This window comes from Syngnathoides biaculeatus, chromosome 2 (genome assembly GCF_019802595.1).
Source record: "Syngnathoides biaculeatus isolate LvHL_M chromosome 2, ASM1980259v1, whole genome shotgun sequence".
NCBI lineage: Eukaryota > Metazoa > Chordata > Actinopteri > Syngnathiformes > Syngnathidae > Syngnathoides > Syngnathoides biaculeatus.
This window is the reverse complement of record NC_084641.1, coordinates 29998889-30060296: the sequence shown is the minus strand read 5'-3', so window position 1 is coordinate 30060296 and position 61408 is coordinate 29998889. Positions and strand designations below refer to the sequence as shown.

Genomic DNA, 61408 nt, shown 5'->3' with positions numbered 1-61408 from the left:
TACCGGTCTGGCCCACTGATCTAAAAAAAAAAAAAAAAAAAAAGAGTGGATAGCGCATACACATCGATTGGTTGAAGAGAGTTGGCCGCCATCTTGGTACTCCCAAAATGAGTGGAGGACATGGTTTGCAGGTGCGATTATGGCGGGGTTTTTCCTCAAAGTTTGGCAAGTAGGATTAAAACCGGTCATGTGAGCTTGACATTTTTTCAGTTCTGGTAATATGAATGATTTTTAATTCAACTTTGTAAGGCCAAGTGCAAAGGAAAGACATCGAACACTGTGACGAGCAAGAAAGCTTGCATATTACCTTCGGGCCCGATTTCCGTGACATGTTAACTTTTCCCAAAATACGCTCTGAACCACTTTCAGCACAACATAGCAAAAAACTAAGCATTTTTTTTTGGTCATAAAATCGTGAAATTTGAAGTCAATCATTTCGATATATTTTGGGAATTAAGGACCAGTAATGGGCAAATACATGCTAAGCGCATCGTTCATTTGTTGTCTCCGCGATGTCCAATTTCCTACAGAAAATGTCAACTTGTTTCCTTGCATTTGAAAGTCAAATTCAATTTGCAGAGTTCTGTATTATGAATTTCATCCAAAATTTCACAGAAAATGTGTTTTCTTGCTAATCCACTGATGAAATTTGGGAAAATATCGACATCGCTTTTTCACGAAAAACCGTCGGCCCATTCAGGTGAAGCAGAGAGTGAACGGTGAGCAACAACTGGAAACAAAACTTTGTTCAAGTGAGTTGAGCTCATCAGAAAATAAAACAAAAACCTTTACAAACAAACTTTCACAGTGTCAAAGTAAATCGTTCTAACTTACCTGTGGAAGGTTTTCTCACAACCACGAAACTGGCGATTAACGCGCAGGTCGGCACAGGTCGTTTTGGGAGGATCAAGATGGCGGACGGCGACTTCAGTTTTGGTGGCCAACGAGCCATCCAGTCTTTTTTACATCAGTGGTCCGGCCCTGTCACTGCCACGTCTCAGTGATTTTTACCGGGATGTTTTTATTTAACCGGCACTGCTAGCGTTAGTCTTTCTTTGTAAACATCTCGTGTTTCGATGCGGGCACTTGCAGCTTTTACACAGCTGCGGCGTATGAATGTACCAAATGGTATTTCCCTGACAAATTTAATGGGTGAGGCTTATAAACAGGTGCGCTCTGTAGGCCGGGAATTACAGTACGTATTGCGCTGTTCTAATTGAAAAGAAACCGTGAGAAAAATCTCACGTGTTTAATTTTTTTACGTGGCGGGGAGGTCAGAACTGATTGACATTTTCATTCGTTTACCATCCGGTACGGGTTATTTTGAGTTCTGAGCATGGAACGAATAAAACTTGCAAGGCACCCCTGTACTCGTGTATAATACAGACGGCAAAAAAAAAAAACAAAAACCAAACTCTTAACGCAGTTCCCACCACTGTTGATTTTCCATCGTACGGTGACCCTCTAATGAGAGGCTGTGAAAACACAAAATTGTGTTTGCGTGGGGGGGGGGCCGGGGGGGCTTATTGGGAAGTCCGCGCTTCAATGGCGTTGAGTGTCGATTCCGAGTTTGTCCGCAGCATGTGAAAACGGACTCATTTGCGCACACAAATGAGTCGGCGGGCTCATTTTTCAGAACCCGAAAGGCCAGATAAGGCCTCGCTTCTTTCCGCCCCCTTCCCAAGCACAATTGCCCTTTGAACGGCGCCGCTGTCATTTTTGGACGCCGGCCCTTCCTCGGCAAACCCTCCTCCCAATATCCGCTTCTGTGTGCGCTCCTTGTCCGCGCGAGTACCTGGAAAATATTTAGAAAGTATACAACGGCAAAAAGGCGGCGCGTTCGTTCTCGTCGCGTGTAAATATTTTTGGGGAAATTGGCCCTCCGTCCTCAAGCGGCTCTTTGTGTGCCTTTTGACGTGATTGCAGTCAGTCGTAATTGTGGAATCACCCCAAATTAATACAAAAATGAAAAATAAAAGCTTCACTTATGTTGTGGAAAAGAATATGAGTATTATCACATTAAATCTTTTTTTGTTTTTTTTTTTAGTTCAATAAACAATATTTTGGGCCTCTCATGATGTCATATTGACCAATAGAAAAATGTGACTGATTATGAAAGGGGCGGCGCGGTGGATCACCTGGTAAAGCATTGGCCTCGCAGTTCTGAGGTTCCAGGTTCGATCCCGGTTTGCATGTTCTCACCGTGCCTACGTGGCTTTTCTCCGGGTGGGCACTCCGGTTTCCTCCCACATCCCCAAAACATTGCAATATTAATTTGACACGATAAATTGCCCCAAGGTGTGATTGTGACTGCGGCTGTTGGTCTCGATGTGACCTGCGATTGGCTGGCGACCAGTTCAGGGTGTACCCGGATGACAGCTGGGATAGGCTCCAGAACTCCTGCGACCCTTGTGAGGATAAGCAGCTTAAAAAATGGATGGATGGATGATTTTGAAGGCCCTTTAAGATTAGATCAAGTTGCTGACGCGTGGCGCGACCTCTCAAACTTTTGAGCTCACGCGAATCACATCCACTTTAAACAAATCTCAAGTGGGTCGGACCACAATATGAAAAATTCCATAACTATTCACAAATGTCCCCGTTGTTTTATGGCAAATCATGTGAGCAATTTGAACTTTTTAACAGGGAATGATTTCAACAGTTTTCTGAACCCGTGAGCGAGCGCCGTTCAGTTCAGCAACCTTTGTGCATACAGTAAAGCTTCGGTTTTCGAACGAAAATTTCGAGGGGTTATTTATGTATTTATTTTTGCTTCTTTTTTCAAACGTAAATCTATACTCGAACGCCGCTGGGGAAAAAAAATAGAACTAACATAATGTGCGGCGCAAGCAGTTGACCCACACACGACACGTTTTGTTCTTGTCTGTTCGAACGCCCCCCGAAACCCCCCCCCCCCCCAGAAAAGACATAACACACATGGCACAATCATCGCACTTTTGTTTTTCTGTGCAGCATCGCGCAGACGTGTCCCGGTAGTGACTGTTGTTTGTCCCAAGTGCTGAAATGAAAGCTATCTGTGCCAAGTGGAACGAAATCCATATTTTCGTCGAACTTCATCACCCCAATAAATCTGAGTGTAGCGGAGCACTCCAAAGTTTTAATGATGTCGTGATGAGTGACTTCAGAAATGTTCTTTAGAAACGGGAGAAACAAATTTTTTTTTTTTGTTAAAAGGGGGGTGAGTCACCACCCCCGAAGACATTTGATACGTACACTTCTTGTTACTTTTTGTTTAGAATATATATATATATAGATATATATATTCCCCCGCTCATTATTATTTAAAGTTATTCTGCACTTTTGTTTATAAATACAAGTTTACAAGAGTCGCTACAGATACGGCAATGCGCTCCCAACCTAGCGTACTCTACTATTAAAGCATACATTTTAGGCAAAAAAAATAAATATATTTCTTAAAATATTTTATTAGATAAAATATTTAAACTATACATGTATTTCTACTATGCAGTTTATTATCAGGAAAAGCTTAAAAAATTTAAAAAGCCCAATTTTTTTAGGTTTGGAACGCATTATTTCTTTTTCCATTCATTGTAATGGGAAACATCAATTTGGTTTTCGAACAATTCACTTTTCACACTGTTTTCTGGAGCGGATTGTGGTTGAGAACAGAGGAACCACTCTATATACATAAAAATACAAGTTGTGGGTGTGCATGAAAACAAACAAAAATGGTTCCATCACCCCCTCCCCCCCCCCAACTGTGCCACACCCTTTTATCATTTTGTGCCCCTGAAACTTGATTTGGCGCCTCAGCGTCATCGAACTGCCGTCAGCGGACAAAATTAGCAGCGACGCCATCTTTCATTGAAAAATAGCAGCGAACGGATTCTCTAAATTGGACCCCTGGACGACGCAGTTTTGGCACGCACGCCGTATGTTTGACCACTCTGAGGCTGCAATCGCTTTGGAGGAAAACTAAATCTGCACAACGTTTACCGGAAGCTGTGCAAACAAATGAACAAGAATTAACTTTTTTGGGGGGGGTAAGGTCTGTTTTCATGCACAAATATTGGAATTTAAAAAAAAAATCTTCAATTATTTTATTAGATAAAGTATTTAAATGATACACGTATGTCTACTATGCTATTTATTATCAGGAAAAGCTAAAAAAAATGTTTTAAAAAGCCAAATTTTTTAGGTTTGGAATGCATGATTTCTTTTTCCAGTCATTGTAATGGGAAACTTCAATTTGGTTTTCGAACAATTCACTTTTCAAACTGTTTTCTGGAGTGGATTGTGGTCGAGAACCAAGGCATCACTGTATATACATACACATACAAGTTGTGGGTGTGCGTGAAAACAAACAAAAAAAGTTCCCCCCCCCCCCCCCCCCAACTGTGGCGCACTATTTTATCATTCTGTGCCCCTGAAACTAGATTTGGCGCCTCAGCGTCATCGAACTGTAGAAAAATAGCAGCGAACGCATTCTCGAGAATTGGACCCCCGGATGACGCAGTTTTGGCCCGCGGGCCGTATGTTTGACCAGCCCGAGGCTGAAATCAATTTCGAGGAAAATTGAAATCTGCATAACCTTTCCCGGAAGCTGCGCAAACAAATGAACTTTTTTTTTTTTTTAATGACGGGGAGGGGGGGGGTGTGTGGAAATCCATTTTCACGCACAAATATTGGAATTTTAATCTGCGTCGAGGCCATCAGAAAACGCCTGAATGTGGGGGGGGGGGGGGTTAGACCGGCCCCCACCGGCCCGCACTTTTGGTTCCCAGGGCGACTGGCATCGTCCCCCCCCCCCCCCCCCCCACCATCCAATCCTCTTTCCCTCCCCATTTGCGAACAAGGCGTGGAAGCGAGCAGGAGGCGCGCACACACGCGCTCGGTACCACCGAGTCCATCGGGTCCTCCGCGGACTCGGTCCCCGCTGGCGCGGTCCGCTATGCCGCAAAGGAAGAGGAGCTTTACGTTCGGAGCCTACGGAGGGTAAGAGACACCCACGCCGGATCTCGCGTGAAGCTCCTCGGACGGATGATAGATGATGCGCGTGACCGGGACGCGTTTGCGGATGCGGCGCTGGCTCCCGCGGCTGCTTGATGACTTTGCACATTCTCGCGCGCGCCTGCCCATCTCTGGCTTGCCGTCGTTTCCGGTTTGGGTTTTATGACGCTTCGGCCTTAAGTGGACGAACGATGCCGCTACCTGATTTGGGGGGCGCGGCTTGTAAACTTTACTTTTTACTCGTGACATTTTGCTTGATGTTTAGGAAGTAAACTGGCGGGCCAACTACTGCATATCTCAAAATTTGCTTCTGTGGAGCGATTTGATCAAACGTGCATTTCCAAGTAGCGATTAAATTATTTCTTTTTTAATTTAACGTAAGCAAACACATGCTTGCCGTAATGTAAAATACATATTTGTCCTTTGTGTAAAACAGCCGATGAATCATTTGCAGCGCGACATTCAACTCATAATGTTTGTACCCCAAATCATCTTTCCCCATTGAAATAAATGGAAATGCCATAAATCAGTCCTGAACCCCCCCCCCTCCAAACAAATATATTGTTATATGTATATACATATGTTGCATATAAATGTGTTTTCTAATGAGGAAACTTGCACTCTGTAATATTGTACTTTATTCATACTTTCTACATACAAAGATTACATAAGCAGAATGTGTCATTTTTGCTTCAATTAAACAGGGCTCGGTTGGTAAAGCGTTCGCCTCACAGTTCTGAGGACCCGGGTTCAATCCCGGCCCCGCAAAAAACACGCAGCATTAATTGGACACTCTAAATTGCCCCTAGGTGTGATTGTTTGTCTCCGTGTAGCCTGCGATTGGCTGGCGACCAGTTCAGGGTGTACCCCGCCTCCTGCCCGTTGACAGCTGGGATAGGCTCAGGCACTCCCTGCGACCCTTGTGAGGATAAGCGGCTAAGGAAACGGAAGGATGGATTAAATGGATATTGTTCTGCTCCCACTAATGTGTGTGTCTCGGCCACCAGGTGGCAGCATAGCGCAGACAAAAGGATGGACATGGAGACGGTCACTCTTCAATCAGCCCAAAGAATATTCCGGTTGTTGAATATTACATGTGTTGCTCCACTACTGTATATGTTTTTAAATACCATAACACGATGCTACTCGTGTCTACGGTTGCTTTGCTTTGACTGTTAGCATTAAGCTAAACAAACTTGTTAGCTGAAGCTGAAGCGATGTAATTGCTATTAGTACACAGTGTTTAATTTTTCGCATTTTATGTTTAGTTTGACCGTAAGCCTCAACTAGGATTATCAATAAGAAACTTGAAATATACTGTATATATTTTTTTTTCAAAACAATTGCTTCCTATTTATGAAACTGCTCCTTTTTGTGAAGTTCACGGCCATCATAACGAGCTCCTATCTTAAATTTTGGCACTCAAGACAAGCAAAAAATTATACAGATGATGGCTCATTACAAAAAAAATAAAATAAAAAAATAACCTCATAAATTCATATGAGCCTAACATATACATTAGATATTTGTGTTGGATTAAAAAAAAAAAAAAAAAAAAAACAGAACCAATTTTTTCAACATGTTTTTATTTTCGATTGCACTTTGAAAATGGGACGCATGAACAATGCACATATTTTCTTAGGCGGCTTGTGTATTTCGTCCTACTTTTTAAGAAAAAAAAATCATTTTTTTTCACAGTGGGACAAAAAAAGTGTTGGCTGTGACTTTTGATCCGACGCACGGCCTGGCGCTCTGGTCACATGCGTGCATGCGCCATAACGGCGCACGGCAAATTCTCTGTTGGTCGTCCCGTCGCGAACACTTTGCGACGGACAAAAGTGTTCAGTGGTGGCTCTGTGGCAAAGGAACACCGTCAGGCGACGCCAACAATGCCTTGCTAATTGGCGCCGTGACGACACTGATGAAGAATTCTGTCTGTCAGAGAGCAAAAAAAAAAAAAAAAAACGAGACCATCTGGAAAGGATAAATACGACGGGAGTCAATAACTGACTTTTTATTACATGGGCCAACATATACCAAAACATTTAAATATGTATCAATTTCAAAGCTTTACCAGGTCAAATAAGACCACTTCCAACCCAAGACGGGCTTTCGATTGATTGCAAGTCCACAGAGTAGACATAAAAATAGTTTTAGATTCCTTGATGTACAACTTGGGTTGCTCAACAGTCCGGGGTCTCCATTGTCGCATTATATGCGATTCTTAATGCGCCACACATTTTCAATTGGAGACGGCTCCGGAGTGTACGCAGGCCAGCCTAGGACTCACGTTTGTTTAGTTTATTTTTTAAACGCAGCCATGTAGAACAGAGAACAACGCACAACATTGCAACAAGAACAAAGAACAAGAGACATTTCTGTTGATAGGAATTATTCGTTATGAGACGTGCAAGATGTGGAATCTATATGGACGAGTGTGTTAATGTCGGTTGTGCAGAGAACTCCCAGAAAACGACATTGCTTGGATGGCAGCATATGCGGCTCTAAAACCTGTGGACCTTTCGGTATTAATGGCGCCTTCACAGATGTGCGAGCTCACACGCCCTCAAGCCACCACAGGTGTTGGCATTTCGACTTTGCTCTAGTCGCAATCCAGACGGTCCTTTTCTTCATTTGGCTTCGGGGACACAAAGTCCGGTTTGAAATGTGGACTCATCAGACCACAGCACACTTTTGCGTTTTGCTTTTGTCTATCTAAGATGAACTCAGACCCAAAGAGGCTAGCACTGTTGTTGATTTTATATAGCTTTTGATTTGCAGGGTAGTTTCCAACTGGCGTTTTGTAGATTTAGCGAGAAACTGTGTTAATTGGTGAGGGCTCGGAGCCATTCTACTTTTTCCAGATCTGTTACCACCGGTGTTGGACCTCCCCGGTTCTTGTGGTTTGTTTCCACCTGAGAGGATCGCAAAAACTCAATCTGAACTGCGATCGACTTTAGCGTTCCCAGGGTTCGGGTTTACATTCTTTGTAGGCCGTCTTGTTGTTTGTAGGTTTAGGGTTTATGCTGAGTATTATAAAAATACAACACAGTTTCATTGCAGGCGAACGTTCCTGTAAGAAATTCTATGGATTGGAAACCACTCAAGCGTGGCAACGGGCGGGTTGCTTTGCGATTGCAGCTGTTTGCATGCTATATAAGTCACGTGAGTATGAATGAACACCCCATCAGATATGACACCGGCCACGTGAATGGCCGCATAACGAGCTCGTTTTGTTGTTATTCCGCTGACGGAAGGCAGTTCGGCGCGTGCATACTGTACTAGAAGTTGGAGTGAGGCGGAATGAGAACGCTCAGCTGTTTTGTCAAAAGGCTCATTCAGGTTTTCATTGTGCGGGGACAGGCTCTGTATTCCATTCTCACGCATTTCCAGTCACAAATATTCAAGTTGCCGTCGTGTTTGCAAAGGTTTATTGACAAACTCGAGGCAGTAGAACAGCTCAAATGTAACCCAAATGTTCTCCTCCTCCTGTTCTCTGAAACCACCAAAGACGTCATCTTCACTGATCTCGTTGAAGAGCCTCAGAAATTCTCCGTCTTTCTCGATTCTCGAGTCTCCCCCGAAGTTGTACTGTTCTCCTCAGTCCGGCTTTTCAAAATCCCTCATTTTTTCGCACGCTCCTCCACGTTTTTGAGCTCCACTGGCAGACCGCAAAAAAGACTGATGATATTTGCACGTGACCGGTTTTTGCTCCTCCACGCTTGGACTCACTTCGAGTGGCGCTTTTAAAAGCATGATTTTCTCACCGACGTTGGTCGGGTGCAAAAACTTTGGTGTGCCTCCGGGAATCACAACTGGAACTGACTTTGATATCATTCTTACAGAAGCTGTTATCTGGGCCCTCCTCCAAAACGAACGATCCTTTTTTTTCTGGTGGAAAAACTTCCTCCCGGGTGCCTGCCGTAACCAGTGCCATCGTCTCTCATGCCATCGTCGTCTTTTTCTACGCGTTCGAGGTAGCGTCGTCGTTGACGTCAAAGACATTTCGACTTACAACGCCCGTCCCCCGTCCGCCATTTTGTCTGGCTAACGCTTGTCCGTGTTTGCGCGGATCTTCGCATTTTTCGCCCTCCTCTTTAGACATTATGGCCTCAAAAAAGGAAGTTGTGTCTTGTAGCAATGCATCACCATGGAAACGAAGCTCAAGATCACAAAAAGATTGGAGACCACCGAGGCTTCAGTCGGTCGACCGTGGTGATACTTATCAAAGACAAAAGCCCGTATTTTAGCGCATGTGAAGGGTTCTGTTCTTACGTCGGACACAATGATCACAAAACAAAGTTCTTTGAGACTTGTCCAGATGGGAAAGTATTGAGGACCAGGTTCCTTGGCAATAGCGAAGCACCGCCTCCCCTTCTTCTTCTTCTCTATCCTCCTCTCAGCAGTAACGCTAAGTACATCATCTTGGTTATTTCAAAGTATTTTTATGTAAATTCAGACTTTCATGGGGGAATCCGACTTACGTCTAAATTCGAGTTAAGTCGCTACTGTAGGAACAGATCTCAGTCGTAGACCAGGGACTCCCTGTATATGAATTTAATATTTCAGCATAATGTCGCCGGGATTTTCCACTCGATCCCACGCCCCTGTTCACTCGCTAGCCGTGAAGTTAGATTTTTTTTTTATTATTATTATTTTTTAAATTCCAGCCTGCTACGCCACCTTTTCCTCCGTCACATGCGCACATCCGGGGCCGACAACGAGGCGCTCCAAAGCGGCCACGGCAGCGGACTATCCGAAGGGAAGATTCAATTTTAAAGTGCGTCACCGACTGAAAAAACATAATGATCGCATCCTCTCACTATTTGACTGTTTGTTATGATTTAAAACCCTCCGACCGCGAGTCAGAGCAAAAGTTAACCTCGCAGACTCGATCCGAATGTTTTACGTTTCTGGACGGCCTCAGGAGGAAAGAACGTATCGCGCCGCCTTCCAAAATATTTCACTAGCGGATGTGATGTGCTCGTCTCACCCGGATTTACGTCCGGACCGCTTCTTCGGTTTCACACGTCGAATGTCGCCTCGGGACTCGTGTCAGTGCGGCCGATTACAAGATGAACAACGAACTGGTTTGCTCTAAGCTGGATTTATTGGGGGCGCAGTCCTCAACCCGGCCTGATGACCTGTTGCTGACTTGCGCCTCGGTGAAAAAGAGGACCGGGGGTTGCTCTTACATTAAATTCCACAACGCCTACAAGTAAACATTCACAAGACCCCTCCCCCGATAACGCTAACATCCCTTCAACGGTGTGACCCGTAGGATATATGCGCTACGTCACGTGACCAAACCAGGAAAATTGGTCAGCTGACTTCCTGTGTATGCTACGCTAACGAGCGTGAAACTCAAATTTAGTTTTTTTTTTTTTTTCTTCTAATGTTGGGGTCTTCAGACAAGAGTTATGTAACTTAAATTTGACGTTAATTAACTTTTGTCCAAAAAATCCGCCATGAAGGAAACTAGAAAAATAGAGCAGGTTCCTCTTTGAACTAGCATGTCATCAAACCAGGATAGTAGTTATTTATTTATACAAAGACACAAACAAATGTTTGATATCAAATGCAGTATTATTACGTTTTGTGTTCAATCCAAATCATTGTGGATGTTTAAAGTTCTTACAGTTGCTTTGTCGTGGCGAGCAGGGAGGAAGCGCTTTGACCCGTTTTGCCCAATGTGCAAGTGGGCTGTGCGCACGTCGGATTCAGAAGCTTCCTAGTTGCAGTGTCAGGAAGAAAGTAGTAGTATTTGCATGAAAAAAAACACACACTGTATGTATTTTGTTTGGCGACAATCAAAAGGGATGGCGGCACAGTGGTGCATCTGGTAAAGTGTTGGCCTCACAGTTCCGAGGTCCTGGGTTCAATCCCGGACCGGCCTGTGTGGCTTTTCTCCGGGTGGGCGCACCGGTTTCCTCACACATCCCCAAAAACATGCGATATTGATTGAAAACTCTAAATTGCCTCTAGGTGGGATTGTGAGCGCGGCTGTTTGTCTCGATGGGCCCTGCTGGCGACCAGTTCAGGGTGTACCCCGCCTGCTGCCCACTGATAGCTGGCATTGCCTCCAGCGCTCCCCGTGACCCTCGTGAGGATAAGCGGCAAAGAAGATGGATGGAAGAAGTAGCGATATTGTGAGAATTAAATTCTTTTTTTTCAAAGATAGTCATATTATTATCAGATTAAAGTCACTGTTTATTCCAAGAAGAGAAGTCATATTTTCAATAAATTTTGAAAATGTGACGGTGCCTTGAGGTAGCGTGGGAGTTACATTTGTTGCGTGACCGAGCTTGTAACGGAAAACACAAAAATACTCCAATCCGTCCCCATTGAAATAAATGGAAAGTGAAAATAGGTCTGTGTGATATTGGGCAGTATTTGATATATTAAATAAAACACAATTGACATCAGTATAAGGGAAGTGTTTGTGCCACCTTTCTTTGCTTTGCAGTTCTCAGTAAGGTGCAGTTACATTGTAAAGAGGCTGAAGAATATACAATAAGCCCGTGAGCACCGTTATTTTGTCTGCCTACGTTTGCTGCTGCACCATTTGTGCTCAAAAAGCCATCGTTCAGAGGGTTCGAACGGCGTGACTGCGATGCTCCACATTGTCGAGTCTACAACAACACCGGCGGCCCCGGTTTTGGGACCCCCCGCCCTCGAGTTTTCCCGTATCTCTCTCCAGGGACACCAGCTCACGCTTGATCACTCGATGAGAGTGCGCCGATTGAATGAAAAGCTTCTTTTAGTTTTCATTTTTTCTTGACACAAATGAACCAGTTCATCAAGTCCATCTACTTTTTTCCAAGCTAAAAAGCAGACAACGCACACGGTTTGTGCTGTGCAAAAATGAGGCGTGAACCACGTGCGCGTCTGTTATGCATATATAACTTTTATCCGTCATAACGGATCAGTCAGTGTCGTGTTTTTTTTGTTGTTTTTTTTTTTTTTGTTTTTTGCACGTTTGTTTCATATACAACAGAACGTAAAAGAAAACAAGAAAGCCTCCAAAACCAAATGAATAGTAAAGCCAGTGTTGCCCTGGTTTCTCCTACAATGTTCTTACTTTATGCATAACAAGTTACTGCCATTTGAAAGTACATAACTTGATTACAATATTAATATCTCGATCTTCAATTATTGCAGTACTTTTGTCCGACCTTTGCATTCCAATCGCTAAAGTGAACAACACCAACAAGTCTGACGTTTATCACGTAGATAACTTTGAACAAGATTCAAATCGGAAAAGGGCAGACGACATATGATAGTCATCTTAAGATGAATACATACTTTCAAATGAAAGTAACTTGAAAAAAAATATGGCTTTAAAGATAAAAATACACTAAAATCTAAACAGAAGTTCTGCTGGGGAAAAAAATGGAAACTTGAAGTCCATTCTGGCGGCACGGTGGCTCAGCGGGTGAAGCGTTGGCCTCTCAGTTCTGAGGACCCAGGTTTGATCCCGTGTGCCACAGCCTGTGTGGAGTTTGCATGTTCTCCCTGTGCCTGCGTGGCTTTTCTCCGGGGTGGGCACTCCGCTTTCCTCCCACGTCCCGAAAAACACGCAACGTTAATTGGACACTCTCAATTGCCCGTAGGTGTCATTGTGAGTGCGGCTGTCGTTTGTCTCCATGTGCCCTGCCATTGGCTGGCGGCCAGTTCAGGGTGTAACCCCGCCTCCTGCCCATTGACAGCCGGGACACCCTCCGGCGCTCCCCTCGTGAGGATAAGCGGCTTGGTGCATCTCTGCTTTTTTCTCCAAGATGTGGTTCTGTCGGCTTTGTCAAGCCACCATCGGAAAGGTTTGCTGCCGACTGCGAAGCGGCTGGGATGAGAATCAGCAAGTTTAAATATGAGATCATACCTTTCTTTTTATTTACTCACGTGCTCTTATTTTGAAAGTTAAACACCGAGATTGGTCTGAAAAGCAAAGGGGCTTTTATTCCCAGCCACATTTTTGTGATTTTTTTTTTTTTGTGCCACAGCAAAGGTCGAGCGACTCAGTTTGAACTGCCGACGACTCGCACGCCGGAACGCGGTCACGCATCGCCGTCGTCATGCTTGGCAGCAAAACTATGCGAATTCAATTGCGCACGTGGAGCGTTTGTGCGATGCCGCGCCAGTCCTGACTCACGACATTGCGAGCATTCCGTGCTGCGCGCGTTTTGCAGCGCCAGCGAGCCGAGGTGGGAATCGACGAGCAAATGTGACGCGTGGAGCGGCTCAGGGTTCAAAGTGCATCAGGCGAACTGCTCAAATCGAGGCAAACGGCTCTTTGTTTTCGTAAAATTATCATTTGCATTTCAAACGACTCCAAATTGCTCTCCGGACCGTTTTTATGTCCCAAAAGTATTTTCCGTCAAGTGGTTCTGTTGTCATACCAGAGATGAATTCCTCGTGTCTTTTTTTTTTTTTTTACATACTTTGCAAATCAAGATGATTCTGATGCTGATATTATCAAAATGCCGAGTCATCTGTATCATTGTTTCACATTCTGTACTCGTCGAAGGGTTTTGACCCCACATCCAAATTTCTCTCGTTGTTTCATGCATTTCACTCTCATTCAAGTAAAAAAAAAAAAAAAAAATCATAGAATCAAAACTTGTGTGAATGCAGTAAAGCAGCCATCTTGGGCACAATACACTCGTGACATTCTTCTGCAACGCTGATGAGATACTCTCCGGAAAGTTCTTCCCGACTCTGTAGCGGACGTTCCCGTCAACGTGTGGCTTTGCTTTTTCTCTTTCGGCCGGTTCAGTGCAAACTACTTTGATGGCGTCGAAGTCTAAAATGTACGATTTTTTTTTTTTTTTTTTTCCCACTTTTGGGTTTCTCCACCACTTTTGTTTATTTTTGGAAAATATCAACCCGTGCATTTTGAGTTGTAGTTGAAAAACAGTGAGAACACTGAGGGTGTGGTAAAACTTTGTAAAAGCGATGCATCGGTTTTACCTCGTTAAATCAATTCCAGGTGAAAAAACGCGCAAGAGAAAGTTCGGGCGCCCTCGTCGCAAATTGAGCTGCTGCGCCACCTGTGGCCACAGCGCCCTCTGCTGCGTGAGAGCAGCCGTTACCGCTTCCGTTGTTGCGAGGGAGGGTTTTGAGGGCCATTGTGGACCGCGGCAGTGGTTTCGGTTTACAGTCGTGGATTTAAAAAACACACAAGGAGCAGCAGTCCTGGAAACACCGCTCGAGCAGATGGTCGCAGTTATTTCAGGGTGACCCGGCCCACAGGCGCCGACCCCCCCACAACAACCATCCGGTCAGCCCACTGTTACTACATGTGCAAAGGACAGATCAGGAACACACTTATAGGTGCAGCAGGTAAGGCAAGAAACTCCGTAGCATTTGATGAGATGGCATTTGATACGATAAATATTCCTCCAAACTACTACATTTTCAAATTTATCACACATCAGACGTGTAAATTCTGCTGGTTTGTAAAACTCGTCCGTTCATTTCCAGGGTGGACCGGACCTTCTCCAAGGCAAGACGAGCATGGTGAGTTCTTCTGTTTTTCTAATCTTATGTCACTCGATGCCTTAGGGCAAAGTTTCCCAACTTTTTATTGAGCCAGAGCGCATATTGTATTTTGCATAAAAAAAAAACAAAAAAAAAAAACACACCACCACCAAATTAAAAACATCATTAAAAGTTCAAAACACGTTAGCTATGAATCTTCTGCCACATCCAACGGAAGAGCATTAAAATGTTCCGCCCGTCACTATACGTGGTTGGCATGGATACGGGAGGTAAACAAAGATAGCAACCATCAATCCATCCATTTTCTTTGCCGCTTATCCTCGCAAGGGTCGCGGGGAGGGATGGAGTCTGTCCCAGCTGTCAATGGGAAGGAGGCGGGCTAGACCCTGAACTGGTTGCCAGTCAATCGCAGGGCGCATGAAGACCAACAGACGCACTCAGAATGACACCTCGGGGCAATTTCGAGTGTCCAATCAACGTTGCGTGTTTTTGGAATGTGGGAGGAAACCCGAGTGGCAGGAGAAAACCCACAAAGGCACGGGGAGAACATGCAAACTCCACACGGGTGGGGAGGGATCGAAGCCAGGTCCTCAGAACCGTGAGGCCAACGCTTTACCGGCTGAGTCACTGAGACGCCCAGATGGTAAGCAATTCTGTGAAATTGAATCATTTCTGGTTGCGAGTCCATTTTGACCGATGAAGCTGGCAAAATGTCAAGGAGGGCGCCGAGCGCGAGGAAGATGAATGAAAGCCCCGAAACATCTCGCCCAACCGCCTTTGCTCACTGAATCATCATTGCGACCAAACCCGAGCTTTCCCAATATTCAAAGTCGCGACACTCAGTTGTGGGCTCCGTGTCATGAGCAGGGCTTCATCTTTGACACCTGTCACCGGTCACAGCTGTTTGGCATGATTAGACCAAGTATTTAAGTTGGAGTTTTGTCAGTGGCATTGGCCAGTTCATTGCTTTGGGTTCGTGAGTATGCTTCACCTGATCCCGGGTCACTCCGCTACTTGGCTTCAAAGCCATCGATCCCCGTTTCTCGTTTTTTTTGGATCCTGCTTTCTTGGACCGTGTAATTGTGCATCTCTTTAGGTAGGAATAAAAGCCGCTGAACATTATTCCCTTGCCTGGGAGTCCCGCATTTCGGTCCACCTCCGCGCCGCTGGCACTCTGTGCTTTCCTCTTTCTTCCCTTTCTCCCCAAGAACCCGCCTCCCGCCTCTCCGTCTTTGCCTTTGAGCCACAGTAACCGAATTACCGACCCTGGTGGCGGACGTCGTCGACCGTGACCACGGCTGCTCTGGGGCGGGATTCTTGGGATGAACGCTCATATTTGTTTTGCAAAGTTTTGAATCAAATGGCCTTCTCGGCGCAGCGCTCGGCATTTTTCCCGGTTTGGGACCGGCCTACAGATTGCACTGGCTTGTACCCACTACTGTATTTTGATACTGCATATACAGTGTGGATATAGTAGCTCGCTTCCCACATTGTGATACAAGCCAAACTGCATCGAGCAGCCAAAGTTCTCCCCCTGGCAAGCGAAGGCAGCATCAGGAAGTTGACAAATGGAGACGATCGTTTCCTTGCAGCGTCATTAAGCCCAATTAAATCCCATTCAAAAGCTTCCACATGTTCCAAAATCCATCTTAACTTTTTTAAACGTTAGACAGGGATGTGGCTCGAAACGAGAAAGTAAGGAAAAGGTCGGAGTCACCTTTACAAATCAAACGTGCGAACTGCTCCGACGTCAAACGCATCTTTCATTCCATTTCTCTATTTTTCTGTATTTAAAATAACTTTATTTGCTCATTCCAACATTGTGCATGACATTTTTTTTCAGGATATGCAGAGATGCATCCGCTGGAATGCTAATTACTATTTTGGAACGGCGTTATGTTTTGAAGTGCAGGTTTCCAGACAGGGATAAAGTTTCAAAGTGGGCTTTGGAGCCGGGGTTAATGTTACAAGTCAGGTGTTGGGTTTGCAGTTAGGCTTTTAAATGAGGGTTTCAAACCCTGCTTGGAGTGTCAAGTTAGCGTTTGAAAGTGGGATTTCAAAGTTAGGGACAAGTTTTTCACTCGTGGTTCTCAGCCAGCGTTTCAAGTACAGTACGGTTCTAGCTGTGGTTAGGGTTCTGAACAAGGGTTAGCGATTAAAACCAGGAGACGGCTTGGACTGAAACTTTCAGGATCGGGTTCTAACCAATGGTTACTGTTTGAATTAAGATTTCAAGCAATTTGTTCCGGTCTGTCACGCTTTACTTTTGTTTGTCTTTGGGTTTATTGTTGGTTTTCCAGGCAGTTCTGCGTTGTTCTGGGACCGACACAACATCTGGATTAGGCTCTAAAGACAGGAATTTGGTTTCAAACTCAAGTTGAGGTCTCCGTGTAGGCTTCAAACCACGGTCAGCGTTTGAATTTGTCGGGCACTCAAGGACACGCTGATGGTGTTGTTACGCAAACGAGATATGGATTTATCTTTTTAATCAAGGGTGGCTAACCCACAATGAACGTCACGGATGGCCTCATCCAAAGAGCTCGTGTTGTGCCAATATTCTAAAAGGGATCGACCCGTGCGTCGTTTAGAACTCTCACACACGCTCTAGCCGATAGCGTTGCAACCATCTATTCATTTATAGTTTCTTTTTATTACGAGGCTCTCAATTTACCAGTCGGACTTACGTACCTCCCTTCACCGGTGGGCTCGAGCTGTGGGTCGTGACCGAAAGAACAAGATCCCGGATACAAGCGGTCGAAATGAATTTTCCCCACGTAGGTTGTCCGGGCTCTCCCTTGGAGGACGGGCGAGAAGCTCGGTCATCCGGGAGGGGGCTCGGTGTCCTCCGCATTGAGAGGAGCCAGATGAGGCGGCTGGGACAGCTGATTCGGACGCCTCCCTGGTGAGGTGTTCCGGGCATGTCCCACCGGGAAAAAGACGCGGGACACCGCGTCTCTCAGCTGGCCTATCAGTTCAGGGTCCAGCCCGCCTCTTGCCCCAAATCTGACGGGATAGTGATCCATTTTGGAGCATTTCTCCCGAGTCCGCAGGCATAATTAAAGTTTTATCCTCCGAGAGCACGATGCCCTCACCGTCTGTGCACATTTCCCCTCATGGCGCAGTGCTACAAGGTTTTTGTGAGCACAGAGGCTCATCTAATCTAATCTGACCGAATCTGCATTCCTAATGTCAGGAAGTGCTTGTCTTTCAAATTGTGCACTTGATTAAATGTTAAACGGTCATTGCGGGCCAACCATTGATCTTGCCCTCACCGTGGAAGGTGGAATATACCGAATTGGTTGCGATCATGTCTAGCTGAGACCACCCGGACGTAGCGGAAAATGGATGAGTTGATCTGTCGGACCCCCTCTGCCCCCGCCCCCCAACACACACGCACACAAAGTGCACGCCGCCTCGTTGCCCCTGGAGCATGACGGATTATCGCGGCCGGCTGTCCGTTGCGTAACTCCCGACTCGTTCTTTCAATTTGCTGGACGTGAGCTCCATGTCGGGCGGTGCCGCTCATCCGCGTGGGATTGCGCTGCTAGCGAAGACCAATTCAAGGCAGATGCTCTTTTCGACATCACTCAGAAAAGAAAGAGAAACCAGCCGAGGATCTTTTTTCGCAGAAATGATTTGTTGTTCCTCAAAAAGACTCGAATCCGCGCACCAGGTACCACCCTTAAAAAAAACTGCTCCGGTTTTTTTGGGGTTTTTTTGCCGCAAAGTATACGCAGCGCACTGCGGGGACCTTTTCATCGTGACGTCGTGTTTGCTCAAGAGTTCTGGTACTAAGAAACTCTAGTATCGTGTCATTTGACAATTGCAGAGAAAACGGAATCGTTAGCGAACGCGGATTTTAGCATTCTTCTCCGCTGCTGTAAGTTTGAATTCGTGACGCGTCAGCCGCAACGTCAGTGGAATTGCGTCCAAGGGAGGTGACACGGCGGCTGTAATTTGCATTTCAACAGGTGCGCCGGTTGAAAAGTAGAATTCAGATGTAATCAAGGTGATCATGGAGGTACTGGCTTGTGACTTTTCTGTTGCTCGCTTCGATGGTGAAATGACTAGCATGCTATCTGTTAGCATGATGTTTTGATTCTGTGACCCGGAAGTGCTGAGACATTTGCAAAATATCAGAGAGACGCCAGGCAAACCGTTTGTGAACTGGAGATTTACACGACAGATATTTCCCGAGAGTCTCGAATGCCGAAGTCTTTCGTTGCACTCTTCATTTGGCTGCTCTTCATTTCCCGTTTTACAAATTGCTCTCCATCGGGCTTTCCACCGCGAGTAGCTCGAGATGTTAATTTTGAAAAAAAAAAAAGAAGTCGGGACCTCTCTGAATGTTCTCACCTCCTCTTTTTTGATTCCTGTGACACGGGATGAACGGTGGCTCTGGAACTGACCATGTCACGTTCTTCTTCTTTTGAACGTTAATAGTTGAAGCCATCATTGTTTCATCTTTTACAACCGACAGTTCACCAAGTCAATCAATGACCATGAAGTCCACCCTCCAAATAGGAGATCCTGGCTTTGCCGTGTCAACAGTTGTGCAGAACAAATGTTTCACTTTCTCTTTGCTCGGCGCGGGTTGGCTTCGGCATTCCGACGCCGGCCTATTTTAAGACTCTTTGGTGTTTTCGCCTTCATTCACGGTTGAAGCGCGCTGTGTCAGAAATCTGGATGAGAGAATACGTGTGAATGAAAAACACTACAGAACGCGCAAATGGGGGGTTATGGCCCGTCGTGATTCTTGGCGGAAGCGTGATTTGGGAATCGTTATGTGGTGTGAGGACGGGGAACGGATGGATCACTGAGTGATTAATCTTGATGAAAAGTCCAACCTGCCGCGACGGAGTCCGAGGCCGCCGCGACGTGGGCCTGCGCTCGCGATGACTCCAATGACTTAAGAACCGCTGCAGACTCGCCTGCTCGCTAAGATCCCGTCCGATAAGACCCAGAACCACATTGGGATCTCACGTGCGCACGCGTCTCCGCAAAGCCGCGTGTCGGCTCGCCTCGTCGAGGGGAAGTGCAAAGTGTCAAGGGCGCTCGGACCACATATGGAAGCCGAGTGGCGAGCGAGCCCCGGATTCAGACCGCCCACAAATCCACCTGCCGTCAATGTCTTACCCCACCACAGCAACTTGTCAGAAGGATGACGCAGCAAGGAAACATTTAAGGGTTATTTTTTATCACACTTATCGCCCCACCCCCATCCTCATCACTACTCGTCAACTGTCAAGTGAAGCATCCTCTGCTTCTCGAAAAGAAAAGACAAAAAAAAGTCTTTTCCATCTGCTTTTATTTTTGAATATATATCAAGGCAGAAAAAATGAAGTCAAAATACTCCGTTTCTGCGTTTTCAAACAATTTCTCATGTAGATATACAATTGAAACCAAAAGTTTACATACATGATATAAAGGGACACACCTTTTTCCCTCACTGTCTGAAAAGAAATCAGACTCAACTTTTCCCGTTTTAGGTTAATTAGCATGACCACAATTATTTCTGGGGAATCTCAAAGCAACACATCTTGTGAATATGATGAGTGTGTCACAATCCACAGTGGAACAAATATCGTACAAACATGGGCTAAAAGGCCACTCTGCCAGGAAGTTTCCAAAATATACACCGTGACAAAGACTTTTCATTTCTGGAGACATGTTCTGTGGTCCGACAAAACTAAAATTGAAGTGTTTAACCATCACCATAAACGAGTTTTCTACGTTTTGAGAGGAGAAACCCGAGAACACCATCCCAACTGTGAAATCGAGGTGTGGCAGGCAGCACAGTTTTATGTTTTTTTTTTGCGGGGGGAGGGACTGGTGCTCTTCACAAAATAGGAATGAACATCGTGTGGAAATGCTGACGCAACGTTTCCAGACATCCGCCAGGAAGTTTAAGCCCAGGCGCAGATGGGTCTTCCAAACGGACAATAACCCAAAGCATACCGCACAACTGGTCGCAATCTGGCTAAAGAATATCAAAGTCAACGTTTCGCACTGACAATCATAAAGCCCTAATCTTAATCCTATTAAAAATTTCTGGGCAAGTGCAAGCAAAGATGGCCGACCAACTTGGCTCGGTTACACAGGTTCCGCCAGGAGAAATGTGCCAAAATTCATGCCAAATATTGTGAGAAGCTATGTTGCAATCAACAACAGTTGGAAAACCCATTCCCCTTGATTTCTGACTCCAAAACCGGCTCATAAATTCCACGTCGTTTTTATGGTTTTTGGTCCTAACGGCCCGCCGAGGGAAACCATATCTAAAATTTGCCCCTCGTCAAAAACGAGTTTTGACACCCCTTTCTACAGAGACTTTCAACTGGCGTCAGCATGACTCACTTCATGGTTTTGTCTGTGGCGGTTTTTGGGAACCGGTCTCCGAATCTGCTTTGGAGCACGTCAGCCGAGAGGTGGCAGGCGACTTTGTCGCCGGGCGTCGCACGTGCAGCCTCCCGTGATGACGATGATGATACTTGTCGTAAAAAGCATCGCATCTTTGACTTGACTTGGCTTTCTAGTGCCTTGCCAAAGTCGTGAAAGAGAAAGCGAGGTGAGAGGTCGGCGGGGGGGGGGGGGGGGGGTCACCGGGTGTTGGGCGGGCGAGGGGAGCGACCGCGGCCCAATCTGAGGTGGTTAATGCGGTGTGGAATTTTGCGGCGGAGGGGCCAGCTGGAGGGGATTTACTGAGGGTGGATGCGCTTAATTCCTGGCCCGATGTCTCCCATCGACCGTACCAAATTCAACAAGCGCTTTCTGTTGCTCTTTCTGAAATGCCCCCCCCCACCCCCCCCAGACTCCGATCGGATGGATCCATTTGTTTTCAACGTCGTCCCCGTGTGGAAATCACATGTCACAAGCGTGACGTTGGGTCGAAATCCGTCTTCTCTTATCGGATGACAGACTTTGAACAAGTGTCGACGTTTGCTGCGAGCATTATGAACCTTCATATTTGTGAACGGGGTGGGATTATCATCCAAAACCTCCCTCGCATAATCCAAAATGCCAAACAGATGTCTACCACGTCAAACTGTTGGCGACAAAAGCTTTGGAGAGCGAGCAGATTATTGCTTGTTTTCACTGCTGCATATTATGATGTAATCCCCAGTTAGCATACTTCAAGTATTTGCACATGCATACACAAACACACGCATATGCGGTCATATATTCTTCATCCTCAGCGTAGATGGACTCATACAGTATTAAAGCTGGGGAGTGAAGATGAGCAAAAATGAGACTTGTCCACGTGCAATCCTTACTGCCCCCAGGTGGCCAAAGTGGGCACACCGGGAAAGCCATTTTTTAAATTAATCATCATTCCGTTACTGTACATTTTTAAAGGGCCACTGTCATGAAATGCATGTTTTTTAGTATGTTATTCGTGAAAAAAAGGCAGCCGCAATGGACCCTTGCGTTTTTTCACCACACAACATGATTTTGACGAAAATGACTGTTTGTAACTCCCGACGTGAAAATCCTCATGAGGGATGTGATGTACAAGGCAGTACCGCACTCAAGCGGTCTCGTCTGTTTCTACTAGTTTTACCTGCTGGAAGGTAGCTCGTTGTTCCTCAGTGTTAGCCAAAATCCTGGCTCGTTGTATTGCTGGATATTGCTCGAACACTCGGTAGGATGGATTCCTTCTTCATACTTTTCCAAAAGACCCGGTTTGTCGTGAAAAATGGATTGGACGGGTGCAAAGGACGAGAGCTTCGGGGGTTCCAGATGACAGGTAGGTTTGTATACAGCTACTAAAAAAAAAAATAGTTTGGGGGGCAGGGGGAACGTAATCCTGTCAGAATGTCGCAAAAGATCTGCGCACCTAAATCAGGGGTGCAAAATGTGTCGAGGTACACGTCAGCGCCAAGGACGACTTCTGATGAGCCGCCGCCGAAGCTGTGCCTCCTCCGCCGCGATCACGGCTTCGGCCGGGTGGCTCATTCTGGCGGCGAGCCGGGGTGGCTCATCACGGTTTGGCCTTGGCGTCGTTGTTGCTCTTGGGCGGTTTTTTTTTTAATCACCGTCCTGCAGAGGTGGATCGGACCGGGGAGGCGGTTTGGCCGCGACGTCGTTGTCGCTCGCGGGCGGGGTTGTTTTTATCACCGTCATGCGGAGGTGGATCGGACCGGGAAGTGGTTTGGCCGCAAATCGTCTAAATATGGCTCGTAACGACAGGCTAATATCGCCCCGGTCACTTCACTCGGTTGTGAGATGTTCTCCTCTTCGAAAAAAGCTTCCGTGTCTGAAGGGGCGTGTCCCATAGTAGGCGCCACAGCGTGTTTTCATTGGCCAATGTCGCAGTGTGACGTCACGGACAGAAGATGCAGCCAATGTGGCGACGAATGAGACTTCCGCAACTTTGCGCATGGATGACGCTCTCTCCGCTCGGATTTATTTTTTCGTCTAGACATTGAAGTGAATAATGTTTTATGTGTTTTTCATGACAATATCTATTTTAGAATGCTTATAGGGATGACACTTGAGCTTTAAAGGGAAGTGGAAATTGACCAAGTCATTTATGTGCACCTGCTACTGATAATGTTGAAATCCACTGGAAGTAACGCTAGGTGGCAGCGCTTCTTGAAACGTCGTATTCAAGTACAGAATGACTTTTAGGAGACCTTTTAACATCGTCACGTCTCGAAAGCAGGTGTCCTACCCAATCCCGCGTGAATTATACAAAAATGTCACTTAATTCCCTAAGAATACAGCGACAAGCGTACCATCCTTTTACTCAGGTCCGACATAGACTGTAATTTCCGGCCTGTAAGCCGCAACTTTTTTCCACACGCTTTTAACCCTGCGGTTTATGCGGTGATGCGGTTAATTGCCGCATTTTTTTCTAACGGCCGTAAAGGGGGCACTCGAGCGGAAAAGGTAAGAGTGAGACCGGTGGAATACGTGTGCCGAGGAAGTGGCTTTTACCGGTTAGCGCCGTGCTCGCGTGTTGCTGCAGTGTCTCAGTCATTTTTTTAAAAAAAAAAAAGCACCCTTCAAGTCGTATTTCAATACTTCACAGTCTGGTGACCCGTAACCACGTGAAAGGAGATAACAACTGCTTTAGAGCAATTCCAAAAAAAAAAAAAAAAAAAAAAGAACTTATTGTGCAAGTCACAATATTCGAAAACACACGCGTGCGTTTTGCCCTCCCATCATTTGGCGGATGTGGTTGCCACGGCAACAGCCCTAGCCGACCGGCAGAGGCGAACCCCGTCAGTTTAATCAGGCCGTGAGCGGCAGAGTTCACCCGATACTTGAAAGGAACACGGTGGGGTGGGGGGGGGCCTCCGGCTTTGTTTTAAGACTTGTGGCGGATGCTCGTGAGGACCGCACGCTGGGAGCAGACAAAGAGGGAGGAAGAATGCATATGCGAGCATGAGAGATCGAGTGGGAGGACGCGGAGAGAGAAAAGAGAGAGAGAGAGAGAGAGAGAGAGAGAGAGGGAGGAGGGAGCGAAGTGAGAGATGCTTCACTTCCCCGGCATCAGCATCAGCATCAGTCTGACGGGCCGAGCCAGGCCGGCAGGTGGACGGCGGAAGGGAGCCGAAGGCGGCAGCGTGAGGGACGCAAAGGAAGGGCGGCTGCGGCGCTGAGACGCCGAATCATCTCGCACGCTTCCCGGCGGGCTTTCCACGCCGCGGGTAAGTTTGGCTGCTTCGCTCGCTCTCGCGCGCACACACGCAGGACGTCAAGCGCAACCCGACGGACGCCATGCTGGAACTTCCTCGTGCGTTATGTAATCCGTTGCGTCGTCGGGCGTGCTGGGCCGAGGGAGGCTTGGAGATGTGTGTGGCGGACTGCGCAACAGCGGCCGATCCGTCCTTTACTTTTCACGCGATGGGCGTCTTAAATGCGTGACAGATGAGATGGGGACACAGTCTGTGTGTGTCCCCCCCCCCCCCCCCCCACGCGATCGTCCTCGAGCTCCAAACGTGGAGCTTTTGCTCTGCAGTTCATTCCGTGGACAGAGTGCGCAGCGTTGCGCAATCGGTCGGCGGTGGCGTACAACTGCTCCGCATCTCGCCGAGAGCGGATTTTTCATATTTTTGAACGCGATCCATCACATTAGGGACAGCTTTCAGCGGGCATGCGGCGCCGTCGCGTACGTCACTGCGGACCACGGGATGCAATTTCTGAATGGCGTGAAACCGAGTGAGTTGGTGGAGGAGGAGGAAAATGTGTACCGGAAACCATTTTTTCAGTTTGGAATGGGTTTTTTTTGAAAATACGGGAAAAGTCAGCAATTTTGGGGAACGTGGGGAAAGAGTTCCTCAGCGCTTCTAAGTGAGTTCATCTGAATGTTGAATGGATTACCTTGAATGGCTTTTCAATTACCCAGATGAACGCGTTGATTTTGGACCGGGTGGGGAAAGAACAAAACAAAACCGAAAAACAAAAACAAAACATTTTTGTGCGTAGAGCAGTGGTCTTCAAATTGTGGGGCTTGGGGTGAATTGTTGCAGGCCCCTTTCACATTATTGCTGAAAAAAAGTCATGGGGGTGGGGACGAAAAATGTAACCCCCCCCCCACCACCCCAAAAAAAGGAGTGGCGGTTGGGGGGGTTGGTGCCCCATCAAGTTTGCGAATCGCTGGTGTACCAGCAACCTAACCACAGAATACTTCTGTCGATCAACGTTCAGCACATTTTTGGATCGTTTTCTTCCATTGTAGACAGAAATAGACTCTATCGCGTTGGTATCGCCCCTAGGACAAAATCAATACACCAATATCATATCATTGGTTGCCCTCAAACGTCACACTGTTAAAACTGGATGGACATTAATTTTTTTTAATGGAATTTCTTTTTTATTTTTTTTTTATTTTATCTGACTGCATGATCGGTCAAAACCGCGCACAAAGGATTTCATAATTTATTTATTCCATTCCGGCGGCAGCGTGGATCAGCTGGTAAAGCGTCGGCCTCACAGTTCTGAGCACCCGGGTTCGATCCTGGCCCTGCCTGTGTGGAGTTTGCATGTTCTCCCCGTGCTTGCGTGGCTTTTCTCCGGGTGGGCAGTCCGGTTTCCTCCCACATCCCCAAAAACAGGCAACATTCATTGGACGCTCTAAAATTGCCCCTAGGCGTGATCTCGAGTGCGGCTGTCTGTCTCTATGTGCCCTGCGGTTGGCTGGCAACCAGTTCAGGGCGTACACTGCCTCTTGCCCGATGACAGGTGGCCCTTGTGAGGATAAGCGGCAAAGAAAATGGATGCAGGGATTTAGAAAGTCCGACTTGAACCAAATTGTACAATTGTTTGTTTTTGGACCCCTTTTTGCACCGCTCCTCGATTTTGTTGCGGCTGTTTGGTGTGATCTGGCATGCCGCGAGGACACTCGAGTCCTGAGTTTTTCTTGGACTTGGCTTGGTAGCCCGCTCTCAATTTGTACGTACGAAGCAGAACTCGCACTTGTTGTCCGCCGGCCTGCTGCCGGTTGAAGCTTCACGCCGCTCGGTCACTTGCGTTCTGAGGAGCAGCGCGACTAAATTCTTTTGGACCCGTCCAAAGTACTTAGAAGGAGTTCTTTTACGGGATCCCCATTGTGGCTCACGGACTTATTGAAAGTGCAGGACTGTGGAGTCTTTTTGTCAGCGCCTGAAGCTTTCGTCCATTTTCGACTGTTGGTCACGCGCATTCGGTTACGCGGATCCACTTGAGCAATAATTCAAATTCCAGCTGTGCGTGAACCCGACGACTTGGGCGGTTCCAGGTCCACGCCGGTGGACCCGCGTCGCGCGTTTGGATCAATGGAAGAAACTGTGCAAACTGTCCTCTCGTCAGCGTCGACGGAGCTTCGGCTATCGATCGCCGTCTCCGTCGTGCTGGATATTGAAAATTAGAGCAGAGGATGCGCGCTTGCTCTATTCTTGCGATCGGGGGGGGGTGAGACGGCGAATGTTATGTGCCGCGAGGACTTTGGAGAACGTCCCTCTCTGCTGTGTCCATATCTTATTTAGACATTTACACGATGCAATAGATTAGGGTCACCCGTGTGTTAATGAGCAAAAAAAAAAAAAAAATAATAAATAAAATTAGATTAGCTGCAAGAGAAAAATTACAATCCAGATTGTTCCAGTTGATGCCTTTTTTTTTTTCATCTTTACCATCATGCATTTTTGACATGATAAGAATATGAATTTGAGGATGCTTGCTTTGTGTGATGGAAAAAAAAAAAGGTGAAAAGATCAATGAATGGTGAATGGTGGTTGGGGGCATCGAGGTCATAATTTCTTTACATACAGTGAAGAAAATATGTATTTGAACCCCCTGCTATATTGCAAGTTTTCCCACTTAAAAATCACGGAGCGGCTCTGAAGTTTTCATCGTAGGTGCGTGTCCACTGCGAGAGAAATCATCTCAAAAGAAAAATCCAGAAATAACAATGCATGATTTTTTGTGTTCAAATACTTCTTTGCAGCTGTATCACACAAATAAATCGTTAAAAAAAACCATACATTGGGATATCTGGATTTTTCTTTTGAGATGATCTCTCTCGCAGTGGACACGCACCTACGATGAAAACTTCAGAGCCGCTCCGTGATTTTTAAGTGGGAAAACTTGCAATATAGCAGGGGGTTCAAATACATATTTTCTTCACTGTACACGGACGAACAAATAAAGTGCATGGATACTTCATGGAGAGTGTCGTTTGCCTAGCGATTGTTGTCTTACATCTCGTTCCCGTCGTAGGAAAGAGGATGGGAGTGAGCCGAGACTTTGTGCCGCACTAGCGCCTCAGCAGTTGCGGCCGAAGGTCCCGTTCGGCGCCGCGGCAAGCCGCAAGGTACGTGGCCCTTACGCGCCCACAGAAACAAGACACCCAAATGAAGACTTTTTTTTTTTTTTTTAAAGAGATAGACCGACGCCTCGGTTCTCGACCACAATCCGTTCCAGAAGGTGGTTCGAGAAGTGATTTGTTCGAAAACCCAATCGATATTTCCCATTACAGTTAATGGAAAAAGAAATAATGTGTTCAAGAACCGAGGCTTTACTGTACTCTCTGTCATTTGCTAGACTTCTTTTTTTTTTTTTTTTTTTTTTTTGCTTTAACTTGTTAGCGCAAACGTATCCAAAACTGGATGGTGGCAACCAACTCAGTTCAACTGCATTCACAATAAGCCGATTTTGAAAAATAGTAAATAATTCATCATAAAATAAGTTTCAAAGAGTTTAAGGCCACACCAAGTTTGTTTATTGTTGAACTAAACATAGAGCAAAGAAAATAAATTGAAACAGTGCCTAGGGAAAGTCCGCTTATGTATTTTAATACCATCAAACGATGCTACCGGTTAGCATTGTTAGTTGTTGTTCTGGATGCTACAGATATTTGAAAACAAACATGGAGCATGGAAATTTAGGTGGATAAAACAACAACACTTCCAGGCACGTATTCTCGATCCTCTATGAATGACGACGTGCAAAGATCTCAAGATGGCGCCTCAATAAGGTGCTCCCTAGTATTGTCTATGTTTTTTTTCATTCATCTCCGGACTTACACGCAAAAGGGAAGACATCAGGGAGTCTACCGTGGTTTGTCGGTCGCTAACCAGCGGCTGGCAATTTTTGGGAATAATACAACAACACTTCCAGGCACGTATTCTCGATCCTCTATGAATGACGACGTGCAAAGATCTCAAGATGGCGCCTCAATAAGGTGCTCCCTAGTATTGTCTATGTTTTTTTTCATTCATCTCCGGACTTACACGCAAAAGGGAAGACATCAGGGAGTCTACCGTGGTTTGTCGGTCGCTAACCAGCGGCTGGCAATTTTTGGGAATAATACAACAACACTTCCAGGCACGTATTCTCGATCCTCTATGAATGACGACGTGCAAAGATCTCAAGATGGCGCCTCAATAAGGTGCTCCCTAGTATTGTCTATGTTTTTTTTCTTTCATCTCCGGACTTACACGCAAAAGGGAAGACATCAGGGAGTCTACCGTGGTTTGTCGGTCGCTAACCAGCGGCTGGCAATTTTTGGGAATAATACAACAACACTTCCAGGCACGTATTCTCGATCCTCTATGAATGACGACGTGCAAAGATCTCAAGATGGCGCCTCAATAAGGTGCTCCCTAGTATTGTCTATGTTTTTTTTTCATTCATCTCCGGACTTACACGCAAAAGGGAAGACATCAGGGAGTCTACCGTGGTTTGTCGGTCGCTAACCAGCGGCTGGCAATTTTTGGGAGCGGCGAGAGCGAAGAGAAAGAGCTCGAGCGGCGTCCGCGCTGATTAAAAGAGGATGTGGCGGCGCTGGCGTTGGACTGCTTTCGTAAGGCCCCGCCAAGTTGGGAAAGGGGCTTACGCCACAGACGTGATCGAAGGGACGGGGATTAAAAGAGAATTTGGAACAACTTGTTCCACATTTCTGATGACGTTGACGTGCTTCGTGCCATCTGTAGGCTCCTCTGACGGTTAATTCGACGTTAGGGGAAAGATTTTTCTTTGTTTGTTTGTTTGCTGTCCGGAGTCTACAGACGGGATCATCATTTGGCCTCCATTTTCTCAAGCGATCCTGAGTTTGTTCCAATTAATTGCGTTGCAGTGTTTTCCAACCCGGAAGCAGCTGGCGGTGGTTTCTCCGGTCGGGGGCGACTCGGTACTAAACTGGACTTACGAGCTTTTTTTTCTTTTTTTTTTTGGTCTTGAGATACGAAGCAAAATTTGAAACGTGCTTGTTTTTTTGTAGCCTTCACCGAGCTGAACTGAAGCGTTTATTTTGCCCCGAGCACGGCTGCTCAGTGCAGCGCAATTCCCGTGCGGATCCCAGTTTCTTCACGCGTCTTAACCTTTTCTGGAACTGGTTTAAAACCCTTCATACCGGTCTGGGTCCATTCTGGGTCTGATCCTGATGTCTGGAAAACAAAACACGGAAAGCCACCACGCAGTTAACCGAGCCTTGATGCAAAAACTGTTTGGAGCGCTGTTTAATTGTGATGTTTGGATCTTTAGGGCCGTGCTGTTCGTATCGTGGACCTTCTCTCATGTAGCAGAAGAGTATTTACTAATTTTTTAATAATAATGACGCAACTTCCAGCTCTCTGCAGAGAGCATCCATTTTTGGGTTCTCGGCATCTCTCTCGAGCTTCCTGGACATCTTGAGAGCGCCAAAGAACTGGCGATACAATACAAATGGAGTCGCTTAAGTTTTTATTATGGGGGGGCTGAGTCCAGGGGCACAATTGTGTCACTGGTTGCTGTTTTAGCCACGCCCCCAAAATCTGGAAAACTATTACAGGAATAATCTTTCACAGGTAAAAAAATATTTCGTTTGTCGAATGTTCTGTAATAAAGGCGCATGCAATAGCAAATGTTGTGAAAAATAGTAGATCTCATGAAAATCAGTGAGAAATAAGTAAATTATGGGACATTCCGGCATCGCAGTTCTGAGGACCCGCGTTCGATGCCCGCCCCCCCCACCACCCGATGACGGCGGATAAAAACTAAAAACTAAACTGCGCACGGTCCCCTTTCACGCGGTAATTTGGCTTCAACTTCCGGTCATGGCAAAACATTTCTTTGGGTACGATTTCACATGAAATTTGACATGCTTTTGGCAGCCATACAATAGTACATTATGAAACATAATCGCAGCGAATCGAATTGGAATATGTTAAGTTTCCCTTTTTCGGGGGTCAATATGATCAATTCTTGCTGCGCTGTTAGATGTCAGTACCGTGCAGGCGGTCGCAAAGAAGTAACTTTTCACCGGTAAGTGTGTTGCAGTTTCACATTCAATATTAAATTATTATAATAATGAATGTGGAAAATATATCATTACAATATTTTGAAGGTCGGTACCTACTATAACATATGTTTTTGTCAATGTATCTTTTAAACCTTAATGGGCATGCTGCAAATGTTTAATATCTCTATATAGGGATCCAAAACATCCCGAGTATTTAGATTTATTGCATCGTTTTCCAAAACAATGTGTGTATTATTTACCATGCTTTTTACCCTGACCGGAAGTCAGACCCCGTTGACCATGCCGGAACCACTGTCGGACGCAGAGTGCGAAGTCTAGTTTTTATTCTACGTCTTTGGGCCCGCCTGTGCGTAGTTTGCACGTTGTCCCCGTATCTGTGTGGCTTTTCTCCAGGTGATCCGGCTTCGTCCCAAAAACACGCAACATTCATTGGCGTCTCTAAATTGCCCTGAGGTGCGATTTTTTTTAATTTTTTTTTTTTTTTTGTGCGACTGTTGTTTGTTTCCATGCGCCCTGCGATTGGCTGACAACCAGTTCAGGGTGGATGGATGGATGAATTATTGAGGCCACAGAGCAAAGCGTTAGGAGCATCGACCACTGATCTATAAAAAAAAAAAAAAAAAAAAAACATATCTAGCGGTGTGTTGATTGGCTGAAGCCAGTTGGCCGCCATCTTGGTACTCCCAAAACGTGTGGAGGACACGGCTTACACTTTGGATTATAGTGGGGTTTTTCCTCAAAATTTGGCATTTAGAATTCAAACCGGTCGTGTGAGCTTGACATTTTTTCAGTTCTGGTAACATGAAGCATTTTTAATTCGACTTTGTAAGCCAAAAAAGGCAAAGTGCAAAAGAAAGACATAGAACACCGTGACTAGCAAGAAACGTTGCATGTTCCCTCGGGCCCGATTTCCGTGACATGTTAACTTTTCCCAAACTACGCTCTGAAGCACTGTCATCATAACATAGCAAAAACTAAGCATTTTTTGTCATAAAAATAATAAATTTTATGTCAATCAGTTCGATACATTTTTGGAAATAAGGACTCGCATTCTTCATTTGTTGTCTCTGCGACGTCCTTTTTCAGACAGAAAATTTCAACTTGTTTCCTCATATTTGAAAATTAAATTCAATTTGCAGAGTTCTGTGTTATGAAATTCATCAAAAAAGTTTCACCGAAAACGTGTTTTCTTGCTTATGAATTGATGACGTTTTTGCCAAAAAACGTGTGCCTGTAAAGGTGAAGCAGAGAGTGAACAGTCAACAACAACAACAACCGTGAACAAAACTTTGTTCAAGTGAATGAAGCTCATAAGAAAAAAAAAAACAAAAAACCTTGACAGACAAACTTTAACAGTGTCAAAGTAAATCTTTCTAACTTAGCACGAAACTGGCGACTAACGGTGCACAGGCCGGCACGCTTGTTTTGGGAGGATCAAGATGGCGGACTTCACTTTTGACCTGCACACGTTGGAAAGGTCAACGTTGCCATCAATGAAAAAAAAAAAAAAACCCAAGCAAAACAAAAAACTCAACATGACTGAAAGTGCGAGAAATTTGCAGTGTTGCTTGGCGTGCAGAAACCCAAAAAAAAAAAAAAAAAAAAAAATGGGTGTATATAAGCATTAGGTCCCGGGCCTACTATTTACTTTACAAGTTGTTTGAAGAGGAACTGATGCCTTAAGACCGGAGCAGTTGCCGGTGTCAAAGGTTTTACGGGGACGGGCAACTCCACCTCTGGCGTCGACGGAGCCGCGACTTGCTGGCTTCAGTCCGGCGGTGGGCCTCGCCGTGCCAAAAGCGGTTCCGGTGGGACGCCAACTTGGACTAAATGATTAAACCCATTTGGATCTACGAGAATGTCTGATGTGACGCGTGAGCTGGGACCGCTCGTGGCCTCGTCGATTTCATTGCAGCATCTTTGAAGAAATATGGCAAAGAATCACAATATCTCGTCTGCAACGGTGACTCGGGCGCACTGGAACAAACCCAGACGCGTAAGTATTTTTTATTTTCAAGCATTTAACTAGGCAAAACTAAATGAGCGGCGTGCGCTTTCCCATCTCACGTCAGCTTTTATTTACCTTCGGAGTTTTGGGGCAGACGGTTGTTTGCGCATGGCGGAGGACTTCAGGTGTACATTAGTCGCGCTGAAAGCGAGCACACAATCGCTCTGTACACAAAGCTTTTCGCCGGCTTCGCTCCACGCGCACTTGTCGGCACGTGCGTGTGGACATTTTGGATGCAGACTTTCTGCTTTTGCCTCGTTTGGCAAATGTCACCAGGACGACATGCAGACGAACGTCGCTCGGAGCTTTTGAGGGATAACCATAGCTTCGGGCAACAGGCATTGGAACACAAACGGTGGGGCAAAACACACAGAAAGATACGAGAACAAGACTCTGAGGCATATGTTCTTTATCCTCTGTGAAGAACAACTGCCGTAAAAGTGGCTAATTGACCTTAGTTGTGACGTTTCAGTGTATTATACATCTTTATCTCTTAAATACATACCTAGCCACACACGGAGGTGCACAATATCCACTGATTTGATGCCCCCCCCAAAAAAAATTAAATGTGGGAAACTATAGCTTCATTCTTTACATTCTATCGAATTATGTGATGAATAGTTTTTGTATTAAAATACTATGAAGTGCTATTTTTATGGTTAATAACAGGTTCCAAAAATATTTACGCTTTTTACTTGGTATAGGCGGCGGCACGGTGGATCAAGCTGGAAAGCTTTGGCCTCACAGTTCTAAGGTCCCGGGTTCGATCCCAGACCCGCCTGTGTGGAGTTTGCATGTTCTCCCCGTGCATGCCTGTGTGGGTTTCCTCCAGGCGGGCACTCCGGTTTCCTCCCACATCCCCCCAAAAAATTGGACACTCTAAATTGCCCCTAGGTGTGATTGTGAGAGCGACCGCTTGTCTCTATGTGCCCTGCGATTGGCCGGCAACCACTTCAGGGTGTACCCCACCTCCTGCCTGTTGACAGCCGGGATAGGCTGCAGCACTCCCCGTGACCCTCGTGAGGATAAGCGGCTAAGAAAATGGATGGATGGATGGATACTTGTAGGCTGAAATGGATTCGTTTCAATGGGGAAGGCCCGATTGCAATCTTCGACATCATCGAGGTTCCAAAGCGATCTGCGGTTTTCACGATTTGAGCACACAAAGAACCCAACGGAGGCAAATTCTAGACGTGTGCGCACACAGCCAGGCAGAACCGGCCCGGCAGCGCCAAAGCTTTGATTAGGCGTGAACGCGAAAGCTAATTGACGTGGGGCGCTCAAAACATTTTCTTTTGCTCTCTCCAGACTGCCGACCTATTTGAAATGATTGAAAAGATGCAGGTAAGGCGATGCGCCACTCGCTACATTTTTTTCATTTTTAATCGTGGCAGCGACTAACACGGCATCGAAGTGGCTCCTCTCTACCCCCGGCTTGGGTTGCTGTTGCTCCAGAGTTTAAATTAATGTAGGATGCTTTATTAATATTGTGTATCACTGAACAGGAATCTTTTTAATCTGCAATTGTAAGACAACCCCCCCACCCCCCCCCCAATCTGGCTCATGACAAATATGTTTTTTTTTAAACAGAGTTCATACTTTTCCGCGGCTGTGTGTCATCATTTCGTATGTCAGTGCATTGTCAAATAATGAAATGGACTACTTGTGTGGTCTGCGACCAGTTCGGGCTGTGCCCCGCCCCTTGCCCCATTTGGCCGCTGGGATAGGCTCCAGCACTCTGCGCGACCCTTGTGAGGATAAGCGGCTAGGAAAATGGATAGATGGATACCTGTTTGGTCATTTTTTATATCTGGCGTCACTTAAGATATTTCAGAGAGGCGGACCTCTTTATGATGACGTAATGAGAGTCTGAGAAAATATGAATCGTAAGTCAAGCAGTTTCACTTAAAAACAACAAATGTATCATCTGGAAAAATTGTTTTCAAGATAATTTAGGACATTTTTGATGTGTGGAATCCAAATATCACCTTGGTTTTGCTTATTCAGGTCAACATTTTGGATACATGTTTTTGTGACCTGGTCCAGTTGGCTTTAGAACAAAGACCAGGTTCTGCTTATTGGTACTTGCAGTACTTTTTGCAATGTCTCCACTGGTAGTTGGAACCGATTGTACGTTTAAGGATAAACACGGCCACCGGTGGTTTTTTATTCAACAAATGGCAACAAAAACAAAAACCTGCCGTTTCCGAGAACCGGACCGGCAAACGCTTTAGCCAGTCCACCGCCGGCCAACTCTGCGCCCGCTGGAAGTCTCACACGCATTCAGTCACAGATATACGGTAGTTCTGCGGACAGGATGTTCGTAGTTGACGTTGTGATATGCAGTCAGGGCAAGGATCAGGCGGGGGAACAATTAAAGATGGCGGCACGTACCGGAAAGGAGAGGAATGAAGATTAGCTGAAGCAAAAACGGAATATATGTGCGAGTGAGGCTCCACGGAGAAGAGATGGCGAGGGTGGACGACTTCAAATTCTTGGGAAGTGAAGAAACTGATCCAAGCGGGGTGGTACAGTTGGCGGAAGGTGTCTGGTGTTTTATGTGACAGAAGAGTCTCCGCTAGGATGAAGGGCAAAGTTTATAAAACGTTGGTGAGGCCGGCCTGAGCAGGTTGGATACGATTAGAAACGAGCTCATTAGAGGGAAAGGTTCGAGACTGCAGACTTGGATGGTTTGGACACGTCCAGAGGCCAGAGAGTGAGTCAATTGGTAGGAGGGTGACGAGGATGGAGCTGTCAAGGAAGAGTGATGGTGGATGGATGTTGTGAGGGTTGGGGTGTTAGCCGGAAAGATGCACGAGATAGGCTCAGATGGAAAAAGATGGCTCGCTGTGGCGACCCCTAATCGGGACAAGCCGAAAGCAAAAGAAGAAGAAGAAGCTATCATGCGTGACGCCTTAAAACAAAGAAAGTCGCCACTTCCCGGATTGTCTTTCTGAAGGAAAACCCCCCACGGGAACGAAGATGACTGTTTGCATTTCCGACGTGGCCCTTTTGTTAACGTTCCGGCCGTTGGATGTGCGTTTCCGCCAGTTGCGGCAGATGCTTCAGGCGGGGAGGGCGTCGCTTATTTCGTGCTGGTTTTCGTGCTGCGAGCCTCGCTGGCCGCGCTCGCTTCACGCGCTAACAAACTCCCAAACGTTTGCCCTTTGGCATCCTTTCTCTCGATGCTTCTTTGCGTCCCGGCTTTGCATTCTTGGAGAAAACCACCTCGTGTTTTTGTTCCTGTTTAATGAGAAATGACTGGTCGCCCGTCTGTTTTTTTTTCTCCCTCGTCTCGCAGGGGAGCAGGATGGACGAGCAGCGGTGCACCTTTCCGCCCCCGCTCAAGGTACGACCCCCCCCCCGACGCGGACGGCGGGATATTCATCATACCGCCCGGACGTTACATGAACTACGTCGAGTCTTATTTTTCACACAGCTGTTGCAATTTGTTGTCATTTAGTCGGATGCGACCCTAGCGAAAATATTGCTAACCTGCACGTTGACAAGTTTCTCAGTGACATCAGCAAAATGAATCATGCATACCGTACTATACTTGAGTACAGGGGTGCCTTGAAAGTTTCATTCGTTCCGTGCTTGCAACTCAAATAACTCGTGCCGGATGGTAAACGAATGAACATGTCAATCAGTTCTGACCCCCCCCCCCCCCAACCCGCCACGTAAAAAAAAAATTAAATACATGAGATTTTTGTCATAGTTTCTTTTAAAGAAGAACACCACTATATGTACCGTAATTCCCGGCTTACAGGGCGCACCTGATTATAAGCCTCACCCATTAAATTTGTCAGGGAAATACCATTTGGTACATACATAAGCCACAAGTCCCCACATTGAAACACGACATATTTACAAAGAAAAACGGTACACGGTTTTCAAAGTTTTAATAACTTAGCTTTATTTAACATAGCAACAACACGTTAGCACAAACAAGCGAACTTTCTTTCGGCTTGTCCCGTTAGGGGTCCACAGCGTGTCATCTCAGACCGACCCTCATATTTGTTTGGCACAGTTTTTACGCCGGATGGCGTTCCTGACGCAACCCCTCAGCATACCAGTAAAAAAAAAAAAAAAAAAAATAGCAGCGACCGTAGCAACACGGTAGCACAGCGCTAACTTAAGACAAAAAAACAAAACATACCTAAATCACTGAAACGCGGCAGCAACATGCTAGCGTGGCGCTAATGCTATCACGGCGCTAACAGGGCCAGTTAGAAAAAAAAACATACCGGTAAAAATTAGTGAGACACGGCAGCGACACGCTAGCACAGCGCTAACGCTAACATTGCCGGTAAAAAAAAACAAACATACCGGTAAAAGTCACTTCCTCAGCACATATATTCCACCGGTGTCACTCTTACACACAGCAGCAACATGCTAGCAAGGCGCTAACAGGGCCAGTTAGAAAAAAAATGTACCGGTAAAAATTAGTGAGACACGGCAGTAACACAGCAGCAACACGCTAGCACAGCGCTAACGCTAACAGGGCCAGTTAGAAAAAAAAACATACTGGTAAAAATCACTGAGACACGACAGTAACACAGCAGCAACCCGCTAGCACAGCGCTAATGCTAACAGGGCCGGTTAAAAAAAAAAACATACCGGTAAAAGTCACTTCCTCAGCACATATATTCCTCCGGTGTCACTCTTACATTTTACGTTCTTGTGACCCCTTGCGGCCGTTAGAAAAAAAATGTGCAAGTTAGCCGTATGACCGCATAAGCCGCAGCGTTGAAAGCTCGTGAAAAAAGTCGCGGTTTATAGGATGGAAATTACGGTAATCAATTCTGGATTTTTGCTGGTTTATCTGGATTATGAACCATTGATGACAAACGCAGGTTGTACTTTCAGACCGAGGAGGACTACATTCCCTACCCAAGTGTCCACGAGGTAGGGTCCATCACTTGCAAGCGTATGATTCATTTTTTTTGTGTGTGTGTGTGTGGGTTACTGTACTTATGATTACAAGCGTTCATTTTGCGTTTTAGCTAAAAAACAACAACAAAATTTTGTGACAGGTTTTGGGAAGGAAAAGCCCCTTTCCGCTCATCCTTCTGCCGCAGTTTGGCGGTTACTGGATTGAGGGGACAAACCACGAGCTGGGCGGTACTCTGGACTCACCGGAGCCGCTGCAGACTTTATCCCCGGACAGCCGCGCCAAGCTGGAATGCAACACCACAGCGACGCTCTACCGCAAACACTTTCTGGCAAAGGTTCGTCACTCGTGTTATCGTTTGACCTTTTTTTCACTCGTGGGGTTAACATTATGCATCCGTTGGATGGAGTTGCATTAAAGGCTCAGTATCGATCCATATATAAGGCGCACCTTCAACGAATCGGCCATTTTAAGACTTTTTTTCCGTATATAAGGCGCACCGGATTATAAGGCGCACCTTCAACGAATCGGCCATTTTAAGACTTTTTTTCCGTATATAAGGCGCACCGGATTATAAGGCGCACCTTCAACGAATCGGCCATTTTAAGACTTTTTTTCCGTATATAAGGCGCACCGGATTATAAGGCGCACCTTCAACGAATCGGCCATTTTAAGACTTTTTTTCCGTATATAAGGCGCACCGGATTATAAGGCGCACCTTCAACGAATCGGCCATTTTAAGACCTTTTTTGCATATATAAGGCGCACCGGATTATAAGGCGCACCTTCAACGAATCGGCCATTTTAAGACCTTTTTTGCATATATAAGGCGCACCGGATTATAAGGCGCACCTTCAACGAATCGGCCATTTAAGACCTTTTTTCCATATATAAGGCGCACCGGATTATAAGGCGCACCTTCAACGAATCGGCCATTTTAAGACTTTTTTTCCATATATAAGGCGCACCGGATTATAAGGCGCACCTTCAACGAATCGGCCATTTTAAGACCTTTTTTGCATATATAAGGCGCACCGGATTATAAGGCGCACCTTCAACGAATCGGCCATTTAAGACCTTTTTTCCATATATAAGGCGCACCGGATTATAAGGCGCACCTTCAACGAATCGGCCATTTTAAGACTTTTTTTCCATATATAAGGCGCACCGGATTATAAGGCGCACCTTCAACGAATCGGCCATTTTAAGACCTTTTTTCCATATATAAGGCGCACCGGATTATAAGGCGCACCTTCAACGAATCGGCCATTTTAAGACTTTTTTTCCATATATAAGGCGCACCGGATTATAAGGCGCACCTTCAACGAATCGGCCATTTTAAGACTTTTTTTCCATATATAAGGCGCACCGGATTATAAGGCGCACCTTCAACGAATCGGCCATTTTAAGACCTTTTTTCCATATGTAAGGCGCACCGGATTATAAGGCGCACCTTCAACGAATCGGCCATTTTAAGACTTTTTTTCCATATATAAGGCGCACCGGATTATAAGGCGCACCTTCAACGAATCGGCCATTTTAAGCCTTTTTTCCATATATAAGGCGCACCGGATTATAAGGTGCACCTTCAACGAATCGGCCATTTTAAGACCTTTTTTCCATATATAAGGCGCACCGGATTATAAGGCGCACCTTCAACGAATCGGCCATTTAAGACCTTTTTTCCATATATAAGGCGCACCGGATTATAAGGCGCACCTTCAACGAATCGGCCATTTTAAGACTTTTTTTCCGTATATAAGGCGCACCGGATTATAAGGCGCACCTTCAACGAATCGGCCATTTTAAGACTTTTTTTCCGTATATAAGGCGCAGCGCATTATAAGGCGCATAGAATAAATGCTACAGTAGAGGCTGGGTTTACATTTTGCGTCCATTTGATGGAGTTGCATTAAATGCTCAATATTGATCCATATATAAGGCGCACCGGATTATAAGGCGCGCCGTCGGTTTTTGAGAAAATTGAAGGCTTTTAGGTGCGGAAATTACGATATTTAAAGCTTAGTCCCCGGTGATGTTAAACACACATCTCGAGGCACCACTATGGTCAAAAACTGTTCAACGCATTCATCCATCCATCCATCCATCCATCCGTTTTCTAAGCCGCTCGTCCTCACAAGGGTTGCAGAAGCCTGTGCCAGCTAACGTCGTTCAAATGTGCCAAATTCCCCCCCAGAGAGGATTTCACAAGAAATACGCGATTGTGTGGCAGAAAATGGCCTCAAAGCGCGTTTTTGATGCATTTCTTCAAGTGAAGATAAATGAAGCCAGCACTTGTGAGCGCATAATGTGCACAAATTGGAAAATGGACGTGAACGGCGAGGCAAGCGTGTATGTGTATCCGAGCACGGCAGATATGGTAACCTTCCCCCTTTGCCTGTGCCCTCAGGAACACTTTAATTACTATTCAGCGGACGGCGCCCTCGGACATCTGGTGTTCTCTTTAAAGTACGACGTGATCGGCGACCAGGAGCATCTCCGGCTATTGCTCAGGTAACCGCGTCGTCCGCGCGGAACGTGTCCGATCGGGCGCCGGACGTTTTCAGCAGCGAGCGCGCGGACGACGGCGTTATCGCAAGAGTCATAAAGCGCGAAAGCGTGTCAACAAGAAGTGTGGTTTCCACGGCAGGGCGACAGATGGACTATTTAGGCTAGCGAGTGGGCGAGTGGGCGAGTGGGCGGGTGGGGAAGGGCGGGGACGTCTGATAATGGCTCCTGCCGGATCCTCTCGGTCTTACATGAGGATTGTTTTATGACCCGAGCAGGACCAAACAGAAAACCTACCACGACGTCATCCCCATCTCCTGCCTGACTGAGTTTCCCAACGTGGTCCAAATGGCCAAGGTGAGTTCTCCCCCCCACAAAAAAAATATATATATCTTACCTTTCCGATCCATTCATCCCAAGCTCGTTTGTGAGGAAGTCAACGTGGACCGGTTTTTCCCGGTGCTGTATCCGAAAGTGAGTTCAGAACTTCAAATCCTGCCGCTTCTTCTTTTTTCTATTCACGCGCGTCGCTTGCTGCTCTTTTTTTTACAGGCCTCGCGACTCATTGTGACCTTCGATGAGCACGTCATAAGCAACAACTTCAAGTTTGGGGTGATTTATCAAAAGTTTGGCCAGGTGAGGGATCAAATTGAAATCTGAATTTGAAGTCACTCGTTCAGTGCCATGAGCGTTTATGTACGTCAAACGTTTACTGCCACAAATGTGTGCATGTGCACGCATTTCACGGTGACTCAGCTGGTAGAGCGTTGGTCTCACAGTTCTGAGGACCCGGGTTCGATCCTGCGTAGGTTTCCTCCAGGTGGGCACTCCGGTGTCCTCCCGCATTCCAAAAACATGCAGCAATAATTGGACGCGCTAAATTGCCCCTAGGTGTGATTGTGAGTGCGTCTGTTTGTCTCCATGTGCCCTGCGATTGGCTGGCGACCAGTTCCGGGTCTACCCCGCCTTCTACCCGTTAAGAGCTGGGATAGGCTCCAGCGCTCTCGGTGACCCTTTTGAGGATAAGCGGCTAAGAAAACGGACGGATGGCTATAAAATCTAATATTGGACATGACAGTGGTACAGTTTTAGTTTTATTTTAGATGGTACTTGGTGTCTAAAGTTTAAGAAGCACTTGTTTGTACAAATCACGTTTAATGCTCGAGGCTCGCGCTGTAAATTAAAATTTTCCATCTCCTCAAGCAATGATTAACGCTTCCTTCTTAATTATGGCGTTGGGTCCGCTTTCTCTAATTACTCACGACGGCTTCTTTAGTCTCTCGGGGGCAGAGGAGCACTTGTAACTTCAGATGGGGGAAAAAAAAAAAAAAAAATGGTTGGTGATTGTATATGTCCACTAATGAACTCATATTCAATATTGCGTTCTGTCATAAGCGGAGTTGCCATTAACCGAAATATTCATTTTACAGTAACATATCTGACTTTGGACAGTCGAACTTGCAGGTTTCACTTTATTCTTACTTGATTATTTAACTCCCGTGCAAGGTCCAATTTCCCCAGTCAAAATTTCCACGTAACTTTGCAATCTTATACGTATACGTTTCAAAATGCACCTGAATATATTAACAAACAAAAAGATTGAAGGAGCCCACTTTTATTTGACGCTGTCACATTCTACAGATAAGCAGTTCGCAGGCAGATGAAAAAGGTTGAAAAATGTCTCCTGGTCACCTCCCGCCATGTTTAGCAGTTTTCACTTGTGTGTACAGACATTGAATCTTAATTTTAGGCACCGCCCCTTTTCTTTGTTGCAGATATCGGAGGAGGAGTTATTTGGCAACAGCCGAGAGAGTCCCGCCTTTGTGGAATTCTTGGACTTCCTCGGAGAGAAAATCGAACTGCACAACTTTAAAGGGTACGCCTCCAACGGCGACGTGGAAACGCAACCGGTTTCGTACTGCATCGCCGAGTCGGTCGCGGCGGGAGATGACGTGTTCGGAGGCGGAAGGAAAGAAGCTGCCAAGACATCTGTGACGTTGATTCGGCAATGCCAACTTCACAGGCGACGTCGATGATACACTTTATCGGACAGTACGACCCGTACTCCTCGTGTTATCCGAGCGCCGTCTCGTGGCGCGTTACAGTGTCAAAATACAATTTGGTGGTATTTAATTTTCAAGTTCCATGCCCCAAATTTTTTGAAATCCAAGCCAAATCTGGACGGCCAGACCCGAATGAAACATCCTTGACCCCGCCCCTGACGCCGCCGGTGCGTAGCATTGCAGACCATTCGTTCTAGCTCAAGGCCGCGTCACACCGTGACGTTCTGATCAGCGTTCTATAGCGTTGATGAACGCCGGTCGAGGTGAGAACTTTTGTGCATGTTCCAAACTTTTTTTCCGTTCCCCGCCGATTCCCAGCGATGGTTGACGTTGACTAGCGTTCAAACAACGCTCTTCTGGCGCTATCCCGGCGACCTCAAACGCTGTAGAACGCCGACCAGAGCGTCACGGTGTGACGCGGCCTTTAGCCAAGATGCCGACGTGTTCTGCAACAAAACTGAGAAAACGCACCCAAGTTTGTCCTTCTTTAACCTCCCTCCTGACAGGATAAAGCTGTGGTTGTCACAGTTGAGGCTCGTTCATCAGCGGGGAAATTTGCACGCATCTAATCGTGACTGGTTATTAGCCGCTTAGTTATAGCCTCTCGTGCTGGTACCGTATAAGCAACGATATAGTTTATGAGGCGGCACGGTGGCGCAGATGTTCAATCCTCCACTTCCGTGTGTGGAATTTGCATTTTTCTGCCCGTGTCTGGTTGTGTGTAACCTGCCTCCTGCCCGTTGACAGCTGGGATTAGCTCAAAAAGTCTGGCCACTGTCACGACTCATCGATACGGAGGTAGGACCCAAATGCAGGAGTCGGGAGACGCAGAGGTAATTCGGGAAAAACGTTTATTGTTCCAAGGTCGGGGATCGGGCAGACGGTCAGGTGCGGCAGCGGTAGTCAGGACGTCGGGCAGGCAGGAGTCGGTACACGGCAGATCGATCAAGGAAGGCAGGAGTGTCCAAGGAGTCAGGCTTACGGGGTCGGTCGGGGAACAGGCGAAGGTCGGTACGCACGGCTTCACGGTCAGAGATACGGGAGTGCAGGAACGGGGCATGAGTTGCAACGATCTCGCGGAGGACCAGTCGTCCCCAGGGTCCTATATACACCGGGACCAATCAGCCAGCATGAGGGGCAGGTGTGTGTCTACTGATTGGCTGGAAGCCAGGAGCATGACAGCCACGCCTGCTGTATATTCTCTACACCTAAACCAACTCCACAGAAAAGCATCGAACAAATTAAAAAGTTATTTTTCGTCTGTAGTGCCACGCCCCCTCTCCAACACGTCAACTTCCGCCTGTGTGTATTCTGGCTCAAGGGCACAGGCTTGAACATTTTACATCATGCTATTTTTGTTCTGTTTGTAATTATTTTTCACAAAAGTGGGCTACAAAATGGCAGATAGTGGACGTGAAACGTATCCACGAGCAATTGGGAGCGGGGGGGGGGGGTGAGAACAGGAAGCACTGCAGGCGTGGCAAACGCTGATTGGCTGTCACTTGTCCAGTTGGAATGTTTCAGCGAGAGAGACAATACTTTATTTATTCAATCATAACTGAAGTAGCTTTTAAAACCAAATATATTGAAGCACAGTCTTTAGGCTTATGCCTACGACGCTTCTGTATTTGAATGTTGTCATTGTGCGACTCGGAGAATATCTTTCCGGCGTAACAAGTTTGAGAAGCGCTGCTTTTGTAGCTGATGAGAGACTCTCGGTGTGCGTTTCTGTCAAGATTCCGCGGAGGCTTGGACGTGACTCACGGCCAGACCGGCACAGAATCGGTCTACTGCAACTACGGCAACAAAGAGGTCATGTTCCACGTGTCCACAAAGCTGCCTTACACCGAGGGGGACGCGCAGCAGGTACCGTAATCCGACACCGACGCACCTTTTTATGCGACTGACTTGTACTTTTCCCTGCGCAGTATTTTCTTGCGGACGGGACGTACTCACAGACGGTCGTTCACGGCCGTTGGCTTGAAATCCAACACCAGCAGCGGCGATCACTCGTTCCCCGATGTGATTTTCCCTCTTTCGCTTTGAAAAAAAAAAAAAACCCACGTCAGAAAGATGGGATACAATAATTGTGATGTATATATTTTTTTTATTTCTGTGCAGCCCATGGTCGAGGGGGACGGGACGACTCCCTGTCATGCCCTCACCCCCTCCAGGTTCTGCCCTGTGTCACCAATACACACAAGCGTTCATCAGCAGTTTATGAGCGAAGCACCGCCCCCTGGTGGCGTTTCACCAATTTATCTGCTGACCGAAACACGATCAGAACGAGCGCTGGCCGACATTTACAACCCGAATTTAATTTTTTGTTCCATGAAATCATCAGATTCCAGCCTTTAAAACATGATATAATGTTGACATATACTGTGATAGGAGTTGAATTTCTTCCACGAGCATGCTTGCATGTGAAAACACGCGTCTCAAATTGACTTTCGCCATTGACATGAATGGAAATGGAGTCAATCCGTTCCGGTCTCCCAAGATAAAACAAAAAATTTTTTTGTTACGTCTGCACGTAACTGTATTTCGTGTATACATATGTATAAAAACAGCAATAACATTTGCTCGTCAAATCACAAACACAGAAACTGTGAACTTCTTCTTCTTCTTCTTTGTTACCGCTGCTTAGCTTAGTGGCTCATTACTGCAGCCAAAACAAGGTTTTCTGCCGCCATCTAGTGGTAGGAGTCAGAAGCAGACTCCCATCTGCCATTTTTGCTCGTATCTCAAGACAAAGAAAATGTGCCAAGTGAGGGCTTGTTGCTAAAAAAAAATGAAAATCAAGGCATTCATATCTTGAGGACTCATGTGTGTGCGATGTCATTGAGCAATAATATTTTTTGATTCACCTCACAGGGCCAGCTCGCTCGTCCACAATAATGACTGCAATTTTCTGTGGTTTGATCGGTTGGTCTTAGCAAACTGCGTTCAAACTATCAAAACATCTGCACACATACGTAATAATACCTTAATAATTTTGCATTTCTAATCAGTATCTCTGGTGAGTATGACCTTCCACTACTGTTGCTTCACTACATTGTTTTTTGTGTGGTTAGTAGATAAATGATTATTTTGAACTGATTTAGATTGCTTGTATTATGTCATGTTCTGCATGGTATTTATGGTTGGTATAATTAGGACGTGATGATGGTGTTAAGTCGGATATGTCGCCATGAAGGGCAACGCATCAAGTGCGTGGTCCGTTGTAATATGCTCCTGATATAAAAGTACACTTTAAAATGGACGATCCTCTCGCTGTGTCTCTTTGCCTTACAGTTGCAGAGAAAAAGGCACATAGGGAACGACATTGTGGCGATTGTATTCCAGGAAGAAAATACTCCCTTTGTGCCAGATATGATCGCCTCCAACTTCCTTCATGCCTACGTTGTGGTCCAAGCGGTCAACCCGTGTTCGGGGAATGTTCTCTACAAGGTCGGCGGCCTTCTTCACGTATTGCTTTGTGCTACCTGTTTTAAAAAAAAAAAAAGAATACCGTAATTCCCGGCCTACGGTGCGCACCCGATTATAAGCCTCACCCGGTACATTTGTAAAGGAAATACCATTTGGTACATACATGAGCCGCATCAGTGTAAAAGCCGCAAGCGCCCACATTGTAACGCGAGATATTTACAAAGAAAGACAGTACACAGAAAGAGTTTTCAAAGTTTTAATACCTTAGCTTAGCTTAACATAGCAACAACATGGTAGCACGAACAGGACTGGTTAAAAAAAAAAAACAGCAGAACAACTGTAGCACAGCACTAACAGAGCTGGGTAAAAAAAAACAAAAAACGCGGCAGAAACATGCTAGCACGCTAATAGGGCCAGTTAAAAAAAACATACCGGTAAAAATCACTGAGACGCGGGAATAACACAGCTGGAACATGCTGGCACGGCGGTAACGCTAGCGTGGCGCTAACCGAGCCGGTCAAAAAAAAAAAACATACCGGTAAAAATCACTGAGACGCCGCAGTAACACATTAGCAACACATTAGCAGCGCGCTAACAAAGCCAGTTAAAAAAAAAAAAAACACTGGTAAAAGTCACCTCCTCGGCACATATATTCAACCTTTCTCCCGCTTACCTTTTCCGCTCGAGTGCCCCCTTGCGGCCGTTAAAAAAAAAAAAAAAAAAATGCACAAATTAGCCACATCACTGCATTAGCCGCAGGGTTGAAAGCGTGTGGAAAAAAGTCACGGTTCATAGGCCGGAAATTACGCCAGTTGTTTACCGTCATCTTGTTTTAAATTGTGATTGACAATAATACTTAACCCCATTTATCGTTTCAAAGCGAAGCGTAGGGAGCCTCTGTCGCTGAAACTGGTGAATTTGGCAACCATCGCCAAGATCCTCTCACACACAAATGTGATAATCTGACAAATAGCTCATGAAAACATGAAATCATTTTCGTTATTTTATTTAATGAATAATTTGGAGTGTGGAAGTTACAGCAGTTTGTAGAATAAAAGAAAAAATGTTAATTTTACCAAAAAAGAGCCTTCGTGCTCAGTAGTCGTCATGGCAACACGAAAGCATTGGCCCCATCGCAGTGGCGAGGCCAAGAGGTGAGCAGTGGCTCATTTGCAGCTGTTTTAATCATTTTTGTAATTTGACGAAAAATGGCCTCATACTTGATTCCCATTTGACCTCGCAGGTGTCGGTGACAGCGCGCGATGACGTCCCGTTCTTCGGCCCCGCCCTCCCAGATCCCGCCGTCTTCAAAAAAGTAAGACAAGTGACAAGTTTGTAGCTCCAAATCCGACTTTTGCATGATTATTTATTTTATTTTTTCGTCTGATCGAGCTTTTCCTCGCAGGGCCTCGAGTTCCGCGAGTTCCTCTTCACGAAGCTCATCAACGCGGAATACGCCTGCTACAAAGCCGAAAAGTTTGCCAAGTTGGAGGTGGTCTCTTCGTCCGCTCTTGTCTGGTTCTTCCTTTTCTCGGGTAAAATAAGCGACCCCCCCCCTTTTCGCGCCCCGTCAGGAGCGAACGCGGTCGGCCTTGCTGGAAACGCTTTACGAGGAGCTGCACGCCAACAGCCAGGCCATGATGGGCGTCGGCGGCGAAGACGACAAGCTGGAGAACGGCGGCGGCGGCGGGGGAGGAGGGGGCTTCTTCGAGTCCTTCAAGGTAAATGACGAGGGAGGCGGAGGCTGAAAGAAAAACGGCCTCACTTCACACCAAGCGAGGAATAATTTGGCATGCTTGGAAACAATTTTTTTTTTTCCTGAAATGAATGAAAATTCTGTTCATCCGTTCCGTGCAAAATTGCACCGGATGCCCACCCCCAAAAGTGGGGGGGGGGGGGGTAACAAATCCTCTTTCTCCTCTTTGGTGTGTCAAACTCACGAGACTTTTTGGTTGGATTTCGCAGGGAGCGCAAATGCGGCTTCATTTCGGGGCGAAGTTATGAAGTCGTCTTCATCTTTCTCATCATTTTGGGACTCGGCTTGTTGTTTTTTTTTTTTTTTTGTGTGTGTGTGTTTCTCTCACGTGGCTGTGGACCGCTGCGAAAGTGGCATTTGTCGTCCTTGTGTTTTCCTCCCCCCAGGGACACGCCACTCTCGCCTTTTTCTACCTTTTGTCTTCCTGCCAAGCTTTTCGTGCTTTCCACCTTCAGATGTGTCTGTTGCATATCAGCACGCTGCCCGCTTAACGACCCGCGGGCGCAAAAACCTAGCGGTCGGGGTGACTTCACGTCAGCGTTCGTCCCCCCCGAGGTCCTCGCGGTCGCCATCTCAAGGCATGACCTCCTCCCTCGTCTCTCTCCCTAGCGGGTGATACGCAGCAGGAGCCAGTCAATGGACGCCATGGGTCACACTTTCAAGAAGCCGCACGCGGTGCCCGCTAGCCTCAGCGGAAGCTTTAACCACGGCGCGCCCGCGGAGAGCCCCAAATTCCCAGGGATAGTAAGTACAGCCCCGCTCCGACTGGTCTTTGGGGCGCTGCGCTCGGGGCACCCCCCTCTTTTCTCCCGTAGAACGACCGGAGCTTCTTCCTTCCCGCCTCACTTGCCTGCCGCACTAACGTCCCTTGAATGAAGCCGTGTGCGGGTGCTGGGTGGGTTACCCGCTTCTCAAGAATCGCATTTATCTGCCCGTGCGACTCGTGAGGGGATGTCGCGCACCCCGTCAATGGTTCGCCTGAGAGTTTTCCAACACTTGTGGTGAAGACACCCCCGATATGGCCGTGGCGTGTGTGCTTGTATGTGGGGGTTTTTTTGTACACGTGTGCCAAATTATGACTTATTTATGTTTTCCCGATCTTGCTGCACGTTCGAAAATTCTCACGGCATGCCACCACACAGAAATGGCACAAAATGCATATCTATCTATCGATCAATCTATCCACCCTCCGAGCCGCTTATCCTCACGAGGGTCGCGGGAGCGCCGCAGCCGACCCGGGCCGTCGTCGGGCAGGAGGCGGGGTACGCCCTGAACCGATTTCCAGCCAATCGCAGGGCAAATGGAGACGGGCAACCAATCGCATGTAAGCATGTTTTTGGGATGTGGGAGGAAAGCGAAGTGCCCACCTGGAGAAAAGCCACGCAGGCACGGTGAGAACATGCAAACTCCACACAGGCGGGGCCGGGATTTGAACCCGGGTCCTCAGCACTGTGACGCCAATGCTCTAACCGCGCGCTCCCCAGTGCAACCAGAAATGTATATTTATATTACACTTTATCCATCCATCCATCCATCCATCCTTTTTTTTCGCCGCTTATCCTCACAAGGGTCGCGGGAGCGCCGGAGCGGATCCCGGCCATCGTCGGGCAGGAGGCGGGGTACGCCCTGAACCGGTTGTCAGCCAATCGCAGGGGACATAGAGACAGACGAGTCGCACTCACAATCACACTGACGGGGTCATTTGGGGCGTTCAATGTTTTTGGGATGTGGGAGGAAAGCGGAGTGCCCACCCGGAGAAAAGCCACGCAGGCACGGGGAGAACATGCTGACTCCACACAGGCGGGGCCGGGATTTGAACCGGGGTCCTCAGTACTGTGACGCCAACGCTCCACAGTGCAACCCGAAATGTATATTTTATGCTACACTTTATCCATCCATCCATTTTTTTTTATAGCCACTTATCCTCACAAGGGTCGCGGAGAGCGCTTGGAGCCTATCCCAGCTGTCAAGTGAACTTTTTCTGGCTGCTTGCAAAGTAGATCTTGGGGTAAAAAAAAAAAAAAAAAAAAAATGGTCCGGGCACCCACCCCTGTTGTACACCAATGACCCGGAAGTGCCGAACCTGAATCGCACTGTTTTGTTTTCGCACCTTTTCCTGACTTTTTCTTTCTTCTCATCCAGCTGCCCCCGCGCCGGAAGCGAGCCGGCGCACGTTTTTGTATTTTGTTTTGAGCGACACGACCTGCATGGAATCTGCTACTTACGTTTGCTGCAGCTCATCTGTTTTTTTTTTTTTTTTACCCTCCTTGTCGGCTGTCACCATCTCTTACCCCCCCCCGTCCCCCCCCCCACCCTTCTCTCTCTCTCTCTCTCTCTCTCTCTCTCTCTCTCTCTCTCTCTCTCGCTCAGTCATTGCTCGTCCCAGGCAAAAGTCCCAGTAAATATGGACGTCGAGGCAGTGCCATAGGAATAGGATCAGTAGAAGAGGTTCATGTTTCATTCTAATTCTAACTCTTGTTGTTCTGTCTGCTCGCGTGGCACCCCCGGGCCCCGGCGCCAGGGCCCGGTCCAGGTCACGGTCGTGCAAAGTCTTCTGAACCCGATCCAGTCGACTTTGTTGACGGGATGCCATCATAAAAAGTACAGTTGGAGGAAAAACCTTATTAAAGCCATTCAGGGGCAGGGTGGCAATTTTTTTGCTTTATTGAGATGAAAGTCTCGTAACGGGCCACGATCAAGGAAATAACAAATGATATGATAATTTTACTCATTTATAATCTCGTCCCGAAAAAGGGACGCCGCCCGCGAGATTCTACTTGGCTTTTCTTAGTAGATTGTCCCAAAAACCAGAATCAGAATCAGATTAAAACGCTGAAATATTTTGATATACCGAAGGATAGAATGCGTGAAAATCATAATGTCCCGAAAAATGGGACGCTGCCCACGAATGGGTTATTAAGAGTAAGATTAATTGGCTGTCACCTAAAAATAACAAGCTCAAAGCAGCTATTGTGATATTTATTGGCGCCATCTTAATATGGTTTCATCTTTATTGCAATATACTGTAGTTTCCCTTATGTATTTGTTTAATTGATTTAATTATCAACTAACTGGTACTTTTTTATTTTTTTTAATTATTATTTTAAGTCCCTCTCTTGGCCGAATTAGCCACGTTGAATCATGTGAAGCTTTTGCGACTTTTATTTTAAAGTTGAGGCTCAATGAACATATTTCACCTTCTTATTCATTCAAACCAACGTCTGAAAGAGTGAAATTTAATAAATGTAATGTCAAACACTCAGAGACTAAAAACATTCACTCCAGCAAGACAATTCAATAATATTCAACATGAGCTGGTACCAAAAAAAAAAAAAAAAAAAAAAAACTTTTAAGTACATTATTTTTATTGAACTTTTGTCTTGTAATTCGGTCTTATTTAGTTCCATGAAATGGAAATAGATCTAAAAAAAAAATAAAAAGAAAATATTTCTCAATCTGATGCCACTGTATTTGTGCAAAAGCAACATTAGCGTTAGCATTACCGTAATTTCTGGACTATAAGATGCACCCGATTATAAGCCTCACCCAGTACATTTTTAAAGGGAAAACCATTTTGTACATACATAAGCCGCACCTGTCTATAAGCCGCATGTGCTCGCATTGAAACACAAAGAAAGACGATACACAGAAAGAATTTTCAAAGTTTTGATAACATAGCTTCGCTTTTCTTCCCAAACAGTGCCTGTGACGCGGCAAGTAACACAGCAGCGATACGGTAGTAACACAGTACTAACACGGCTGGGTAAAAAAAAAAACAAAAACAAAAAAAAAAACATACTGGTAAAAGTACTGAAACTCGGCAGTAACACGGTTCAGGCCACCTGCCTTTATTACTTCTGAAAGCTTTTTTTTTTGTCTTTTTACATTTCTCCAGTTCTTCCCGCTGCCGTTTCCAGCGTCTCACCATCGATTCATTACGTTTTCTGCTCGAGCGCCCCTAGTGGGCGTTAGAAAAAATGCATAAATTAGCCATGTCATTGCATAAGCCGCAGGGTTGAAAGTCAAAACTCGCAGCTTATAGTCCGGAAATTATGGTATTATCAAAAACAGATTTTGGGGGTTTGGCCAGTGGATTGCATCTCAGGTTCCTGCGCAAATTGACCTCAGCTTATGAAAAATGTAATGAGCTGATCTATAAATATTAGTAACTGTCTAATAATAATTTGTGTCGTCACTTTGAGCTCTCTCTCTTTCCCTCTGCAGTCTTTGATCATCCCGGGGAAAAGTCCCACCAGGAAAAAGTCGGGCCCTTTCAGCTCCAGGCGAAGTAGCGCCATCGGAATTGAAAACATTCAGGAAGTGCAGGAGAAAAGGTGCCATTCGACAAAGTCGTCTACGGCTCGAACGGAATCGCGCACAAGTCTAAACGTCGTGTCTGTTGCGGCGGAGCAGCAGGGAGAACTCGCCGAACACCCAGAAGACCCCCGACAGCGGCCACGTCTCTCAAGATCAGAAATCGGACAACTCGTCCAATCAGAGCTCCCCTGAGGCGCTCGCCACCGCCAAGAACAGGTCGGACTTCCTCTTTCTGTTCGCAACTGGCAAAAAGAAAAACTGAATCGGACCCTTTCGTGTTGGATCCAAATTATGAAATTGAACAATCTGCCACTGGAATTAATTACATTTTATGATTTCATCTAGGTGTCAAAGTCAAGGCCCGGGGACCAGATCCCGGCCCACCGCGAAGGCAAATCATGTTTAGCAACTCTATGATTTTTGTTCAAATCGAGACCAAAATTTCATCTTGTCATATCATAAATGATATTGGTACCAAACATCAACAATAATTGAAAAAAAAAAAAAAACCCATTACTCTTGATTTGTGATTGCAAATCGAGTTGGAAATTTTACGTGGGATTATGATGAGGTGGTGAAAGATTTTCATGCTTTCACAGTCATAACGGCCCTCTGAGGGGAAACCAGAACGACAAAAATGACTTTGACACCACATGATGATTTACATGATCCAGGAGTTTGGTCACATACGAAAATAAATCAACTTTCAGTTTGGGCCACCATCACTCGTATTAAATTAAAGTTTCAAAGTTGCCGTGGCGATATACTTACGACGCTGTTTTTCTGTCCACTCGAGGCTTCGTTTTTTTCAACCATTGCCGCCTGAAGGGCGTCTGTGTGGCCCCGGGAAGTCGGTCAAAGTACAAAAATGGTGCAAAAATAAGACAGAGCTCGAGGAAAATGTTCAAAAATGTATTCCGATTTCGGTGTCAGACGCCACAGTTACCGCACCTTGACTGATTACTCCTTTAAAATGAAACTTAGTTGTTTTACCGATTCCTTAATTTGAAAAGTAACTACCGTAATTCCCGGCCTACAGAGCGCACCTGAGTATAAGCCTCCCCTAGTACATTTGTAAAGGAAATCCCATTTGGTACATACATACGCCGCAGCTACATTGAAACACGAGATATTTACAAAGAAAGACTGTACACAGAGAGTTTAACGCTAGCACCGCGCTAACGCTAATGCTAACACTAATGCTAACGCTAGCGCCACGCTAACAGGGCTGGTTAAAAAAAAAAAAAACGTACCGGTAAAAATCACTGAGACACGGCAGTAACACAGCAGCAACACGCTAGCACAGCTCTAATGCTAACGGGGCCGGTTGAAAAAAAATCTACAGGTAAAAGTCACTTCCTCGGCACAGATATTCCACCGGTCTCACCTTTTCCGCCCGAGTGCACCCCTTGCGGCCGTTTAGAAAAAATGCACAAACTAACCGCATGGCCGCGTAAACCGCAGGGTTGAAAGCGTGTGAAAAAAGTCGCGGCTCGTCGGCCGGAAATTACGGAGAGTGACTTTATTGGTTACATTCGGCAGCTGCCTCAACTCAACTTTTCTTGGCGTAAAAATTCAAAACGAATTTGAAAAGTGGGCCATGTGTCACCTGACTACGGACTAAATCTATTTCCTATTTTTCCAAAATAAAATGAAGAGAGTCTTTATTGACCTCACTTAACGTACATACAGGCCTACCAAATACTGTAATTAAACCAAAAAATGCAACACAAATTTGTTGCATCGCCCCCAAAAACGAATGACAAAATAATCAGAAATATTTTCATTTTTTGGGGAAAAAACCTGATGGATTTTGCTGAGCTCGTGTGGTGTTTTTTTTTGTTGTGGTTGGTCGCGTGCGCGGCAGGACCCCGTCCATCCCCGAGGCCGACCTTTCGCGCTCCTCGTCCGACGCCAGCAGTTTCGCCAGCGTGGTGGAGGAAAACGAGGCGGCCGAGGACTACGACACCGGCATGGTGAGTCGCGTCTCCCGAAGTGGCGGAAGAGTTCCGGGACGTTTTGAAAGATGGGGAAATTTGGAAGCGTTTCATACTCGCGTTTAAATATGAACCTTTGGTTTTGTCATCTTCACGCTTCAATAAAGAAATTAAAAATGGTTGACATTTTGACAGATTTACTAGTAATCGGAACTCAATCAAAATCTATTGAACGGAAATGCCATTAATTCAATCCAGCCTTTCCCAAAAAATTGTATCATAAAAATCCTTTTTTAGCATAGAAAACAGCACTCTATAATATTGTATATTCTAAAAGCATAGCATAGCATAACATGACTAAATTGAATGTAAGGATTTCGTGTGTGAATGACGGTTAATACGAGTACATTGTGTTCCTTCTGGCGCGCACATCGTGGCCACCTGGGGGCGCTATAATACAGAAATGGACACACGCTACACGGAGCCGGGTCACAAGTCCTCATTAAACTGCAGTCATATTCGTCGTTTTTCAAAGAAGATTAAGTAAATGTGATTATATTGTCTGTCTACATGTTGCTCCACAGTTTGTGTTCAAATCCAAGTTGCATTTCAAAAACAGCAACTGTGGATGCTAGCATTAGCATGTCAGTAGGGTTCTGCGTTGTTAAGCTAAAAGGACTTTTCCTGAGGCAAAACTATGTGGTGGACTAGCGTGGGGGCATATGCCTATGTAAATACGTAAGTCATATATGTACATCAGGGGTCGCAAACTTGTGGCTCGTGTGCCATAACTGGCTCGTTTGGTGGTTGCATGCGGCTCGCGGGGCCCTCATACCGACATACAGCACATGTGATTTCTGTCATGCAGGCGGCGCAAATGACTCAGACAGTTTGTCCCAGTGGTGTTGCCGTAGTTTAGTGTGGCAGTTGATGTGCGCAGGCGCAGAAGGGTCGGACGCAGATCGTGTCGGGACAAATAATTATTGGAACCCTTTTGGCATAGCATTCGTACGCGACATTGGCAATAAATATTTTGCCATTTTTGCGTAAAAACAAGATAATCAAACGAATAAAAGAAACGCTTCTGTCAGCAAGAACGGTTCACCATCCTACCAGCATGATGAAAAATCAAATTGAATTACGTTCACGATTAACGAATGGAAGTCTCAACGCCTGCGTGAAGCTTCATCTGACGACATATGAATCAAATTAAAAGCCATCAGCAGAACCGAGCAGCGCCAGAAGTCGCAATCATGATTCGAAGCACTTTTGGAATCAATGTTATTTCAAAGAATTCAGAGACTTATTGTACTCTAAAAGTGTCGATTTTACATTCATGCGTTATTAATAGTTTTTAAAATATTGCATGGCTCCTTTGAAATTACTTTTTAAAATATTTGCCATTTATGGCTCGCTCAGTCGAAAAGGTTCCCGACGCCTGATGTGCATTATAATAAGTGCCGAACTTCTCGTGTGCTGTGTGGGTTGAATTGAGGAATTTTACAGATATGAAAATCTTGCTTCTTTTCGGCAGGATTATCCTAAAATGTACGTTTTTCTCTCCACTGCAATGTTGTAAATTCACATTTTATTTCTAGAAATTGTCTAGAAATTCCCATGGCGACTCTCCGGTTTTAAACATCGATGAAACCCGCATGGCGATTGTGGTGCGCTTTCTCTCTCAGGAGAGTCTCTCGTCCGCCGGAACGCCACACAAGCGGGACTCTTTCACGTACGGCGCGTGGCTGGACGACGGCGGCGCCGACGGCCGGGTCGGCTCGCCAGGTGAGCTCACGCGGGAGCCGACTGTGTGTGTGTGTGTGTGGGGGGGGTTATAGCGTTAGTTCAATTGAAAGGAAACGTGGCCCACAGAAAGAAAGTTCAGATGTTGAACGATATCACACTTTTTTTTTTTTGGTTTGAAAATAAATGAAAAGAATGTTACACAGGTTTTATTTTCATTTTTAGGCAAAAGTTTAACGGCAATTTGTCGCACTATTTTTTTTTTTCATTTAAAATTGTAAAGACAGCAATGCGAGCTATTAGACTATCCATTTTCTTAGCCTCTTATCCTCACGAGTGGAGCCTATCCCAGCTGTCATCGGGCAGGAGGCGGGGTTCACCCTCAACTGGTCGCCAGCCAATGGCAGGGCACATGGAGACAAACAGTCGCACTCACAATCACACCTATGGGGGAATTTAGAGTGCCCAACCAATGTTACATGTTTTTACGATGTGGGAGGAAACCGGAGAAAAGCCACGCAGGAGGCACGGGGAGAACACGCAAACTCCGGCGGGTCCGGGATCGAACCCGGGTCCTCAGAACTGTGAGGCCAACGCGTTACCAGCTGAGCCCCCGTGCCGCCCTATCAAAAGCTATTGGCTATTTTTATCAAATATAAAATGAATGTTGACTGTTAGAATGTCTCGGGCGTTTTTATATTCAAAATAAAAATAATTTAATACATAATATAATGTAATAAATTATAGAATTATGTCATGCCATTATTTTATAACTAAATGCTAAAAACTCGTTACTCTCTTTTTTTTTTCTTTTTCATTCATTTAAATGCTGTTTTACATGCGGATAAGCAACAATCCTAAATAATTGTCTGGTATCAATCCCAATAAATGATATTCTTCTTCTGTGTTCAGTTGGTTCGTTTAAAAATAGCCAAGCAGTCGCTTCCGCTTGACTTTTTCCCACGTTACACTATTTTGTTCAACTATTTCTTTTCTCATGCACTGAATGTGAGCATAAAAATAATCAAATGTGCATATTATCATCCTGCATGTTATGTAAGTCACGATTACTGAATTCCAAACGGTTGGCCAATCATGCAGGAGCTGGTAAAAGTGAGCGCGGGAAGGGAACGGACATCCGCATCAAGCTGGAGCGACCTCACGATGGTCAGCCGTCGTCGGTGAGTCGGCCCGTTTTGATCCTCTCGTTATGTTTATGAACAACAAGTGGGTTGCAGAACGCCAGTGGCTACGCTTAAAAATGATGACAAATAGTTGTTTTATGCTTACGTTGGCAAACATCGACCCCAAGTGTCTCATTTAGTTTCATTTTTTTTTTATTCTTCTACATTAAAACCGCATCCTGCGAAGCCTCTCGATGTGGAGGATAAAGAATATGGAATGGCTTGTTTACTCACCCGGACGTACGTGTGACGTTGTGATGCTTTGAAATCTTTACAGCAGGGGTGTCAAACTCATTTTGTAGTTCGGGTTTCCCTCAGAGGGCCGTTATGACTGTGAAACCATAAAAATCGTTTATCGCCTCATCATATTTGCACGTGAAATTTATGAATTACTTTGGGAATCAGAAATCGAGGGTAGTGGCTTTTTCAACTATTGTTGATGTTTGGTAACGTAACAAGGCTTGCAATACCTCACCGTTATGATTTATGATGTGACAATTTGAAATGTTGCATCACGGAAATTGGCATACATAATTTGCTTTTGAGGGCCACATAAAATCACGTGGTGGGGCCGGATTTGGCCCCCGTGGCCTTAAATTTGACACCTGTGGTTTACAGTATCCAGTGAAGACTAAATTATTGTATAACCATGCCCAGAACTCAAAAATATATCGCCGATCATCTTTCCATCCATGGAAATTATTGATCACTTTTGCTGTCCACTAAAAATGTAAATAACAAAACATTGAAATGTTTTTTTAATATGGAAACTTGCAGTGTAGAATCGTGTTCTTTATATGAAAAAAAATATCAAGTGAGAATGAACGTAATCAAAAAGAATGTAAAGAATGAAATTGTTTGTGCATGAATTCAATTCATTGTGCTGCTCCTTCTGGCGTTCCTGCCTTGGCCACCGGGGGCAGAATTATACAACCTTGCAGAAACAGACAAAGAAGAGTTTCACACTTACTGTGACTCTGTAAGCTGCTGAAATATTTGGTTAAAGAGTGTCTCTCTACATGTGATGCTCTGCCACTTTTGTTCAAATATCCGTTGCTTCTCAGCGCTAAGTGCTAACCCATCAATGGTGTTTTCCATGATGTGAACACGCGAGGGTATTCTTAAAGCAGGTTTGAGGTTTTCAATGCGTAATTCTCTTTGTTTTATGTTTAGTTTGACCGTAAAGCTCAACCGCAAGAGCCCAAATCTTCGTTTTTGACTTAAAGCAAAAGCCCAACGACGGCTCGTATTTTGAAAAACCCGCACGTCGCGGGTTGCTCTCATTCGGTTGGGCTCTAATTGCTTTTCATTTTTATTTGTATTTTTTTGTGCACCTCCGTGTCCAGAAGTGTTAGTTCAGCCAGCCCCGTTGCTTGGATACCCGGACTTCCATCTTCAGGTTAGACCGTCGTCCTCTCAGACTCGAATTAGTTGCGTGGGCGACTTTTGACCGCCATTTTTCTTTCTTTTTTTTTTTTGTCCCTCTCCTTTTCCGAAGCATTCCCAAAAAGTCGCGGTCCCTCCAGGAGACGAGACGAGTGCGGGCGTTCCCCGACGACCGATCTGCCGGACGTGGGGAGACGAGCGGCGGACGCTGAGCGCGGGACCTCGCCCGACGGCCCGACGGCCCGAGTGCAGCCCATCAGGACATAATGCGGGTGACGCGCCAGGAGGGCCAAAAATTTGCACACTGGCATTTCGTGGCACTCTTTTTCTTTGTTACTGAGCTCACACACGGTACCCAAAATATTAATTTATGGATGTATGAGACATTTTGATTTTGTTTTCTCAAGCGTTCCGGCAACACAGGGTAGAGAGGGGGGCCGTGGAGCTCTTTGGCAAATCTTGCAGATTTTCACTGGGTTTATGGGCAAACATGAAATTGTTTTTTTTTTTTTTTTTTTTTTTTTCCAGCACAATATTTAAGGGGCCTTGAGATATGAGTGGACCCAATTTATGGGTTTCATCAAATTTTGACTTGAGATGCAACACACGCGCTGCATTGAACTCACGTCACAATCAGCAGAAATTTGACAACTCTTCAAGAAGGAGGCTTCAAGCTGTTGAGTGCCTCGCCCGTTTCAAGTTGATCGTCAAACTAAACATCAAACAAAGAGAATTACAAGTTGAGCATCTCAAAGAGCATACTTCTTTGCCTGAGAAATGCTTCCGTTAGCTTAATGCTAACGCACGAAGCCAAATGCCATCAAAAGTGTCGGCGTTGTTGTCCTTTCCGAACACACACATTGAAGCAACACATGCAAACTGATAATATAACAATACTTACAGGTATACATTATTCATACGCTGCAAAAAGTCTATTCTTTTCGTCTGCATGATTGTATTATACTGCCTCCTGGTGGTCAAGGTGGGCACACCAAAGCAAAGCCAATTCATTTGTATGGCGCATTTCATACACTGTGCGCTCCACATGGTTAAAAGCATTGAAATACATAACTAAAAGCATTTGAAAAGAGTACAATTTAAACAACTTTTGGTGCAAGAAATACGCTAAAACGCAGGAGAAAAAAGAAAGTTTTACTCTGGATTTGAAAATATTCACATTTGGGGCTGACGTCACCTCTGCTGGCAATTTATTCCATTTTATTATTATTTTTTTGCAGCATAATCCCTAAATTCTGCTTCACTATGTTCGCTTTGGACTCTGCACTCCATTGTCAGAGCCCGACTGGGTTTGTATTCCATTAGCATTTCTTTCATGGATTCAGGACCGAAACCATTTAGTGATTTATAGACCAGTAGCAGAACTTCCAAATCTGTTCTAAAACTGACTGGAACCCAGTGTAAGGACTTGAAAGTTGGAGTTCTATGTATGCTCTGACCACTTTGTTGTGGTCAGAACCCAGAATGCAGCATTCTAAACGAGCTAATTGATGCTCTTATTGGGGAGTCCAGTCAGAAGACCATTACAATAGTCAAGGCGACTTGAGATAAATGCATGGATGGGCTTCTCCGGGTCTGCCTGACACATGCAAGCCTGCACTCCGGATGTGTTCTTCAGGCGGTAAAAGGCAGTTTTACTAATTGATCTGATAGGACTCTTGAAGGTCAGGTCGGAATCTATCAGAGGACCAAGGTTCAAGGTTTTGGACTTGGTCTTTGCTTTTTAAAGACAATGAGTCCAGGTATTTACAAAGAGCAACCCTTTTTTCTTTATTGCCCAAAAAACTATTACCGTAATTTCTGGGCTACAGGGCGCACCTCCTTCTAAGCCTCACCCAGTAAATTTGTAAAGGAAATACCATTTGGTACATACATAATCCGCACCTGTGTAAAAGCCGCAAGTGCCCACATTGAAACGAGAATATTTACAAAGACTGTGCACAGAAAGAGTTTTACCTTAGCCTTGCTAAAAATAGAAACAATATGGTAGCATGAACAGGGCTGTTTGAAAAAAAAAAAAAAAAAAAAAAACAGCTGAGGCAGCTCCACAGTAGCAACACGCTAGCACAGCACTAAGAGGGCCGGTTAAAAAAAAAAACATACCAAAATCACTGAGATGCAGCAGTAACACAGCAGCAACACGCCCTGTTAGCGTGGCCCTAACAGGGCTGGTTAAAAAAAAAAAAACATACCAGTAAAAATCACTGAGACACGGCAGTAACACAGCAGCAACACGCTAGTGCGGTGGTAACGCTAGCGTGGCGCTAACAGGGCTGGTTAAAAAAAACAACATACCAGTAAAAATCACTGAGACACGGCAGTAACACAGCAGCAACACGCTAGTGCGGTGCTAACGCTAGCGTGGCGCTAACAGGGCTGGTTAAAAAAAAAACATACCAGTAAAAATCACTGAGACACGGCAGTAACACAGCAGCAACACGCTAGCACAACTCTAATCCAAACGGGGCCGGTAAAAAATAAAAATAAAAAAACATACCGGTAAAAGTCACTTCCTCGGCACATATATTCCACCGGTCTCACTCTTACCTTTTCCGCTCGAGTGCCCCCTGGCGGCCGTTAGGAAAAAAATGCACAAATTTGCCGCATCACCGCATAAGTCGCGGTTTATAGGCCGGAAATTACAATATCTTATTTTTATTGTGTTTTAGCTCATCTCACCAGAAGAATCAGCCCATAATCGTGATGGACACACTCGATTCATTTTGTATTTAATTATGTTATTGCGACATCCTTCTACAAAGTACCATATGCGAGAGTTCCATTTCCCCTTTGAAAGCAACATTAAAAAAAAAAAAACAGCGACATGATACGAGTTGCTGTGTTTTTATGAGGCCAGAGCATATTTCATTTAATATTAGTGATGTGAGCGTGGCCACAGCGCAAATTAAACTTGTATCTCAAGGCACCACCGCATCGCCCCCGCCCCCGCCGCCACCCAGTTTGTACTTTTTTTCATCTTCGGGCGTTTTGGTTGTAGCGTCAAACGGAATGAAAACGACCTGAAACTGCGGTCAGGAAGTCCTCCAACGACATCCGTTCGGTGCCGCCCATGCGTGTTGTCAACATCTCGGAAGCATCCACCGCGCAACTCGTTTCATTTTGTCACCACTTTCGATTTCAACTTCTGCTTTGCTTTTCTTTCCACGTTTTATTTATTTATCGAGTCGATTCTTTTTCGCCGTCACGTCGTCTCGATGCCATGTTCTTCTCGTCCGGAGCTCGGACTTTGTCTTTTTTTTTTTTTTTTTTTGTGGGGAGTGAATTTGAATGTTTGGAACTGTGAAACTCATCAGGGGTCAACTCATTCGGTACAGGAAATATAACAATATATATATTTGTTTTTTTTGTTTGTTTTTGTTTTTTTTTGTTGCTTTGAACTTGAAAGAAAAATGCTCGACATTCAACTGCTGACTGTAATTTTGTTGGCGTGCATCATTTAGAAATCAAAAAGGCTTGACCAAATCAACAATTGATTATTTTTCAGAATGTATTTTTCTGGATTACGACGATTCTCGATTTATTTTTATTTTTTTCTGAGAATTTTCTAAAAGGGAAAATCTGTACTTTTAACTGGATCCTTTCGGTTGCCTTATCATCAACGAGTATCGATCATGAATCAAAGGGTGACTATCCAGCAGCATTTAAAATGAAGTGAATGTTTTCTTATTGATTTGAGTGTAAATAAATCCGCACGCTGAATCGGATGTGGGTGTATCCTTTCATCGACACTTTTGATGTTGGCTGTCAACGCTGATTCCACATACTGAGGACATCGCACTTCCCACGTTGTTATGAAAGGCAAACTTCTCACGTATTAATCACTTCCTGCCAGCTCTCAAGTTTGAAAAACAAAAAAAAATTAAAATAAAACAGGAGTGAATTTTTTCAGTTGTGTAACTGTGCCACGTGGAAGATGAAATGATCAAATGA

At 45.6% G+C, this 61408-nt stretch overlaps 1 protein-coding gene across 1 annotated transcript; it reads left to right on the top strand.

Moving 5' to 3' along the window:
* The first annotated feature begins 14168 nt into the window (after window positions 1-14168).
* On the top strand, window positions 14169-61182 carry LOC133514673 (rap1 GTPase-activating protein 1-like). The gene is made up of 25 exons (XM_061846511.1): window positions 14169-14331; window positions 14473-14508; window positions 27193-27286; window positions 33531-33566; window positions 35524-35571; window positions 37092-37130; window positions 37259-37453; window positions 39527-39630; window positions 39903-39981; window positions 40045-40098; window positions 40177-40260; window positions 41400-41500; window positions 43424-43553; window positions 44982-45137; window positions 46360-46431; window positions 46522-46608; window positions 46691-46837; window positions 47482-47616; window positions 51097-51206; window positions 51286-51405; window positions 53057-53165; window positions 54812-54911; window positions 55971-56050; window positions 57400-57452; window positions 57552-61182. The coding sequence occupies exons 4-24, from the start codon at window positions 33549-33551 to the stop codon at window positions 57406-57408; spliced, it is 1977 nt and encodes a 658-aa protein (XP_061702495.1). The 5' UTR covers window positions 14169-14331; window positions 14473-14508; window positions 27193-27286; window positions 33531-33548; the 3' UTR covers window positions 57409-57452; window positions 57552-61182.
* The last annotated feature ends 226 nt before the right edge of the window (window positions 61183-61408 follow it).

Bases quoted from the DNA above. Each gene is read 5' to 3' on its own strand.
- LOC133514673 (XM_061846511.1), top strand. The intron at 51,207-51,285 runs GTGCCATTCGAC...GCGGCGGAGCAG, and splicing joins CAGGAAGTGCAGGAGAAAAG to CAGGGAGAACTCGCCGAACA. The intron at 53,166-54,811 runs GTGAGTCGCGTC...TTTCTCTCTCAG, and splicing joins AGGACTACGACACCGGCATG to GAGAGTCTCTCGTCCGCCGG.